Source organism: Arvicanthis niloticus, chromosome 17, assembly GCF_011762505.2.
Source record: "Arvicanthis niloticus isolate mArvNil1 chromosome 17, mArvNil1.pat.X, whole genome shotgun sequence".
Taxonomy (NCBI): domain Eukaryota; kingdom Metazoa; phylum Chordata; class Mammalia; order Rodentia; family Muridae; genus Arvicanthis; species Arvicanthis niloticus.
Window position 1 is genome coordinate 47,201,524 of NC_047674.1, and position 72,089 is coordinate 47,273,612.

Genomic DNA, 72,089 nt, shown 5'->3' on the forward strand with positions numbered 1-72,089 from the left:
CCACAAGTGTACTTGATGCAAAGATCAAGACATTATGAGGAGATGAGTCCCATGGGACACATCTCCACCACAGTTCCTGCATCTATTGCTCAGAAAACATCACAGAAGAGAAGGCAGAATGATTGCAAGAATAAGATTCCAGGAAGTCTATTGTGGAACAATCTTTTCTGAAAATGACTTTACAAAGTTTGAACAATGGCAACATCAAAAACCTCTTGAGGCCAAATGGGGAAAAATCTCATGGGGATCGTATTTGTCAATTCTTGCTATTATGTCATGAGCTATTAAAAAACCTTTTAAAAAAGCCATTAACTATTGTTTGTTGTGAAATTTTTTTCTGTTTTTCCCTAGTAGTTTTAAATCTTACATTAAGGTCATTGAATCATTTAAATTGTCTTTATACAATATAAGAAGTAGTATGTCTGAAAGGTCCTTGTGTTTGATTTTCTTTCTTTCTTCCTTCTTTCCTTCATTCCTTTCTTTTTCTTTGTTTATTTGGTTAGTTTTTATTCGTTTATCTCATTTGTTTGTCTGTTTCTAAAGAGAGGGAATCAAAGAAAGGACCTACCATTGGGTGGGGAAGTAAGCAAGATCAAGAAGGACTTAGAGGAGAGTGAAAGCATGAACACGATATGTTGTATTATTTTTTTTTAAAAAAAAATGAGATCTAGCTTTATTTTATTTGTGAATATCCAGGTTTCGTAGAATCATTAGTTGAAATATGTGTTCCCCACTCAACAGAATGGCTTTGATATCTGTGTCAAAAGTCATGTGACCATTGTGTGGATTTTTCTGAAATCAGATATTGTGATAACTTAAGTATTCCTGTTTTATATGGACTAGCTTTTTTTTTTTTTTTTTTTTTTTTTTTTTTTTTTTTTGGTTTTTGTTTGTTTGTTTTTTGGCTGTCTAGTGTTATTTGAATTACTGTATAAACTAAAATGAGATGTTTTCAAATACTAAAAAACCAAGCTCATTTCTAATTATCTGAATAATGCTATATTCTAAAAAAAATAAATTTTAGAATTACATTTCTTAAAATAATCAGTCTTCCCAAAAATAGGTCTAAAAGCTGAAATAAATTATAACAACTTGTAGTTTAACTAGCTAGAATAATTGCCTTGATCTTCATGGAAAGTAGTTAACAAAAATCACACATTTAGTACCTTACTGCTTGGAGTGAGATTCTTTTTGACTACAAAGCTATCAAAATTCAAGTTATGCCTGAAGATTTGTACTAGCCAACACTCCTGAATATTTACCATTAAAATCGGCTAATTAGCATAAGTGGAGAATTGAAGACTTGCTTGCTTATGTGTTAATGAGGACTAAAGATTTTAGAGGGGTTTTCTAGCCCAAGTCAAGGTTAACATGCCTTGTTGCCAATTCTAGTTGGGAATATGACCTGCTGCAATGTCATCACCTCACATCTGCTCAGTGCTGACAATAACCCATTTTGGGGCTAAGCATCCTGACAAACAGCACTTTCTTGTGATTTATTTTTGGCATATTTTCAAGTATTAGTGAATACTGCCAGAAAAAAAATATCATTTGTTCCTACAGGAATTCATAGAATAGAAATCAATTATTTCCTTAGTTATGGTTATTATGTATGGATGTAAAGTAATGGAAAAAATTTAGGAAAATATACCCATATTAACTAAATAGTGTTAAAACATACTATTCATAAATTCATAGTATTCTGTTCAAATCAGCTGACAATAAAAGCTCAGATTAAAAAAGACAAGGGAACAAATTATTGTGCATGAATGTGTATTATATAAAAAATTATAATTATTATTATAATGATTACTTCATTATACTTCATTTAACCTTGTTTATAAAGAAGATTCAGGTTCTATGTTGTTAGTTATGACGATTGTGAACTTTAGATCTGGCTCTTTTTCCTTTGATTATTTTTGTTGTTGTTAATTAAAAGTTTTCATGAAAATTTCTTACATATAGACAATGCATGCTAACCCTCTCCCCCTTTCTTATACAGCTTTCCATTTCCCACCAACCCTGTCTACTCCCACACTTCCCTATTGCTCTCTATATCTCTACATTTTTACCCATGTATAAAAGCTACTCTCACACCTAATCAGAATACTGGTGTTTAAAAAGAACAGGCAGAAAGATTAACTCTAAACTAGCCAATTCAGTTGTTCATTTGTTTTTAAGTCAGGAGTGTCAAATCTCAATACTTATACATTTGCATTTGTCTATAAGAAGGAAAAACACACTTTACCGTATAGAATATGAGTGTATAAATGTCTGCTTTCTTTCTTTAAAAGTCTGGAAATGAGTGCTATTTAGAAAGTTGTAAATACTTTAAAAACTGAAGCTGACTGAAATATTCAATCAGATAGCATAAAGTTTCTTGAGTTGGATTGAATTATTCACCCCAACAAAAATCCTCCATAATTATAAATACCTGTGACTAGACTTTGGAATTATTCTATGGACATTGTTTCTCTTTTGTTCATTATTTTGTGTTCTTATGTGTATATGTCCACATATATACATCTGCCCATGCATTTGGGCATCCATGGGTGCCAAAAGGGGGAATCAAATCACCTACAACAGGAGTTACAAGTGGTTATGAGACACCTGAAATCAATGCTGGAATGATACTCTTGCAAAGAACCATGGCTCCTGGGAGCCAAAGCCAGGTCCTCTATATGAGAAGTAAGTGCCTTTAATTTCTAAATAATATCTCCAGCTTCTAAATATGTGTCTATATATTTTTCTATTTATGTGTATGTGTCTGTCTGTGTTAGATATACATATGAATGTGGGTACCTATGGAAGCCTCAGAGGGTGGATCTCGTAGAACTGGAGTTAGAAGTGGCAGTGAGTGCTAGGTATGAGTGCTGCGAACAGAAGATGGGTCCTCTGCAAGTGAGGCAAATGTCCTAAATGGTGGAGCCATTTCTTCAGTTCCTGCATAAATATTTAAATTAAAAACATTATTCTAAAGTCTGACACAATCTAAATGTTATGCAAACCATTGTTAAACTGGATTGCTTGCAGATAATGGTAGGAAACGAAAGTCTGGACTTGTTCAGTCCGCTGAGCTGTGTTTGTTGGGAATATCTTCTGTCTTTAGTTGAATCAACAGATGTGGAAAGTTTAGTTTGAAATTCCAACTGCACACACAAATCCACACCCTAAATAGACACACACACACACACACACACACACACCAAGAATACAAGCAGACACCTCTTTACAGACAGAGGAGCTCCTTTGAATGTCTAAGTAGAGCCCCTCCAGGAAACAGTATGATGTAGTTTTAGTTGATGGTTTAAGTAGCTGCACCATGACCTATTTCAAATGAGCAGCATTGTACTTCTGAAGGTAGAACCAAAACGAGCTGTGCAACATAATTTAATTAATCATAGGCTCTTCCACTTACAGCAAAGTCATAGTTCTTAAGATGGAAAAGTTATAGTGTGCAGTAAAGTAGGGTGGAGAGAGAAACTCAGATTGATTTATGAAAGAAACCAGTTGACAGAAAGACTGAGGGACTTTCCCCACTAGTACTACATGTAAGGAACAAATCATTTTGTATTAAAAAGAACTGGATCTTCAATAAGGAAGAAGATATAAATGACTCCTTGAAGAATTTGGGAACTCAAGTCCTTTGAACTTCTAACTTTCCTCAGCTCTTTGGCCAACATCAACCTTTGGCAGCATTTTCTTAATGAACTGTCTCTATTTTTACCACTGTTCATGAATCCCTGGCCCAATCCTTTCTTTCAAAGTGAAGGTACATGGAGGTTCGTGAAGGTCCCCACTGGACTCTAATGATACACATTTAAGAATAAGTCAGAAATAAATACAGATGATCTACTGAGGCACCTCCCTCAGCAGCACAGTACACACCACACATCATGTGCTTATCCTCAACTAGAACCCCTGTTCACTGCAAGTACCAGAATCTGCAGAGAGTATCATGGGATTGTATACTGATAGCCTAGGTAAATATTAAAATTCAAAACTGGAAGTAAAACTTTATTCACCTAAAGCTGAAGAACATAAAACATATAGTTAAACCATGGCAAATCAAGAACCATCTCTACTGTGATTCTACCACACAGCTATGCTATACATGGGAATAAATTCAAGTGTTAATAATAAAATATCATGCAAATAATTGGAAGCCATGGCATTTCAGTTCATATAACTTTTATTTTAAGACAAAATTGAAGCTGGACATCGTGTTATAAGCTCATAGTTTAACACCAGTAGGGATAGACAGACTAGTGAGTTCAAGGCAAGACTGGGCTAGTGATGAAAATCTTGTCTCAAAACAAATAGCCTCAGTAGTAGTGCCCTTGCCTGGTATTTGTAACCCTATTTCTCTTGTCAGTCCCTAAACTAAACTAAAATAAAAATTACAATAGTTTTTATACAAACTTAATATGTTTTATGGGGGTGAATTTTTTTCTTGTTTTAGAATTTTATAGTTGCACATAATGCAATTTGATCAAATTCACTGAATTGCCCCCCCTCTAAATCCTCCACTATCATCCCTCCACTTGTCCCCAGCTTCAAATGTGCTCTTAACAAACACACCAGGTCCACATTTCACTGTCTGAACACACAGAGTTGTGTAGATGTCTTCTGGAGCATGGATAATTCAAACAGGGTCTGGTTCCCTGAAGAAAACAGACTCTCCCACATTCTGCACACAACATCCACAATCTATGCTAGGATCTTGCCTAATCTGACCTTTTGCATGTCATGCATGTATGGTCAGAGCTGTACTTATGTGTGCAATAACCTTGTTATATTCAGAACAAAGAGTTTCACCACTGTCATCTATATCCTCTATGTCGTCTATGTCTATGTTCTTGTAATCTTTTTCTCCTAAGAAATACCTTGAGACATCCTAAAACATAAACACTCAGTATACTCTGCAGATTCAACATAATCTAGCATACTAAAATTGCAAAGGCCCATGATGTGCTAAAAAATGATACCATGGTCTCAAATAGCATGTAAACACAAAGAGTGTTTTATTCTACAGAAGTCCATCATGCTGGGGTCTTCCATTACTGGAACAGAGAGACATCCAAGTGAGCTTGCAGGCCTGATTTAAAGCACATTAAGGAATTGCAGGGTAGGTGATCTTTATGTTAACCTGTTGAGTACATCTCTATGGACTTTCCATTATCTGAGGTTGGGAGCTGGAAATTTGCTGGGGAAGTCTAGAAAATGTTACTAAGGAAGTCTGAAAACTGTTGCTGACATTGTACTTACTTCAGGCCAGGTGACGGGGAGGGGGGGTGCTAAGGCTTGTACTTGCCTGGAATTGCCTAGTTCTTAGAAACAGAGATTTTGGCTAGTCTCGTTAACTGCCAATTTGAAGCCTGTCATGGAATCAGCCTAGTCTTCTCACAATCAGTCAATCAATCAATCAATCAATCAGTCAATCAATAAAATGAAGGTAATGACAAATACTTACAGTCCCAAAGTTTTTAACTCCAAAGTAAGAGGTTCACCACAAAGTCAAGGCTAATCTGGTCTGCATAGTGAGTTCTAGGTCAACCAGGACTACATAGTAAAACTCTATTTCAAACAAACAGATATTTTAATTCCACATGTCAATCATTATGATGGAAATATCCAACATGATGTGGTCTGTGGAGACCACAAAAAGGAAGGGGCCTATGAATATACAAATTTAATAAAGGAAATATTTTTAAACATTTAAAACATAAAATTGTACATTCCAAAGTTGTATATACTTGTCATTCCCATAGCAAATACTGGGTAGATGTGATGGCTAGTATTAACTGTCAAGCTGACTGGATTGGTAGAATCTAACAACATGGAAGATGAGCCTCTAGACATGCCTATGGAGGAATATCTTAATCAGTTATAGAGACCTGTCTACTGTAAAAGGAACCATTCCCTGGCTACGAGATACTGGGCTTTATAACATAGGGAAGAGAGATGAGTACTAGTTAGTGTTCATCCCCCTCTGTCTCCTGATTGTGGATGGGATGTGACTAACTGCTTCAAGTTCCCACTACCTAAACTTTACCTCCATAAAGGACTACTCTTTGAACTGTGAGCTAAAATAAACCTTTTCGTCTATAATTTTTTCCTGCAACAATAAGTTTAATATTCATTGCATATAAAATGTCTTATTGTTCAAGCCCATGCCATCATGTTCTTATTTAGTTATATAAAGGCATGATCTGTTTCCTAGATTGCCATGCTTATTTACCTCTTGGTACATTGCATTTGCTTCTTTATAAGGATCCTCTCCATTGTAGACCTGTGGATTGTTATTTCCCAAGAACAGCCAGGTAAGAATAGGGTTGCTTTCAGAGATCACTTAATATTTGCTTATAGAATAAACCCTTTAGGGTCTCTAGAAAGAGGTGAAGAAGATAGAAGTCATTGAGAGTTTGTAAAGTAAACCTGTCAGAACCTGACCCCTGCTATAGATAAAGCCATCTGACTTCTCATACACAAAAGCAAAAAATACCAAAACAAAACAAGAACCAAACAAAAAAAAAAAACCACCATTTTTTCCGATAATTAAAATTATTCATATGAACATTTTCTAAAATTTTTATTAATTATAAATTGATGAGAACTCTAGTCTAGTGTTGTGGATCCATAAAAACAATTGTTAGTAACATATTTGTGAATAAAGGATTTAGAAAATAACTTGAGAGTTTATAATTCTTAGAAAACTTTCAATAGTACTGTGATATACCTGACTTTTAACATATCATAATAAAAACTGGGCAAAAATGGTTAAGATATTATATATTTTGGTAAAGCATGACAATATCAATGCTACTGCATGGTGTAGAAATTAGGTTTCTTTATATTCTCTTCTACCCATTAGTATATACACATTGAATAATACCTTACTATCCCAAATTGCAGAAATTATAAAAATAATTGTCTATTTTTACAAGATATTTTCCTGCTTTCTCAATAGTTATTGGTTGGCTTTGACTAACACTGAACACCAGTGCACACTAACAAATGATCATTGCAATTAATGACCTCCTATTGTACTAGCTTCAGGACAGCTGTTCCAGAATCTTCTACCGTGAACTTATTATACTTCTTGCTGTGGAGGCTGACGTGGCCTGTGCCATTGCACCATCTGCTCAGCTCTCACTCACCAGCATCTGCTATTCTTGCCTTGGCACCATCTGCTGGCCGTCTTCATCACCATCTGCACTGCTCAGTTGTACTGCTGAAATTACAACACATTTCACCTATTCCTAAATAAAGGTATTCCTGTGTCCTGAGTCATTTCTCCTTTTAGATCTAGGAAAGCTCTTTGTGGAATATCTGTAAGTCTTACTTTAAGAATCCCTTTATTCTTATGAACACACATTTCATGTGAAGTGTGATTTTTAGAAACTAGAAGGGTCTCTGTGTGGTTGGCTATAGTAATATACATGGAATTTCATGGTTATCATTCTAAATTACTTGATATTCAGACAACTTCTTGCCTTTAAAAATATATTGTATACAGAAAAATTAGAATAAATGTATGTATATTTCAGAAATATTAGATGTATAAAATATGTGGTGTTTGTTAGTTTGTCATATAAGAAACATAATGTGGGAAATATTAAGTTCAAAACCCATTATTTTATTTTTTTACATAGTGAAAAATATTCTATTTTTACATATAGTAACAAATTTAAATTTGTTACTATACAGGCATATAAATGATTGGAATAAAAGATTTATAATCATTTGTTTAAAGTCTACCATCTTTATTTATTATCTATGTCAATGAATGTTTCTCCTGCTGAATAAGTCATCTGAAACATTGCAGAAGGTAAACAAGGATGGAGTTAACATTGCAGAAGGTTAACAAGGAGTTAAACAAAATGAAGCATAGGATAAAAAAAAAGTTGGCAAGGAAACAGCAACAACAACAACAAAAAATTGAGACTGAATTGTGTACAATTACTACACACCAGACCAGTATACTTTCCATCCTTCTAGAAGACCATGCCAAGACTCATTTCCTCTCTAACATTTTTTCAGCAGTCAGAAAGAGGGAATACTTTCAAAAACTTCCACTTGAAGTATTTAGAATGTTTAAGGCAAAATCCATGAATTTTGTACAGATTTAATATAAACTCATACCACATAATCCATGTAAATAAGTGAGTAGATTTAGTAGATACACACCTTTATTGGAAGGATTATAGAAAGAACTATTATAATAGGAAATAAAGACAAGAAAGATGTCTGAGCTCAGTTACACTGAAGTAGGGTCACCAAGGACTGCAATAAAATTGTGTAGAACTTAAAAGCATTAGGAACATAGTCAGTAAATGTCTGTCTCTGTTAAGTAGCTTTATCCAAAATAAAATAATATTCTCATATGTGTATGGCAAAAGGTAATTTTATAACTCAAATCAAGAAACATAGAAATTGGAAGCAATGTTATTATTTCCCTTAAAATAGTCAGAAATCCTCTGTTGTGAAGGAAATTCTTATTACGTAAAAATATTACAGAGAGGCTAAAGAATAATGTTTCATGTTATGGGAAAGATATTGATTAATTAATTAATCAAGTGTACTGAGAAATATACATATATATGTATATGTGTATATATATGTGTATATATATATATATATATATACATACATACATATACACACACACACACAGAGAGAGAGAGAGAGAGAGAGAGAGAGAGAGAGAGAGAGCGAGCTAACAAGTCAGGGTTAACTTGATTAAATTATTCTAATATTGATTTTTTCTATATATTAAATGATGTTCATACTTCTAGAACAAATACTTACTGTAAGATATTGCAGTTAATTTATCTCTCAGTGAAAACAAAAGCCACAAAATTATGTTCCTAATACTAGTATTATATCCAGAAATCTGAATAGTAGTAGCAATGCCTAATTTTAACCCAAATCTAGCATGGTTTCTCCTTCATAAAGAGCAGTGGGCTTGTCATTCATTAGCTACACAGAGGGCCTGGTACTGATACTGATGTTATAAAAAAAATGTGCATGCTTTCACTAAAGTTCCTTAATTAAAACATTTAAAAGAAAAGTAAAGTAAGTTTGAAAAACATGTAGAATAAGAACATACAAACAGAAATTTTTCATATAGTTCTGAAATATATTTGTGTTCTGACTGATTTATTATTTTAAAAAGGGTTAAAATCTTGAAATTATTGAGCAAAAAATATAATCATAAGCTAGGGTCGATTCATTTTTAAAGAAATAATTACATTATAAATTCAGTGTGTTTCAAATCCCACTTGGTATAAGTCTACATTAGATACAGTCAGTCAGTCCTTGACCTTCCATTTATTTATGAGCTACAGAGTCACCCTGGGAAGGTTCTTGTCTTATGAGCTTCATTCAGAGTATTCCTCTCTTGCAGGTATAATCGCTTCCTGTTTCTACCCACCATATTTACTAACATATTCTATGTTGAGCTAGGTAAGCACAGTGTATTACAGTTGTCTATTATATTCATTACAATAGTTTGCTATTCTGAAGTACAGAAGAATAGGCTCTCTGTAGAGTCTCAGGTTACAACAATGGAAGCGGAACCATCCTTATCTAAGTGTACTTTATCATGAACATACAAGGAAACTACTTAGTGATACATTTCTGAGATGGACTCTCACTAAATAATACATGATTGCATTTTGTAAGTGTGGTTATTTTTTTTATTTATTTGTTTATTCGTGTGTGTGTGTGTGTGTGTGTGTGTGTTGGCATGGCATGTGTGCAAAAAATAGAGGGTATCTTGCAGGAGTCAGTTTTTCCTTTTCTACCACATGTGTTCCTGGTATCAGTCTCTGATCTTCAGGTTTGATGGCACCCAATGGGCCATGTAGCCAGCATAGAGTAACTGCAGCTAACACACAAGCAACATGGAACTGAGTTGCTGTTGTTAATACTGGTAATATGGTCTGGTTTTTTGTTTGTTTGTTTGTTTTTGTTTGTTTTTTAATTGCAGATACACTAAAAAGTCTTTTCAAACTTGGAAAAAATTACTCATAGGTACACTACTTATTTTTAGTGACCCACTTACAAATTAGTTAGACATATTACCACCATTGAAAATATTTGAGGGAATCATTACTTTTATTTAATTGTATTTGTCTTTTTAAAACCATCATGTGAAACACTAGAAAATCAGATACAAAAAGTATCCTAAAATTAAAGTTCCTGCATTCTAGTTTATCTGCCTAAAGTTGCTGAGACTTGAAGTTATCTGTCAGAACCATAGTCTAGTTGTTTGTAAAAATGTAGGCAATCATAGCTATTATTCAAAAGTACTAAAACTTCCAAATGAATTCAGAAACTTTACAGATAGGCTAGGAGGCTGAGGTAGCATGATAGCATCCTAGAGTTTTTTAAATATACAATTGCTATGTATTTATTATTAATTCATTTTGGATAGTTCTTAGAACTGAACACAGGCCTTTTTACATGCTAAGAAAGGACTTTAGCAACAAACTACAGCTCCCAGCCATAGAAAATTTTAAGGCTTAATTCCAATGTTCTGACTGATCTCTAACTCTAAGGCTCAAACATTCTTCTGCTTCAGTTTTCTATTTTGTAAGATATACAGGCATGTGCTACATTGTAGGTTTCTATCAATGTTTGCTGATATGTAGCATATCCTAGAAGATGCTTCATGTGTCATGAGTTGTAAGTCAAATACTATGTGTATATATGTAATATCTTTAAACTTTTGACTATTATTTTGGTTAACTTGTGTTCTAGATTGGGCTGAAGGAAATTAATCTAAGTTGATACTATGGAGAATTTCTTCATTTTGCTTCTTATATGAATTAAAATTTGCTTGTAATTATGTTACATCTACATTTTCAATGAATACATCATTCTAGGCACTTCTGAAACTACCATAAACTGAATGTCAGATAATCCTTTCTTCCAATTGGACAATTTTGTGTCTGAATTCCTAGGAATTTTTTTAACAAGACAACACCATTGGACCTGTAGTAAGTAACAGAGTAACATGTCCACACAGGAGAGTAGAGTTATTCTAACTATGTTTCAAAAATATCTGTAAAGACCAAAACCTAAGGAGTGAGTTGAAAAAGATTTATTCAGTCAACATCAGTTTTAGGTATATACTTACAGGACTCTAAATGGGCATACCACAAAGATCCATACACATCATACTTAGTATAGTACTGCTGACAGTATCCAGGAATAAAATGAGCCTACATGTCCATTAACAAAAAAGAATAAAGATTATACATATGACTCTGTCTCAGAGTGATCTACTCTTTCTTCTGATATCTGTGGGTATTCACAAATATGTGACAGATACACTTTAAGACACATTTACCTCATATAAATAACAAATAAAAATAAAGCTTAAAAGAATACATTTTATGGTTAGGAGAATACAAGTGTAGGGTAAAAGAGGAACACAGGGGTAGATAACTTACACTAAAGATGTTTCAAAAAGTCATCTAGGAAACTACTACTATAGAAACTGCCTAATATATCACATACTTAAAAATAGTTTAAAATTAAGTTACTAAAATGGTAATGATACATTTTCTAGATAATGAAGGATAAAAAATTAAAGACCTAGGGACAGAAATGGGTTACCTTAATTCCTACTGGCTAGCTTTCTTTGGTGCTAGAAGGTTCTATGCATATTTTTGGAAAAGTAGTATTGAACAAACTCCTAGTAACATCATTATACCAATAGATTAGGGCATCTTTCAACCCTCATTAGAGAAAATATCTTTTGCTATATCACCATTTATGGTGATTAACATAAAAACTCACAATCCATCAAGGTGTAGAATATAAGAGATTTCAGAATATTCAGCCTTAAATAGGACATCTATAGCATACTCCTTACCCTCAAGATTCAGGAATCATTGTAGAGAGGTATAAACAGAGAAACACAGCCAGAATTGGTCAACAACTATAAGTAAATAGTGTTTTCTGAACACAGGAAGCTCCAAATATAACACTAGTTGAGGCAGCATTCAGAAGACTTGTGCAAGCTCAAGCTAAACAATTCTGAGTATAGAGAAGGGAGGTTAGCTAAGGAGATATGGTGACTTATTGTTGGAAGAGAAAAACTGTTTTCCTTTTTTTTTTTTTTTTTGAAGATTTCAGGCCCATATGGATTGACAATTCAACAGTAAAAACCATAGCATTCTAAGAACATATGAACAGTAGTGTTTTTCTGAGAGAGAGAGATGGGGGATGGGTAGAAGGAGGGGAGGAGGAGGGAGGGGGAAAGAGAGGGAGGGGGAAAGAGAGGGAGGGGGAAAGAGAGGGAGAGGGAGAGAAAGGAAGAGAAGGGGAGAGGGAGAGAGAGAGAGAGAGAGAGAGAGAGAGAGAGAGAGAGAGAGAGAGAGAGACAGAGAGAGAGACAGAGAGAGAGACAGAGAGAGAGAGACAGAGAGAGAGACAGAGAGAGAACACAAATTGGGTGGGTGGGGAGGACAAGGGCAATGGCTCTGGGAAGCAATGGGAATTTAAATATGATCAAAATACATTATACAAAATTCTCAAAAATCTTATAAAATAAATAAAGAAATCTATAATATATCTACATGCTTTTGATGTTGATTTAGTTATACATTATGTTGATATCGTTGGCTATTTGAGTTCAGTCACTGTTCAATGAATTTTCAGATTCTTGTGTCACAGAACAAAAATTTTGACAGAAATACATGGATAGTAATAGAAGCAAATCCAGTTGAATAGCAATACATTCATTAGGGAAAAAGGTGAGCCAGAATTGGAAAGATAGTTACATACTCAAAGGAAAATACAAAAGATGTGGCTGTTATAGGTTATTTGTCTTTTCCAAGTTATCTCAAGCATTTCTACACCAGGTAGGAAGGCTGGGTGTGTCCAGTTTTTCTTTCTGCCAAATAGTTTCTTTCATATGCTAATTTTGTAGTCCTTCAGACATTAATTTTTACTTCATATTCTTTAATAAAACCTAAAAATGTGAGAAAACATCATGATTTTAGAATATTATTTTACTGATTCATTTTGTTTCCATTAACCAAACAGATAAAAGCATCTTCTACTTTTATCATTTGAACTAATCTCTTTACTTAGGAGAATTCTGTTAACTGAGTTCATGCCACTCTTTGAAAACATTATTGACTCTGAGGAAAATTAAAATTGTGAGGTGAATAATATTATATAAAAAGCTGTGATTCAGATCTGACCACTAAAATACAATAGCTGTGCCATATTAGTAACACTGCTAATTATTTCCTGGACAATGGGGTTTGTGATTATAAGATTTAAGGGTTTAACATCCCATGTTCTCATTAATTTCCTGCCTGTATGGCATTGATTTTAATCTATGTGTTTAATCTCTTCTTTACCACTTAATGAAAAAAAGGTATTAATGTTCTTCTATAGTTTCTGTGGAGACATGACAAATATATGTGAAGTTCATACATGACATCATATTTAAAAAATAGTAGTTATATATTAATGTTGGCATTTTACTTTCTATATATCATGTGAGATGAATATTATATTACATAATTAATGAATACATATTATTAAGGATAATTTAATACAGTAGTCTTCTATACTAAAAATAATAAATAAATGATATTCTAGTGTTCTTGTAACATCTTAGCATTATGGCACTTATGCCTTTATTTGGCCTCTGGAGCATTAGGTCAAGTCACTGACAGTTTCTATGGTCAGAAGATAGTGGCATATAGCTATATTCTTTATCACCTGAATCTCATTAAAAGCACTACAATTTATTCTGTTCTTGGATCACTTGTTCAGGAGTATATAAATACTTATATAATATTTATTAATAATATTTATAATTATATCATATATAATTTTATAAAATAAATATAAAATAAATATTAATAAATACTTTAGGCCTCTCTACCTAGCTCTGCAGACAAAAATTTTTTCTTTTCCATTGAAGTTGCTAATATCTTTATTTCAGTTTTCTTAATGCTATAGGCATAAAAAACATTTCACATGTTATATAATATTTATTTATGCTTTTGTGCATGCATGCTGGGGCTGGTGGAAACCAGGAGAGGTCATGGGGTCTCCAGGATCTGGAATTTCGGTGAGCCACTACAGGTGTGTTCTTAGAACAAAACCACAGGTTTTCTGGAAGAGTAACAAGCACTCTTATCTGTTGAGCCAACTCTCTAACCTCTTATAATTTGATTGAAATTTTACCATGAAACATGGATATTTGCCAGTTGCAATAATCTTCAGTTTTCAGTAAGACATTCAGGAATATGCCCAACGCTCCCCATGAAAAAACAAAGGCAGCATTCAAATTATTAATGAATCAACATGGACAAACCCAGGGATGATAAATGTCTGTGATCTCTACTGACACCCGACTTCCCTTGATGAGACACCAGACTCAAATGTTAGTCACTAATACCCAGAAACTGTTGAGTATGCTTATTGTTTCAAAGTCTTGAGATCTTTGGATTATTGTTACAAGAGTTGGCAGGAAATACAGTTTCAATAGTAAAATGGGTGTATGTTAGCAAGAATATAATGTTTACAAATTATAATTCTATTAGAATTAAATTATAAAAATTATATGCTTCATTCTTTATGTGGAAGATGTTTAGATATAATAAAGTCTAAATTTTATGTGGATGGAACCAACTTCATCAGCTTGGAAGACTTTGGAAACATAAGCAGAAATTTTCTGAGTGGTAATCAACTCCCAGCAAACTCTCTTAAGAAAAAGTTCAGCCAGAGAAAAAGAAGTTAATACACAAGGGTGTCTCGTCTTCAGACAGGGAAGCACAAGCATGAGGCCACAGGAAGAACAACTTGAAAAAACAAAACTCATTTAACACAAACAAACAAACAAACAAACAAACAAAAATTTTATGATATTTTTTGAGATTATAATTTAGTTATATTTCTCTTTTCTTTCCTTCCTCCAAAAACTCTCAAATACACTTTCTTCCTCTCTTTCTAATTCACAGCCTCCTGTTTCACTAAATTCCTAATTATAATCTATTCACTCTGTAAAACATTACCTGTTTGTATGCTTTCAGAACTGACCATCAAACAGTGTATAAACCAATTGGTGTACTTTGCCTAGGAAGGTAATCTCTCCCATTTCCAGTTTTCCTTAGTGCATACTTCTTTTTGTAGGACTGAAGTCTTGTGGACTCTTTTGTTCAGTTTGGCATGTTCACTAGAATCTTCCTTGTTCAGTTCATGTTTGAGAAAATATGTTGTTAAGAATTTAGAAATGTGGCTTCTGACATTGCTAGGAAACACAAACTCAAAGCAAGTACTTTGATCCTCTGGCTCTTATAATCTTCCAGTTCTTTGTAGTGTTCCCGAGTGTTAGGTATGAGAGTGTTTTGAAGATATATCCATCAGAACTGGGCTCCACAAGTATGTATTTGATTATTTGTTTTTTGTTGGTTTTGTTTTTTTAGTGGTCACCTTCTATTTCAGAATGAAGTTTCTTTGATAGGGGTTGAAGACTCTTTGATAAGGTTTGAAGCCCTATTTGTGGGTATAAAAAGAACAACAATATCAGCCAACCAGACCCCACCCCCCACCCCAGAGCTCCTAAAGACTAAGCCACAGACCAAAGAGTACACATGAAGGGACTCATGGCTCTAGCCGCGTATGTAGCAGAGGATGACATTAATAGGAGGAGAAGCCTTTGGTCTGTGAAGGCTCAATTCCTCAGTGTAGGGGGAATGCCAGGGAGGTGAGTTGGAGTGCGTGGGTGGAGAGGGAGCATTCTTATAGAAGCAGGGGAGGATTGGGGAGGGGGCTTCTGGAGGAGAAACTGGGAAAGGTGATAACATTAGAAATGTAAGTACATAAAATACTCAATGAAAAGGGAAAAAACCAAGTGATTATAAGTAAATAAACATAAATTTAAAATTATTTAACATTTAAAAGTGTTTTATGTCTGTAGCATTAGGAAGGCTAAAACAAAGAAACATCTTTGATGAAAAAGAAAAAGATTTACAGGGCTAGTTAGAGAGGCCTAATGTATGGTATTTATATATTACTGAGCACATGATCCAAGAATAGAAGAAACTGTAATACTTTCAATGAGGATGAAACAATAAGGAGTATAGATAATCATATGCCCCTATCTACTGACAACAGAAATTGGCCATGACTTCAACAAGTAAGGATTGTGCTGGTCAAGTAGATACGTATTGTAGATACTCTTTTAATAATCATGACTTTACTAGCACTAAGTATTTAGCTAAGTTTACAGTATTAAGCATCTTAGTGGACTCAAGAGAAACATTTTGAATGCATATATAATCATGAGAGTCTCACACAAGAGATGCTGGCAATTTTAAATCCTGCACTATGAGCTTTTTAGCTAGAATACATGTAATTAGTTTTGAGATAAAAAGCACTTTTGATCCTATTTAGCACATAGATATTGGGTCTTTATTTCATTATACATTTATGCTTACTGAACGTTTGGTAGCTGATTTCTGAGTGAATGATTGATTTTAAAGTTTCTTTTAAATGCATTTATTTTAATGAACAGGATGTGTTCACAAACACATTAGTCTTTATTTATCTCCCAAGGGTTTTTTGGGATAGCTCCAATTTAAAATACTCCATCATGTTGTTACATCATATGTTAAACCAATGTGTCTTGATTCTTTGTTTTAGCAGAAAAGTCAGTGTAGATCATTTTCTACTATGCTAAAAAGCTGAAGCAGAAAGAGAACAATTTATGAAAATGGGAGGGAGATGAGTAGAAAGCAGCCAACTGGCACCATGTTTGGGGTTTGCATGCAAATCAAGTTACTCTGTGCTTTCCAACACTTTCCAAATTCTTCTGAAACCATATTTAAAGCTGGATAGCAACTTTATATGAAGTCATCAGTGATATAAATACAGACAGCACTGTGTTGGGTAAAGCAATGCCAGAGATTGACAGGACCAACAGAAAAAAACACCAAAACAATTAAGTTTCCATAAACAGTTGACTTGGTGTTGAGTCAACACTCTTCTTTGTAAATAGCAGTGTAGCAGGAAATAAGTGACAATCATACATTTTCAATCCATAAAACAGGCTGGTCTACTGAAGAAACCACATTCTTTTCCAGTTTTCTACTTACAACACCAGCAAATAAATTCCTCAGTAAACTGTGTACTTTACTTTGGCAATCAAGCAAAGTTCCTTGTCTATACATTTCAAATAATTTTTAGATAACTGTTGGAATTTTATCAACATAATGTCATTCTGCCAAATTCTGGTTACAGGTTAACAAGTTTTAAGTGATACTTAGTTTTCACTTCTTGCAGACTATTTCCAGGCATTCATTACAATTTCGTTATCAAGAACAGAGAATTCTGTATTAAAAGGCCATTTTTCCTTTAACTTTCATTTAGCTCCCGTGTGAGTACTAACACAAAGTAACTCTTTACTACCTATTTTGTATTTTCTTCCTTTATAGATACTCAAATCACCTTTGGTTTTTAAAAAAATATGTAAATAAATATTTTCATTAAATGTTTTATTAATATACAATGGAAAATAGAGAAGGCATAGAGAGAATGTTTTCAAAATAATTTTATACAGAAAGATGTACATATATAAGTGAATATATATGTATTGAAAAGTAATTGGTATATAAGTGGAAGCTGGATGGCTAGATGACAGAGAGAGATAAATAAGGTCTAGTAAACATTCTTATTGTTTATGTCCTTTTCTGAAGTGTCTCTGGTTTTAATCATATGCATGTTAAATTATGCATAGGCAAAAGAGGATAAATAGAATAAGCTCCCTAAAATTCACTTGAGAACAGTTTGTATTTATTTTGTTTGCAATCACAACTACGTCAAACAATTCCTGGCCCCCTTCTTTACTGGTTCTTGGATGATAAGTGAAATTAAAAGCAAGAATATGACAAATTCAGAGCATTCATTCTAGAGTAGGTTTTCTATTTTTATATGTGAGTTTAGTCTATTGGCCTGAAATATCATTCTTTTCTTTTAAAAGCTCATTTTACTTCTTATCTTCAAACTCAAGGGACATTCAGATACTTAGTTTTCCTTTATTTGACATTTAGAACAAACCTACTTAATAGTTCCACAATTCTCAAGGCAGTTTGTTATCTCCATAGAATCCTGTTGTTTTATTTTTTTAATCAGAATATTATCTTCTTATAGATATTTGCTTTATGTAACCACTGGAATCCTTATGAGAGTAGACTAGCTTTCTTTGCATCTTTGGTTCATCTCAACTTAACTTGAATAACTTAGGATCATCTCATTAATGCACCACAAGCACTACACACTAGGCACTAAAGAAAATCCTTGATAGATTTCACATTCAGTGTGTTTGTTTATCATAACCAGACAAACATGCAGAAAAGAACATACTGAATACTAAAATTTTAATAAAAGACTGGAGAAATGATGTAACAGATAAAGTCTTTGCCAGACATACATTAGGACCAGAATTCAATCTGATACAGAATACTCCAAAAATGGCTTGGACTGCTTATACTGCTCTCATTCTTGCTCTGGAGATATGAGGTCAGGAGGACTGCTGGGATTTGCTGGCCCAGTCATATAGACTAATCTCAGTGAGAAAATTCATTTCAAAAAAATTAGGTGTGGAGCAAATAAAGAAGATACCTTACCCTTGACCTCTGGCCTCCATTCGTATGTAAACATAAATGCACACACATATGAAAAGAAGTATGTATACACATAAACATACATATTTATATCACAGAAATGTCAATAAGCATTTATTTTTGAGTTAGAAAATGAAATAAAACTGACAAAATATTTTCATTTTCTTTGTCACTACTGAGACTTTCAGGAACCTTTCTATTGTTTTGTGATTCTATGATCCTGCAGCTACGTTTTACAGTTTGTTCTATGTGCAAAAATTTAACACTGATAAAGTTGTCTAGGTCACTGTATGTTCTAGAAATAGGCTCATAATCCTAACTTAAAATTTATGGGCAATAGTTTTGTTGTGAACATGTGATAAAGCATATCTGCTGCTGTTCTTTGATCTGCTGAAGCAGTTCCCCTTGTCCTGACTGCCTCATTGAGCAGATCTTCTTTTTGAAATGTCATTTAACTCATTAGTACACAGGACAGACAAAGACCAGGTTCATATCAGCACACAATTTTAAGAGCTACATGGATGTGGGTAAGTTATACATCATATTTCAGTCCATTTAATTGTAAAAGAAATGCGTATATAGCAGTTCAGCAGCATTGCTATAAAATAGATTACATGCAAAGTCTATTAATGGTAACATGATCTAAAGCAAAGGTCCACCATTTTTGCAATTTTAGTAGGATTTATGAGCAATATATTCTGTCCAAGATAATGTTACTTTTTGATTTCATTCTCATAAACTACTGGAGTAAGATCAGATAGCTCCAATTTAGACATCTTTACTTAAGTTTTACATTTTATACATGTATATATTTTGAGTAAATTTCCCTGCCTCATACCTCTTTTTCCTTCCCTGTCACTCCTTTCTGCATCAATTAATCTCTTTTCACAATAAACAGTTTTACTGCTACTTGTATGTCACATATCTGTACAGGATTTTAGGTACCTATATGGTATCAAGGAATCACAAAAGGGAGAAAAGATGTACAACTTGTCTTATGAAATTGTCTTAATGTGAAAAACATGACTTTGTTCTTCTTTCTGGCTGAAAGGATTTGATTATGTAGTTTTCTATCTATGTGTGTCAATAGAAGAAGCATCACATGGGGTTACAAATGTCTCTGAAATAAATTGACTGGAGGCTCTTTGGGTAAATACTCAGGAGTGGTATCATTGTGTCATGTGATAAACCTATTGTTAGGTTTTTAAGAACCCTCTAGACTTCCAGAGGGGCTGAAGTAGTTCACATCCCTACTAGAAGAGTAAAGCATCAAACTGTGGATTAGTGGAGTCTGGACACATTTTATTTTATCTGAATCTATTTAAAACTGTGGTCAAAATAAGCAGTTAGCAGAGGAGCATCCTAATTCTGCATCTGCAGTTTATCTTGAGGAATCATGAATCATTCTGTGGATAATAGAACAAACAGTTTTACTTTACATAAGAAAAGCAATCTATGGAAAAAATTATGGTCTTAGAGGAGGAGGGCTACTTTTAGCTGTTCACATTTCTTTCTGCTGTTCTTTGATCTTTCTTCAAGGCTTCAGTATCTTCATGAAAGATCTCGTAGCCTGAAAAATTACACTTGTCCCCGCCTTCCTCAGCAGTGTCTCTTCTCTGTGCCTTTTCCTTTCTCATTAGTCTTGTGATGCTCTCTTTGTTTTACTTATGTTTCCTGTTGTGTGTGCCGTTTTTTTGTTCTCTGATATACAAAAATATTGCCTTCAGTATATGTTCTATACTGTTATGAGTACATGTTTATGCAGTAGACATTATCATGGAAGATAATGAAGTAAATGTAATACAAAATTAAAAGGGTGAAAGCACAAAGATGATCATTTATTTCAAAAGTTATGACTAGATACTCATATAGTAGGCTATTATCAAAATAAGTGTGGGTTTATGTTAAACAAGTATAATCTACAATAAAGAATGCATTATTTACTATTAAATATATGGCATGTAAAACATATTTTTGTTTAAAATATGAGATAGAGTTCAAATTCATTATTTTTGTATTATATATTCCACTGAATTTTCCTTATTCTGTTTCATGTTAGTTAAGTCAGATGATAGTATGTGTAAATTTATTTTTGTATCCTATAATAGTCCCTTATCCATTTTTCTAAACTTATGACACCAATGCTGTCCAGCATTATAATAAGTTTTAATATTTAGTAGTGCAAATTTTCAAGCTTTGCTATTTTTCAATATTTTATAAAGGTTGAATCAATGTCCAGAAAAAATTCTTTCATAATTTGTCTATTCAGATAACAAAAAATTATCAAACATTCCTGTACACAGAGACATACAAGCATAGCATTGGCTGTAGTAAGTATAACTAAAACTTAATATCTACTTTTAAAACGTTTACTTAATAAGATATGGGACAGCCATTCCATACACCCTCCGTATAAGGCAAGAAATTATTGAGAAAGAGGGTGAAATAGTTATGTGATTCAATGACATTGTCTATAATAAAGTTGTCTTCTGGATATACCAGCAATATTGTAGATATTAATGTACAGGAATTGTCATAGAATGGACAAGACATGGTACTAGTAGCAAGTTCAAGCCAGACAAAATCCCAACACAGAGAAGGGAAATGGGCATGAAGTTTCACGCATAGTGGGCAAATGATGCCTTCTGAAAAACAGATAGTCTGATTTCTTTAAAGATATGAGCCCTACCTAGTAGGCCGAACAGACTGTAATACTAGATCTCATATTTAAGAGTATATAGCCAGCATAAATTGTGCTTTATGGAGGTAAAATATAAGCTAACACCCCCCCCCCCAAATAGGACACAAAGTTGGGTAGTTGAGGAAAGAAAGGGATGGGTGTGGAAGGAGTTGGTGAAGGACGTAAATATGATGAAAGCACATTTTATGGAAGTCTAAAGAATGAACAAAAATGAGAAAAAGTAGTTAAAAATAAGCCACAAGCTGATAAAAAAAAAACCGATACATTTTGAAAGCTTATCGAGAACATATGGGTAATTTACACAAACCAATAAGAAAAATATAATGAAGTAAGTGTAACTGTTGAGAACCGAACTAGCCCCAAGTTGGGGCAGCCAAAATAAATGTTGCAGCCCAGGCAAAATGTTGAGGCCCAGGCCGACCCACGTTTGGGTGGCCACTGTATCCCGGCCCAAGCTGCTGCTCCGGTCTGCAAGTCGGGTTTCAGCAAGAGCGAGGGTGAGGGCAGATTCTACCTAATGTCTGATGTGTGTGAATCTCTCTCTCTCTCGTCTGATGTCTGGTTCTGTCTTCTATATTCTGATTCTAAGCCACGCCTCTAAGTTACACCTTTAATCATGCCCTTAGGTCTTGTCTCTAACTCTGATCTCTATACTTCTAAGTCACACACCTTTAATCTCACGCACCTTTAATCTCAAGGTATCTAAACCAAGATTATTGGAGTGTTCTCAGCTGTTGTAGGCTACTGTAATCCAAGTCTCATGTCAGGGTATATGGCTCAAGATGGCTGCAAAGCTGATAGCCGCTTTCTGCTAAAAGTCGGCCCCCAACATGTAACAATAGATAAAATATTGAATAAAAACAAAAGAGGATACCTAGTGTCTGATAAAACATTAGAATATACTCAGTATTTTTTTTATCATGGGAGAAATACAAGTTAACATTGTAATGAAATAACATTATGTACAAACAAAAACAAATAGCAGGTGATGATATGCAGCAGGAATTGTTTTTTAAAAGGCATGAATTCACTAAAAATTGAACTGCTCTGAGAAATCATTCATTAAAATCTACGAAAAAAACCAAATGCGCTTATATAACCCAATAGTTTCACTCTAGTTTAGGGAGTTCACCCCCAAAACAGGAACATGAAGGTTGTACCAAAAGATATATCCACAAAATGTTCCTATAAACTTTTACTAAACTTCCAACTGAAAAAATATCAAAATGTCTCTGAATAATAACATGGATGCATTGTATCATACATACATATTATATGATGGACTGCTACATAGCTATTGACAAATGCAAATGTCTCAAAAGCACCATTCATGTAGGCTTATTATCAGAGAAGCCAGCATTGAGATGTACCTATTTCATCCCTCGAAAGGTTACGTATTGATCAAAACAATGCATATCCATGAAGATCAGGATGCTGCTTTATTTGGGGGATGCAGATACAATGGGGCATAAGGGACCTACTTGGGTATTCAAAAGATACAGTGTGCATATTCATTGTTGTAGAAGTGACACAGGTGTACCCATATGTACAAAGTGATCAAGCTGGACCACTGTGGTTTGACTGCCTTCCTGTAGTCTGCTGAATGTAGGAGTTAGCATATTTGCCAAAGCAAAGAAGCTTACATGTGGGAAACAGGCTTTTGGCAAGGTTTGTTTTTATCAGTTACTCAGTCAAGGCAAGGAAGAGCCTGTTCCTCATTTAAGTTGGTTATGAGAGGTCATGTTCTAACAATTCCCAGAACAATTCCCAAGTGTTCTTGAAGACTTGCCACAGGGCACTGCTTGATCCTTCTCAGCTTTTTCCCATATCCTCTCTCTTTCCTCCCACTAAATATTAACTTTTAATTGTTCATGGCCCATTTGTTCAAGCTTAAAGTCAGTACTGTAAGTTTATATAGTCAGTTTTTCAAATTCAGGTACTGTCTATTTTTTAAAAAGAATATTGACTAAAAATTGCACGTTTTGGACAAAATATGTGTTCATAAAGAACCTAGAACTGACATTAATACTTATATGTAATAAAAATGGTATAAAAGCAAAAAGGAGGAGGGAGGATGGGATAAGGGGTTTCTAAGGAGGGGAAATGGAGAAAGGTGATGGCATTTGAAATCTAAATAAATAAAATACCCAATTTAAAAAAAAAAAGGAAAAAAAGAAATGCTGAGTTTATACTCCTTTGTCTTCATTTTAACTGAGTTCACACAACTAGTTAGCTTCTCAGATAAAAGAATAGCTTTGTTTACAGATTTGCAGCCTGTTGTCAATGGAGATTTATTCAGGATCCTCAACTCTCATCAGTCCATGGATTACTTCATGTCCTAGCAAACGAATGAACAAGACATGCAAAGCCTCTACCCTAAGACCATTTCTCCTCCAAGTCTTACTCAGCCTCTGATTCATGCTCTCTAATCCTTATTTCTAGGCCAGCATCTTTGTCAGGCTCTATTTCTGGCTAAAATCACAGCCTCTTTCTGATCCTTCACTCTACCCTTTGACGCCTGAATTTAAGTTGTGTCTACCAGCACAGCTCAGGAGATCCACAGTTTGTAACTTCATATACTCATATATAGACCAATAGCAATCTTCTCACCATTACAAGAATTCCATTTTCATTCTAAAAATCCTTGATGCATTCCCAATGGTTAAGTATTAAATAGTATCTCCCTGTTTCAGTTTCATTGCTCTAAGTGCCATTTGAACTTTAAGCAACTGAAGGTCATCCCCTATGTTCTTTGTACATTAAATTCTTTAAGGAACATTAACACGAGTGAACACACCCTACCTTACCACAAGTCCTGAAACCAAAGCAGGATTGAGATTTCTTTCTTAGCAGATCTCCTCCCTTCTCTTCAGTCAAACTAATCCTTGTTAAACCAAAGTTCTTGGTATGAGAACAGTGTGCTAAAGTAACCCTAATCCTACCTGAAACCAGTGATCCCAACATCATTTATCAGAAGTCAGAAGTTTTTGTGGTTTACATCTACTATTCACAGATAATACGTCACAGGTATATATTATAGTGTTCAGTCCTTTATGTATGCTACAACAAAACAGATTTTTTCATCCATTCGTGACAGATATATTTGTATTTATTTTTTTTGCATGAACATGTACACATACATATGTTTCAGTTAATCTTTATGTGGTAATATATGTTTTCCAACATTACCCCTTATCATTAATTAAAGACAATTCATAGTATGTTATATGACTTCACATTTGTGATATGAGGCAAGTAAGCAGATTGTAGCATTCTGGGCTAGGCTCTGCCCACCTGGATTAGATGTCTGCTAAATATTTTGGCTGTTTCTTTTGATGCAGGCTGCTCCTCTTATTGGAGCAAATGTGTTTGCGGTTTTCAGTAGACTGTTGGTTGTATTAAAGTTGTAGTGATGTCATCTGTTCAACTAATATTCTAAACTCCTGGTTCTACCTCTACTCTCTCTCTATGGGCTGGGTAATGTGTGCAGCAAGTTCCTATTCAGACATTAGTAATTATGAAAGCAGACACTTAAGTACTGATTGATTTAAGGAATAAAAGGCCCTCATCAGGTTAGCTATCGTGAAAAGTAGAAAAGAATAGATGAGTAGCTAAGCAGTCGAGGTGAGAATAGTGGTCAGTATCAGATTGTTAGATGGAAGTAGAAGGGAGTAAACATGGGGATAGGAATAAGAGAAGGAAGGGAAAAAACAGGGTGGATGCATGTGGGGGTTTGAGTTAATGACAAACTAAAAAGAAGAGAGAAAGATATTTTAAATATCACAAACCATATCTGTCTCTAGGCTTTGGGGATACAACAGTAAGAAAAATGGGCATGGGAAACAGAAACAAAAGGAAGGAAGAAAAAAGAAAGAGAGAGAAAGAGAGAGAGAGAGAGAGAGAGAGAGAGAGAGAGAGAGAGAGAGAATCTGAGCTAGAACAAGAATGTGAGTATGAGTGAAGTAGTTAAATATTATAAGACAGTATTGGCCAAATTCACTGACCTACTGAACTGTATACATAAGAAAGTGCTGTTTGAAGCAGATCTGGGCCTAACTAGAAGACAATCAAATGGCTAGCTTGAATGTTGTTTCTTTTTGGCAGTTCTGTTGCATTGCCTCACTGTCCTGTTCAGGGCAATGCTCTGAGCTGGTTGTTATTGCCCCTATTCTTCCTATTCATGTGGATCCTCAGCTCCCCTTATGTGTAAAAAGGACTTCATGTGGTTGATTGTGAGAATGTGGGTAACACTGGAGAAAAATGGGGCTGAGGAGAGTGAAGTCAATCAAAAAGGCAGAGCAATGTTACATGGTTTATTTAGTAAAGCACCCCTCATGGTATACAATTTTCCAGAGGATATGGGAAATCTGAGAGCAACAACAGTGCAATCATGTGACTATGGAAACAAATATTGTTTACTATTTAATTCTTCACAAAATGATAAGGTTGCTTTTCAAGATTAGAAATTTCAATAAAAGATAACTGGCAGGTTTATAGAAATATACATAATAGGTTGTTAGCAAAAAAGTGCCAACCCATTTAAAAGCTTACACTCATTAGTATCTTTGGGATTGATGGTCTCGATTAAATAACAATAAAAATCCATTAGTACTAATTTTGTTACAACTCAAAGACAATTATTTTTAGCCAAGTAACAGAAATGTACAGAATATCTTTAAGTCAAATGTACAGAATATCTTTAAATCACTCACATACATTAGTAATAACATGATCACCTGCCTTCTATGTATTCTCTCAAATAATAAATGGCCGATGGACTCTGTCTCATGTTATATGTTATAGCTATTGTGTCTTGACTTTTTCTTTTACAATTACGTACCTTTAGGGTTAATTTAGATCAATGAAGAAAATGTAGAATAATCTCTCTTAGCTTTAATCACTTGGTGAGCAACCTAAATGCCATTTGCTATTTTAATTCCCTATTAACACATAGTTATGTATATTCAGTCTCTGGAAATTTGGGAGTTTACATTTTGAGTTTGTATCATTTAAATCAAGTATATATTATTTTCTGAGTCCCCTTAGCTAAGGCATAATATTGAACTTATTCTCACGTCCCATTAACAAAAAACTAACAATGTAAACAGCAGTTCAAGTTTTTTTAGAAAATAGTTTTTTACACATTAAGAATAATCTAAAATATTGTTAATTATATTTTCCAGATATGACAATGAAACTCATCTTGTTATTGTTTGTTACTGTCTTTGTTCCTGTTGAGACTATCAGAGTATGTAAAAATTAGATGTTACATAACTATATTTTACTTAAGGATACCGAACAACCCTTTGATGAAACCTAGAGGTATGAGAGGGGTGTATCAGTTATTCATATGCTTCATATAATGATGCAGCTCGACAAGTCTTATTTTGTTTTATAAAAAGAATTATTTATCTATTTTATGTCTATGACTACACTGTAGCTATCTCCAGACACACCAGAAGAGGGCATCAGATTCCATTACATATGGTTGTGAGCTGCCATGTGGTTGCTGAGGATTGAAATCAGGACCCCTGGCAGAACAATCATTGCTCTTAACCACTGAGCCATCTCTCCATCCCCAACAACTCCTATTCTTAATACAGAAGAAGAAAGGATGCAACCAAAGAATAGAAGGCCCAAATAAACTATCAAATTTTGATGACTAGATTTGATGAGGCTTAAAGATCAACTTCCACTTTAACTCACTGGGCTCAAGTCTATGTCTTTTTTTATAAACAATAAGAAAAAATAAAAGAAGACAGGCTAGCATGGAATGTGATAAAAGAGAGGAAGGATGGAGGGAGAGAAATAATAAAAGCATAGACAAGAACTTCTTTACAATTTACCTATGTGTTTTCATAAACAGAAAGGAGAAAATAGACAAATATTGTTATTGTTATGTTTCCTCCCACATAACCATGTCTTCCTTTGAGCTATATTCTTTTTGATTTTAAGAATGTTATAATTTAAAATTAAATATGAAATTGAAAGGTTCAAATACAAATATGTGTAAGAGACTCAGCAATGGAATCAATGTATGATGCCTGGATCTGACTGCTCATAAAAATAAAACCTTTGGGCTAGTGATTTAACTCAGTATTATAACACTTGCCTTGTATATGTGATGCCCAGAATTCAATCCCTAGAATTACAAAATAAAATAATGATGGTGATGATGATGGTGTTACTGATAATGATGACTTTAATATTAATGGAAAAATACCAACATCCTCAGTGGTAAAATAGGTGGAGTGTCTTACCAGTTTGTGATCAGTGAATGATAATTCATCATTAGCAACCCAAATAAGACATGGACAATTACATGGACCTTAATTTACTTTATCTAATAATTTATCTAATTATTAACTTAATATTAATAGTTTTTTGTAGAACTAGAATGTGTATGTGTGTGTGTGTGTGTGTGGTGTTTCTCATTAGCCACAAGGAGATGTTTTAAGATAAAAAAAAAAAAACAATCACATAATATTATTCTTATCAGCTACTAGAGTGATGGATTGGTGTCACTATAGTGTCCCATTCTATATGATATCCATGACCCAATGATCATCTAAGAAGCTGAATATTGAATATTAAGATTTATGGAAGGTTTCTTCAACCTTCCCTCTGATTCTGATTGTTTCCCTCCTTTTCTGTGGAAAGACAACAAAAACTAGAGGTAACATAAAGTATAGGCTGCATGATAAAGAACAAAAGAAAGGTGGGTAGCCAAAAACTCACATGTGCTTTTGTGACCTGGTAGTCTAGGATACTTCAGTGCAATTTTGGAACACAAATTTAAAAAAGTGTGAGCACTAACAGAGTTCAGAAAAAAATTCACAAGGACCTAAGACTTCAGAGGTTTTCAGGCAAATATGTGGATATTAGACTATTATCCAATGGTTAAAGAATTCTGGGTGGACAAGATGAATTTACATAGGAGATTTGATTTTAATTAAAGTAAATGAAACAGAATATCAGAAAAAAATAGACATTCATTTATTGTTTTATTTTAGAGGTTGTAAATATTTGGAGATTAACAGAGAGGCAAATGTTATGTTTTTCATAGAAATAAAATGCCCAGAGGAGTAAGTCTGTGAATTCTTGTGACTCTCTAAGTTTTTCTTTAATATAGACTAGAGCTGATTGCATCAACCTGTCAGCATGATCCTTTGAAAGGGGCTGGTGTCTCTAGAGGTTCCATGGGGATGCCTTCTCTTGACCTGAATGACTTCTGTTTGATCAAGGCACTACTCTGGATTCTGACCATTCTTAAATTTATCTCAATAAACCAGAGGTAGCTAAGGAAGAAACATACACCACTCAAATTACACATTATTTTTGATAACCGATAAAAGAATCCTTGAGAACTATATGTGTTTACAAACCACACATATAAAACAATCCTTTATGACAACTGATGTGAACACAGACTATTTTAGGAAACAGTTTTTTCTTCTTAATGAGTTAAGAAGTAAAATGTATATAGTTTTTTAAAAGAGTCATACATTCAAAGCTGCATTCTGAGTTGGAATTTTACTTAATGCTCTTTAGCACACCCACTTGTTTTTAAAAATCTACTGGGGTTTTTAGATATAAACAAAAATGATATAATACCTCTGGGGTGTGAAAAGAACACTTAGTCACATGCTCAAAATACACTTGTGATTTTGGTTCTTACACACACACACACACACACACACGCACTTTAACAAGGACTCAAGTGTACATTGTTCATTTAGAGAGTATAGGCATTGCTTTCAGCAGCTGTATAGAAAATGAGCTAAGGGAGAGAGTCATTCAGTGAACAAGAGATGTCAAGCATGGCCTCTGTGATTTATATTGCCTAATAACAAGAACTTCTATTTGACTCTAAGTATGAATCTTAAACTTGAAAATTTCTAAAAACAGCATAATCTGTGTACTGTTTTCAACACAAGAATTTAGAAATCCTTAAAACTTGAATACTAATAATTTCTGAATACTGAATATTATTGTTTGTTCCCTGTAAGTTCTAATTTCACGTTGCCTATAGATCTGTATGTAATAGACTTCAGGTGACAAGGGTCATTTCAAAGAAGTGATATTAATTAATAATTTTCTGGTAGCCTCTCAATCTGCATAGAGCTCTTTATAATAAACTCATCACAGAATCACAAACTGAACCACAAGAGGAAATTGTCAATACACATAATGCCTTCAGGAGAAAAGTGTCCCCGCCAGCCAAGAACATGTTGAAAATGGTAAGTCTAAAACACAGCATCAGTTGAGATGCAAGGGACACTGGTGGCATTTCCTACATTGTGACTTAGTCCTATGAACTGTGACTATGACAATTGTTTGGTCATCACAACAAATCTATGACATAACAGCAGAAGAACCTGAATCTAAGAGGATGTGAATAACTCTCTCATGTACATGACAGAGCAACAATTCTGACACAACCCCAAGTCAATCTTAGGTGCCTTCAGACATGTGACATGTATTTGAGAATCATGATGTCCAAATTCATAGCTAAAAAATTAGACAAATACTGAAAAAAAATTAGTAGTGAGTTTCATTAATCTCCATAGAAATTAAGGGATCTGGCTTTGATAGTGCAAAAACTGATGGCTTCTACACAAAACAAACTTAGGGACCTTGGCCAGTATCCTTGGATAGTCAAGAGTGATGAAGTCCAGATAACAATGCAGGCCCTAGAGCAGTAATTTTCAAACTATGGGTCTCAGTCCTTTTGTGGGTCACATAGCAGATATGCATTGTGGTTTATAACAGTAACAAAATTATAGTTATAAAGTTGAAATAAAGTAATTTTATGATTATCAGTCACCACAATAGGAGGAACTGTACTAATGCGTCAGAGAAGTAGATAGGTTGAGAAATACTATACTAGATGGTGATCTGAATGCATAGTACACTGTTGTAAATTATGGAGATGAAGCAATAAGAGAAAAAGAAATGTTGTTTCTGAAAAATTATCTCTGGACCACCTTAAAAATTAACAGTACTTTAAAATCTATGTTAAAAGCATCAGTTGTCATAGGTGTCCATGTTGGTGCTACTGTGAATAAATGTCCTTAAGCTAATATTAGTGATTCATATTTAGGTACTAGTATTCAGAGAGAATCCCAGGCTGAAGCAAACTGGGTGTTCAAATCCAACCTAGGCTACATAGTGAGCTTCAAAAACGTATTCTTGTAATTTCTGAAAGTAATCTAGTTTATTTAATTTGGCACTACGATTGTCTTCATTTCAAGGTGTCTCAAGAGTATGATCTTCTTTATTTTAAATCCTTGATTCAAAAGGGACATCCACAGGGACTCTGATCTTAATTATATTAAGGATAAATTTCCAAATTCCTTTCTGCCACATGAACAAATCACTATTTCTAGGAAGGCCTCCCTACTGAGAAGTCTTATTGTATACAGAAAGTAATTTTGGTCTTTTAAATTTCCGCAGTTAGACACACACATCAAAAAGTAATCTTTCTTACTCAAAAAACCAAACCAAACAAACCAAAACATGTTTTGGATGCTAATTAAACTAGAGGAGTAATTCTATAAGATAGCCACTAGATGGCAGCATACACACATACAGAATTATCATCTCACAGCAATGAGAAAAATTTCCTTTACTCTGAAGAGCGATGACAATAATGCTAATGTTGCTTTCTACATTGTTATGAAGTCCAGTGAACTTAGTGTGTCCTAAAAAAATTGTTAAAACACCAAGTTTAAAATACAGAAACAAAGGAAATCTAGTCCAAAAAGAGTTGCAATCGTCCATACATCCTTAGAGAATTTATACAAAAGTCTTGGAGTAAACCATGTAAATTCTATAATTGTGCTTGACAATGTAATTCATAGGCTATGAGCAGACTATGCTGATGCTGGTTGCAAGATTGCAAGGATGTCACCATTACTCCCATGTACGCATTTCTGAGTGGTTTATAAAATGATGCTTCAACTGATCACATATTACATTTATCCCACTCACATGAAGAGTTCAGGATACTGTAGATTAACTGACTCAAGTTCTCTGTTCTGTGACCCTTAAAAGCTTCACAACTCCAGTTTGGGGCTGGAGAGATGCCTCCGCAGATTAGAGCACTGGCTGGTCTTCCAAAAATCAGGCTTCAATTTCCAACACTTGCATGGCAACTCACAACGGTCTATAACTCCTGTTCCAGGTTATCTGAAACAAGCAAACAGATACACATGCAAAAAAAATCAATGAACATTAAAAAATAAGATATTTTTAAAAATGGTCACATGTAGAATAATATTGTTGGCCCCTTTGAGTTACTGCAAGAGTGGAAGAATATGGTTAGTAACAGCTTCTAGGGACATTAAATTCTTTGCTTTAATCATTGTTTGAGGTAGGGCTATATGACTCTGCTTGTATTCACAGAAGTTATTTGTGTGCTGAGCACACATTTTAAGACTTAGAATATCACAGGTTTATTGTAAGGACTGCCCACTGAACAAAACTTTTGGCATAACTCTCATATCAACTTTACAGATGCTAGGACTCGAAGAGGTGAAATGACAAGTCCACAGCTTTCTTGTTTGCATCTTTGTTGTCATGATAAAACACTAACCTAAGGGAACATAAAGAAGGGGGTTTATTTGGTCTACAATTCCAGATCACAATATGTTGTTGAGGAAGGTCAAGGCAAGGTCTAGTAGAGACCATAGAAGAATGCCTTTTACTGGCTTATTCTTCATGACTTACCCTGCCTGCTTTCTTATATCATCCAGAACCACATGTAGTCACTGATCAAGAGTATGTCCCCAAAGACATGCTCCCAAGCCAATATGATGAAGGCAGTTTCTTCAGGAGCAGTTCTCTTTCCAGGTGACTCTAGTTTGTGTCAAGTTGCCAGCACAGAGGTAAAACAACTGACAAGTTATTGGGTTAGCTTTCCGATTGTGATCTGTTTTCCTGGAACTTTAAACTTAAATTCTAAGAAACGAGCTATGGTCTGAAGATTATAATTTTGAATTTGTAATATCACAGGAAACTGAAATGAATTTCACACTTGTCTTCTTTTTGTTTCTACGGGAATATTTAATAAAAATTTATCCATGTAAAAGTCCAGTTTCCACAAGATAAGATATAATGAATCCCACATTTTTTTTTTTTACAAAAAGCAAGAGTATTAGGTTGTGAAAGCTAATTTCATTGTGTTTCTGGATATTCTCTTCCCTTATAGAGTTGGAGTTCAGCTGCTGCAGAGAACGCTAGAATCTTGGCGAGGTACTGTGACAAATCGCAGAGTGATGCGATTGAGAGGAGACTACCAAGTATGTATGGATCTGCAAGAATTAACTTTTGTTAAATAGTTTTTCCAACATTGGAATAAAATGCCTCGGGGGGGTGGGGGATGGATCACGTTAAAGGCAGGAGCTTGATTTTTATTTTCTGGTTTCAGAAAACAAAATTTAAAAGATACAAATACAAATTTATTCCTACAGATTATTGGTATTCTTATGTGAAGTTGTTAAATAGTGGGAGTATCTTTGTATTCTAGAGAAAGACAGATCATTCCTCAATACCACATCGTATGGAAGGCATGTATGACAAATGGATCTAATATTGTTTGAGAACGTGTACTCTAGTAACTGCTTTCAACTCCAAAGCCTGCTCACTATAAGCTCCCACATGTCCATATAGACTCTGACCATTATCCTTGAGCTGATAGGTTACAGAGGTCGAGTTATCTGCAGTCATGATCTTAAAGCTTTCTTATCATCTGTCAGTGACATCTCTCACCAGACTTGAGCACATGGACATTCAGCAAAATAGATAAACAACTGAGTTTACTTCCTGTTTTAAAATGATGCCTTAGGTAATCATGAAAACATTTGGGAAATAAAAGAAAGAGAACTAATGTGTTCTAATTTATAAAAATCTTACGCAGTCATTTTTCTTTCCTCATTTCAGATGCATTTTGTTTTTTTCCTCATTTCAGATACATTTTGTGGAGAAAATATGTTTATGGAACATTATCCTTCTTCCTGGTCAAAAGTAATTGAAATCTGGTACAATGAGTCTAAGTACTTCAAGTATGGAGAATGGCCGTCCACAGATGATGACATCCAGACTGATCACTATACTCAGGTAATCTGTATAATCTGTATCCTTCCAGATATACACATGACTGGATATGTGTGGCTAAAAGATAAGTCCTGGTTCTCTTCTCAGGCCTAAGGAAAGTAACCCATGAAATCCCAACACTCTAGTCCTCAGATTGTGACCAGGACAATAATACCACCCCTTGAGTTGACAGTGGCAACAGCAGAAATTCCACCCGAACCCACCTTGTAGTTGAAGATGTGCAGTGGGCCACTAATTGCTGAGCTGAAGTCAGCCTTGAACATACTTACATAGAAGCAATAGTAAAGGGACTCAGGAGGTTGAAGATACAATATATATATATATATAGATCTATATGTAACAAGAATGATTAGAATAGGAAGCTCATGGAAGGAGTTTGAAGTGGGAGAGGCAAAGTGATATAGATATGAGAACCATGTATGAGGTTCTCCGTAAACAGAGACTTTTTAACACATGGATTTTGTATGTGAGAGAAAACCAGATCCTTGACTTAAGGAGACTATCTATACTCACTCACTCACTCACTCACTCACTCACTCACTCACTCACTCACTCAAAAAAATCTATTGCTTTATATATTTTCATAAAATGGCATATTTTATTGTTTGTATTTTTATGATTAAATGAAAGCAAAAGGCAAGCTGTAAAATTACAAATGTCTAACACACATGCTGAAGTCTTTGTATAGGTTCTGGAGATTTATACTCTGGTTGTCATGTGGAAAATGCAAATATTTTGTAAAGTCAGCCATTTCCCCAGCCCTCTTAGCTTCATTTGCATATTTTAGTTGTATAAACTAAGTTTTATTATGAGATTTTATACATGCAATATATGCTCTGACTATATTCACTCCCTTTATTTATTATTTATTTTCCCTGCTTCATTTCCACATTCATCATCCTAATGGTACCTCTATTGTCATGTCTCTTTTTAACACATGGACTTCATACATGAGAGAAAACCCAATCCTTTACTTAAGGAGACTATGCTTTCTCAACACAAAGATTCATAACTTTATATATTTTCCTAAAAATGGCATATTTTGTTCATAGTGTTTGACAAACTCTCTTTTGTATCTTTCTAACATATTAATCTGGTAACATATACTTAGGCTGGCTTGTCTATTGTGAATGGTACCATTGTAAAGACAAGTGTGCATGTCTATATTGTATGTTGACCATGACTTCCTCATAAAAACATCCAGAAAACATAAAACTTATAGGAGTTCTCCTTCTAATAATTTAAGTATTTTTATACTGATATCCAGAGGGGATGCCCAGTTTATGTCTCCACCAGCACCCTGCAAGAGTCATTTTCTTGTGGGAACATCATCACCAACATTTGTCCTTTTATTTTTCCGGAGTGCAATCATTTTCAGAGCAGTGACATGGAATCTTACCAAAATGTTGATTAAATTTTTCTAACAGCTAAATATGTTGATCTTTTTTCATATATCTATTGGAAATTAATATTTTTTCAAAGTACAACCAACCAATGGTGAAAATGTTCAAAACCTGACACTTTCAGGGAATGGTGTTAGTTTCAAAGCATATCAGCTATACTTTAATTTCTTTCAGTTGATGTTCTGCAAATCTTACCTTGAAAGATATTTAAGGCTCCTTGCTAAAGAAGTAGTTCATTGTTATTGTGCTTTTTTTAACAGAACGATTTTGTTAATTTAATTTTCTTACTATTTATTCAGTTTTAGTGTTATAGAAAGCTAGAGAGTGATTAATAGGAATAGAGAAGGTGTTCACAACAGAGACAAAATGATGATAATCCTCATTATAAAATTTTCATGGTAAGACATGCATTGTTTTTGATAATGTATATTTAATGACAGGTAAGGAAGGCATTCTTTTCAGAATGTCCTAAGACAGGCTCAGTCTTGTTAATGAAATAAAGAAAGGGGGAGAGACAGAGAGCCTTTGGGGCTGCTTGGCAAGAAGCTGACATGGGCCAAGGATAAGGAAATGGGCTGCTTGGCAGAAATATGACATTGACCAAGGACAAGGAAGTAGGCTTCAGGCAAGAATCTGACAACAACAACAACAACAACAACAACAACAAAGCCAATCTGGCTACAACAAAGAAGTAATTTCAGGTAGGAATCTAAATCTTAGGCTAGAACAAAGAAGTAACTCAGGCAGGAACCTAAATATTAGGCTACAACAAAGAAGTAATTTCAGACAGAAATCTAAGTTTTAGACTTCAGTTTTAGACTTTAGACATGAAAATGACCTTGGGCTAGGACAGGGAAGTAGGCCCAGATACTTTGGTCATCCTGATAAGTCCTTAAAAACAGTGATCATGGGAATGTTTATGTAATTGGGTTTAATGCGTTGCTCTTTCTTTGACTATTTGTGTTTATTATATTGCTTGTTCCTTGACTATCTGCATCTAGTGTATTACTAGACCCTCAACCTAGAAGTGATCTTAATACACGCATGTAACCAAAATGGTATAAAAGCATAAATGAGGAGGGGGAATGGGATAGGAGTTTCTAGGGAGGGGTTTTGGGAAAAGGGGATATACGTATTGTAAATAAATAAAATATTCAATAAAAATTACCACAAAAATAAATTTCTATTCATATTAAATGCAGGAAGCAATCAGTGAAGGACAATAGACAAAGAATTGATTTAATTTGATTAAATATTGAATGATCATTTGCCAGCCATACAGAATCTAAGTTAATTTTAAAGAAAATACTTGAATCTCTAAATATAAAGTAACAAAATATATACTAGAAGAAAGAAAATTTAAACATTAAGAATGGAAAACATTAAAAATAGTTATTAACCACATAGCAGAAGACTCAGCAGTATTCACTGGTGTGTCTCATAACTTACGTGAACTAAATCTTAGTTAGGATTGAAGCAAAAAGTTACCAAAGATATAACTCAAAACAATCAGTCATGAATGTATGAACAGAATTATTAAATAAACATCAGCAAATCATATTTTCTTTCTAGCTCAGTATGACTGAACATAAACAGTATGTGCAAAGAATCTAAGATGCCTTAAAACTTGACAGTTTAATTCAGTGATTTATGATGCCACTGGATTAGAAGAGAACCTAAGAAAGAAAAATAGTCAAAACCATATTAATATTATCCGAGTCTTATAACCCATTCATACAAAAGTCAATTTGATCATTTTCTTTTATCCTAATGGCCTTGGTTCTTTCAGTCTTTTGTAGCAATTTATCACATAGACTTTTCATTTAACAAAACAACTCAGTGTCATATCAAATAAATATATAAAAATGATTGCTCCCATTTTCCAAAGGTGATAGAAAATGTATAGAAATTATACACATGTAAGAAACATAAAATAATAAAAAGAGGGGCCATGAATTTGAAACAAAAGTACAAAAATTATATAACAGAGTTTTGAGAAAGAAAATAAAAGAGAAAAATGAAAAAATTGTAAAATTACTATAATACTAAAAGCTGAAGAAATAGTTTCAAAAAACAAAGAAAATGGTCTTGATTTGCTTAAATTTTAAGAGAAAAATACTGTCATTATCTTTAGAATTATTGGAATGCATTAATATTAATTTTCACATTATTTATACTTTTTCTTGGATATGGACTTAATGAATAAATGGAAAAAATATACTCACTACTTTTAAGACTAATCAATATATAGTGTGAGTATGACAAAATAGACATTCTAATGTATTTTATTGCATTTTTTCCAAATATATATTCTATATCATTCAGAGGTTAACAAAGTTTCATAAAGTAAATACATATTTAAAGAAAGAATAAGAAGTAAAACTAGGAATCATTGAGTTTTTGCATCATCCAAAGTTTGCATAGTGGGTGCAGCCACAGATTTTGTGAAAGTATATTCTTACTCCCAATAAATAATTTAATTCTGCATGGTGTGGAAGGAGACCAACATCTAGGAAAGTTGTGAAGAGAAAGTAATAATTTACAAAATCCAGCCAGAGAAAGCCACTATGATAGAAAGAAGAAAGAAGAGGAGGTAGAGGAGGAGGAGGAGAAGGAAAAGAAAAAGAAGAGGAAAGAAGAAAAGTAAGAAGAGGAAAGAAGAGAAAAGAAGACAAGAAAGAAGAAGAGGAAGAAAAAGTAGAAGAGAGGAAGGAGAAGGAGAGGGAGAGGAAGAGGAAGAAGAAGAGGAAGAGGAGGGGAAAGGGGAAGGGAAAAAGGAAGGGGAAGAAAAGAGAGGGGAGGGGAACAGGAAGGGGAGGGGAAGGGGAAGGGGACGAGATGAAGGGAAAGGGGAAGGGGAAGAAGGGGAAGGAAAAAGAAATAAAGATTTCAGTGTTGGCTGAGGGAATTCTGGCCAGGCTTCTAAGGCACAATAGATAATGGGCTTCATTGCAATACCCTTACTACCTTCTCTAGGTTTTAAACATTGTCATATTTAACTCTCACCATATGAATGCATGTGCTGGGCAGCATTATTATATTCATCTTACAGATGAGAAAATGAAACCCTAACAAAGAAACTGCTAAAAACAACAAAAGAACCCAAAAACCAAAACCAAAACCAAAAAAACAACAAAAACAAACAAACAAACAAACAAACAAACAAAAAACAACTAAAACAAAACCCTGACCAACCAATAGAATTTAAGCTTGGTTCAGTTGCATTATAAAAATACTTGATTATTATACCCTATGCTTGACCTGTAATAAAACCACAGTTCTTGGGTTTGAGTCTTACAGAAATAACTTTTATCATATTAGCTTATTCACTTCATAGGTTTGACATGGGGAGAATGAGATGCGTAGATGTTGCCAATCTTGGTTTTGAGTGGAAATTAATATAACAATGTTCTTCCACTAAGATGACCTAAAAACGTGAAATTTTCATATATCTGCCTTCAGAATAAGCAAAGCAGAAGGCAAACTTAAGACATGGTTTCTTTTTTATGATTAACTTGTGTGTGTGTGTGTGTGTGTGTGTGTGTGTGTGTGTGTGTGTGTGTGTGTGTTTGTGCACGCGTGTGTGTGTGTGTGTGTGTGTGTGTGTAAGTGTGCCCATAGAGGTAATAAGAAGGCCTTGGATACCCTGGTTCTGGATTTAGAGATGGTTATTGGCAGTCCAGGTGTGTGGTGGAGTCAGTCATGCCCCCTAAAAAAGAAACAAGTTCTTGTAACCACTGTGTCATCACTCCATGCCTTGCATGCTTACATATAATATCAATAATGATGATGACGTTGTAGTCATTAGGGAACATGAAAATCTGTCAGTAAGTCTTATCTACCTCTTATCTTTGCAGATGGTCTGGGCCTCTTCCTACCTCGTTGGCTGTGATGTTGCATCATGTCGCAGGAAAAAGGCAGCTACATATCTCTACGTGTGTCACTATTGTCATGAGTATGTAATGACAGTGTATTATTTTTCCTAAAAATATTATCTTCCCAGAATAGCCTTGTCTAATGTTCAAATATTATAAATGAATGTTCTGGGATTTTTCCCAGTTAGTTTGTTAGCAAAATGTCCTAAATAGACACCAAATGTTTCATTTTTCATCATGTTGTCACTAAGGAATTTGTTAGAGATAGACACATTTGGACAATTTATTGGTGATTCTAGTCTTTCACCAGAAAATGGTATCATACAAGGAAGTGAATTTGAACTTAGGCTAAAAGGATATTCAGGCAAATGCTGCTCCCTATGCTAGGCTTTGGGATCACAATGTTGATTTATGCATTTCCTTTAGAAATGAAATTTATGTCACTTTGGGGAGATGGATGTGCAATCTAAAGAGCCTATTGTTCTTGCAAAGGACAAGAATTAATCCCAGTATGCAAAAACTAGAGTCCCCGGTCTTTCCATAATCCCAGCTTCAGGGAATTCTATCCCCTCTACTGATACCTATATACACACACACACACGCACACGCACACGCACACACATACACACATATACATACACACATATGCACACATACACATACATTATATACATATACACACACATATATATCATATACATATATACATATACACATACACATATACATACATACACATATACATATTATTGTATTTTAATGGGGAAATAATTTTAAAGGGAATATATACATATATATATGTGTATATATACATATATATATATACATATATTACATGCAAACATATGCACACACACACAATCCAAACACAAACTAAAATAAAAACCTTTTAAAATAAATGTACATATTCTAAATGCTACCATCACAGGTACTAGTCACAAAATTTAGAACATATAATTCAATTGCTTCAGGGAGAGCAGATGTACTACTTCCTTGTACTAGCAAATGCATTTATGTACATTTAAAAGTGGCACTAATAAGAACTGTATATTATTTAAGTAACATTTAGATATTGATAGTCATGAATTTCTGCATTTCCTAAAATTTCAAATATTTCATATCTATGGCTTTCTTCTATACTCCTTTCCACACCCAGTACTTTCTTTAATTTTTTTCCATGCTTATGTGCTTTTGTGATTGATATAAATAGTTTATCTGTAGGACACAATAAGAGATGTTGTGTTTGCATCACTGGTGTAGTGAAATAAAAAGATGCTAATAAATTGTGTATGTTTTCCCCTTAACTTTGATTTTTGAAAACACTTTTCCAAGTTCTCGATCAAAGCCCCACTTACAGGATTTGACAGTACAAATATCCAGAGCCCTGTGGCACATTACTGTTTAAAGATACAGGAGAAGTAAGTCCAAGTGTACATAAACAGAACTTCCAGGGGATGAGTGCAAAGTCAGCACTCACAGCCATAAATCTAGTTCACCTGACAATTGTCAATATTAACTTTGTTTGCAAAAATGCTTAAACAACCCATCTTTTGGCTGTTGACAGTGGGTGTAAGTTAGTAAATAATTTCCAGTGATAGTTTTCATTATACCTCGACTTCTTTTCTTTTTTTTAAAGGGGAAATAATCAAGACACACTAAATATGCCTTATAAGGTGGGCTCACCATGTGACGACTGTCCAAATAACTGTGAAGACGGACTGTGCAGTGAGTTGTCTTTGTTGTTTAGATTGGGTTGCCTGAAGTTAGCATATTAATATGGGAAACACACATCCTTTAAGTGAAGCATTAACCTACAGTCTATATTTCTATGATTTTCATCTTAATATCACACCAAGGTATTTCTATATTATTTCTGCTTTCATTCCCCTTACACCCAGAGTAATCAAACCTCTTTGACTTTATCACTGGAGGACAGAATTAGAATTGACTAGATACTAAAAGTCAACTTCCCATCCAAAAGTATAAAATTATGAATTAGAGGCAGTATAGGTAAAATATTAATATAAAGGTGACTATTTTTCTCAGACAGTTCCTGACATAACTTATTGCTTTCAGGTTATCAGTCACTTTGAAATGTTGTCCCATAACCCTCAATTTGCCTGAACATGTATCAGTGTGAATTTTGTTATTCTTACTTTTATTTTTTTACAGTCTAGTCATTGCCCTGTCTCAGTCCTCCTCCCACAGTTCCTCACCCAATTCCTCCTTGCCCCTGTCTCCAAGAGGATGTCCCTTCCCCTGCTAGGCTTCCCTACCCCCTGGGGCCTCAAGTCTCTAGAGAATTAGGCAGATCTTCTCACACTGAGGCCAGAAAAGTCAGTTCTGTGCTGTATTTTGAGGCCTCTGAGCAGCTGGTGTATGCTGCCTGGTTTGGTTCAGTGTGTGCAAGATCCCAAGGAACTGGGTTAGTTGAGACTGCTGGTCTTCCTATGAGGTCACTCTTCTTCTCTACTTCTCCTAGCCTTTCCCTAACTCAACCACAGTGGTCCTAACTTCAGTCCAATGCCTGGGTGTAAGCATCACCCTCTGTCTCAGTCAACTGCTTGTTGGGCCTCCCAGAGAAATGTCATGCTGGGCTCCTGTCTGTATGCACACCTTATTATCAGTAATAATGTCAGGCCTCAGAGCCTCCTCTTAAGATGAATGCCAAATTGGGGGGGTGGGGAGGGTGTGTCACTGGCTTTCCTGTCTCTTAGTCACTTCTCCGGTTTTGTCCCTGCAGTTTTTTTAGACAGGAGCACTTCTGAGTCAATGTTGACTGTGGGTTAGGAACCCTATCCCTCCACTTGATGCCCTGTCTTTCTACTAGAGGTGGACTCCTCAAGTTCCTTCTCTCCACTATTGGGTGTTTCAACTAAAGTCCCTCCCTTTGAGTCCTGAAAGACTCTTACCTCCCAGGTGGTAGTTTCTAGCAGGTCATTCCACCTCCCATATCTCCAACAAGATTCAATATTTCCACTCATTATGTTGGTCTTCTCTCCTGCTTCCTCCATCCAATATCCCCCCGTCCCCAACCTTGTATGTGATCATGTTCCTCTTTTCCCCTCATCCTCTAGTCTCCTGCCCTTGTCTCTCCCTTTTCTCTGCCTCCTGTGAGTTTTTCTTCTCCCCCACCCCATACCACAAAATAAGTGGGACTGAAGCCTCCTCACTTCAGGCCTTAAACTTCTGGAGTTCTGTGGATTGTGTCCCGTTGTGTACATACCATCCATGTCCTGTCTGAATTACCACACTCAGAATGATCTTTTCAAGTTCCATCAATTTGCCTCCAAAACTTATTATGTCCTTGTTCTTTTTTTTTTTTGAATTATTTTTAAATTTACATTTCAAATATTATCCCCTTTCCTGGTTTTCCTCCAAGAAACCCTCTATTCAATCCCCTCTCCCCCTGCTTCTATGAGGATGTTCCCCAACAACCCACCAACTCTTGCCACCCCACCCTGGCATACCCCTACACTGCCGCATCAAGTCTTCACGGGACCAAAAGGCCTCTACTCCCATTGATACCCAACAAGGCCATCCACTATTACATATGTGGCTGTACCTATGGGTCCCTCCATGTGTACTCCCAGGTTGGTTGTTAGACCCTGGGAGCTCTGGGGGGAGGGGGGGGCGTCTGGTTGGTTCATATTGTTGTCCTTTCTATGGGGTTGCAAATCCCTTCAGCTTCTTCGGTCCTTTCTCTAACCCCTCCATTGTGGACCCCAAGCTCAGTCCAATCAATGGTTGGCAATGAGCATCCACCTCTGTATTTGTCAGGCTCTGACAGAGCCTCTCAGGCGACAACCATATCAGACTCCTGACAGCAAGTACTTCTTGGCATTCACAATAATGTCTGGGTTTGGAGACTATATACAGGATGGATCCCCAGGTGGGGGAATCTCTTGATGGTCTTCCCTTCAGTATCTTCTCCATACTTTCTCTCCATATTTTATCCCACGTTCCTCATTCTATGAAGGACCTAATTAATCATCCACACTTTGTTCTTCCTTCTTCTTGAGCTTCATATGGTTTGTGAATTGTATCTTGGGTATTCTGAGCTTTTGGGCTAATATATACTTATCAGCAAGTACATGCCATGTGTGTTCTTTTGGGACTGGGTTAACTCACTCAGGATGATATTTTCTAGTTCCTTCCATTTGCCTAAGAATTTCATGAAGTTAATTGCTTTTAATAGTTGAGAAGTACTCCACTGTATAAATGTACCACATCTTATGTATCCATTCCTCTGTTGAGGGACATCTGAATTTTTTCTAGATTCTGGCTATTATAAATAAAACTTCTATAAACATAGTAGAACATGTGTCCTTGTTACATGTTGGAGATTCTTTTGGGTATATGCCCAGGAATGGTATAGATGGGTCTTCAGGTAATACTGGGTCCAATTCTCTCAAGAACCACCAAACTGATTTTTTTTGGTGGTTGTATCAGTTTACAACCCCACCAATATTGGAGGCATGTTCTTCTTTCACCACATGCTTGCCAACATCTGCTGTCATCTGAGTTTTGATGTTAACCATTCTGACTGGTGTGAGGCGGAATCTCAGGGTTGTTTTGATTTGCCTTTCCCTGATGACTAAAGATGTTGAAAATTCTTAGGTGCTTCTTGGCCATTCAATATTTCTCAGCTGAAAACTCTTTGTTTAGCTCTGTATCCCATTTTTAATAGGGTTATTTGATTCTCTGGAGTCTAACTTCTTGAGTTCTTTGTATATTTGTATTTTAGCTCTCTATCTGATAGAGGATTGGTAAAGATCTTTCCCCAATCTGTTGGTTGCCATTTTGTCTTATTGACACTGTCCTTTGCATTACAGTAGCTTTACAATTTTATGAGGTCTCATTTATCTAGTCTTGATTTTAGAGCATAAGCCATTATTACTCTCTTCAGGAAAATTTGCCCTGTGCCCATGTGTTTGAAGCTCTTCCCCACTTTCTCTTCTATTAGATTCAGTTTACCTGGTTTTATATAGAGTTCCTTAATCCACTTGGTCTTGAGCTTTGTACAAGGAGATAGTAATGGATTGATTTGCATTCTTCTATATGCTGACCTCCAGTTGAAACAGTACCATATTTTGAAAATGCTGTCTTTTTTCCACTGTATAGTTTTAGCTCCTTTGTCAAAAATCAAGTGACCATAATTGTGTGGGTTCATTTCTGGGTCTTCAATTCTATTCCATTGATCTACCTGCCTGTCTCTGTAGCAATACCATGCAGTTTTTAATCACTATTACTCTGTAGTGCAGCTTGAAGTCAGGGATGGTGATTCCCCCAGAAGTTCTTTTTATTGTTGTGAATAGTTTTCTGTATCCTGGGTCTTTTGCTCTTTCAAATGAATTTGCAAATTGCTCTTTCTATCTCCATGAAGAATTGAGTTGGAATTTTGATGGGAATTGCATTGAATCTGTAGATTGCTTTTGGTAAGATGGCCATTTTTACAGTATTAATTGTGATAATCCATGAGCATGTGAGAACTTTTCATCTTCTGAGATCTTCAATTTCATTCTACAAAGACTAGAAGTTTTTGTCATACAGATCTTTCACTTGCTTGGTTAGAGTCACACTAGGGTATTTTTGTGGGATCCGGTGGTGGCTGGATCTCAGAGAAGGGCCCCAAAAGACACGTGGAGTCCATGGGTTTAAGAGATTTATTTTCATGGTGGATGTAAATGGATCTTTCAGTAACCCCAGCACCCCGCCCCCAAAGGTGAAACTCAGGGCAGACCTGAGTTAAATAAGGGGGAAGAAAGAAGGGGAGGGTCTGGAAAAGAATGGTTAATTGGCTAAGCCCTCTGGCCTTCAGGTATCCCATTAGTATGTAAATCTCTCTAGGGCTGAAGCGTGTAGTCATGCCCTCTAGCCCTCTACTTGTGCTCTTTGGGAGGGGTTGCATTGTTTTATGTGACTGAATAGCACAGGTTGATGGAGTTCTACATCACTTGTTAGAAGCCTGGACTCCGGGAGAGTGGCAGAATAAATGCCCATCTCTTGCAGGGTCTTTGGGCTACTTCCAGCCAGTGCTTCTACCAAAAACCAAGACCCCTACATATTTTATATTTTTTGTGACTATTGTGAAGGGTGTCATTTCTCTAATTTCTTTCTCAGACTATTTATTTTTTGAGTACAGGAAGGCTACTGATTTGTTTGAGTTAATTTTATATCCAGCCATTTTGCTCAAGTTGTATATCAGGTTTAAGTGTTCTCTGGTGGAATTTTTGGTGTCACTTAAGTATGCTATCATATCATGTACAAATAGTAATTTTTTGGACTTCTTTCTTTCCTATTTGTATCCTTTGATCACCCTTTGTTATCTGATTGCTCTAGCTATAACAACTTCAAGTACTATGTTAAAGAGATAAAGAGTGTGTAACCTTGTCTACTCCCTGATTTTAGTGAGATTGCTTCAAGTTTCTCTCCATTTAGTTTGATGTTGGCTACTGATTTGCTGTATATTGCTTTTATTATGTTTAGGTATGGACCTTGAATTCCTGATTTTTCTAAGATTTTTCCATGAAGGGATGTTGAATTTTGTCAAATGCTTTCTCAGCATCTAGTGAGATGATCATGTGTTTTTTTTATCCAGCCATTTTGCTCAAGTTGTATATCAGGTTTAAGTGTTCTCTGGTGGAAAATTTCTTAGCATCTAGTGAGATGATCATGTGTTTTTTTCTTTGAGTTTGTTTATATAGTGGAATACAATGATTGATTTTCAAATATTGAACCATCCCCGCATTCCTGTGATAAAGCCTTCTTGATCATAATGCATGAATGTTTTGACATGTTGTTGGATTCAGTTTGCAAGAATTTTATTGAGTATTTTTGCATCAATATTTATAAGGAAGATTGGTCTAACATTCTCTTTATGTTTATGTTTATTTTGTTGGGTCTTTGTGAGGTTTAGTTATGAGGATGATTGTGGCTTCATAGAATGAATTGTGTAATGTTCCTTCTGTTTCTCTTTTGTAGAATAGTTTGAAGAAAATTGGTATTAGGTCTTCCTTGAAGGTCTGAGAAATTTCTGCACTAAAACTATCTGGTCCTGGGCTTTTTTTGGTGGGGATACTTTTAATGACTGCTGCTATTTCTTTAGGGGTTATGGGACTATTTAGATAATTTATCTGCTCCTGATTTAACTTTGGTACCTGGTACCTATCTAGAAAATTGTCCATTTCATTCAGATGTTCGTTTGTTGAGTGTAAGCTTTTGTAGTAGAATCTGATGATTTTTTTAATTTCCTCAGTTTCTGTTGTCTCCATTTTTAGTTCTAATTTTATTAATTTGGATACTGTCTCTGTGCCCTCTGGTTAGTTTGGCTAAGGGTTTATCCATCTTGTTGATTTTCCCAAAGAACTAACTCCTGGGTTTGTTGATACTTTACATAGTTCTTTTTGTTTCTACTTGGTTGATTTCAGCCCTGAGTTTGATCATTTTCTGCCATCTACTCCTCTTGGGTGTATTTGCTTCTTTTTGTTCTAGGGTTTCGGGTGTGCTGTCTAGTTGCTAGTGTATGCTCTCTTCAGTTTTGCTTTGTAAACACTTAGAGCTCTGAGTTTTCCTCTTAGCACTGCTTTCATTGTGTCCTATAAGTTTTGGTATGATGTGCCTTCATATTCATTAAATTCTAAAAAGTCTTTAATTTTTTTCTTTCTTCCATCATTCAGCAGGCTGTTATGCAGTTTCCATGTGTATGTGGGCTTCCCATTGTTTTTGTTTTTATTGAAGACCATTGATACTTATACCTAGTCATTGGACTGAAGACCACAGTGATCTGATAGAATGCAAGGGATTATTTCAATATTTTTGTATTTGTTGAGGCCTGTTTTGTGACCAATTGGATGGTCTATTTTGGAGAAAGTATCATGAGATGCTGAAAAACAGGTATATTCTTTTGTTTTAGGATGAAATGTTTTATAGATATCCGTTAAATCCATTTGGTTCATAACTTCCATTAATTTCACTGTGTCTCTGTTTAGTTTCTGTTTCCATGATTTGTCCATTGCTGCTAGTAGAGTGTTAGAATCCACCACTATTAATTGTGTGAGTTGCAATATGTGCTTTGAGCTTTAGTAAAGTTAATTGTGTAAGTTACAATATGTGCTTTGAGCTTTAGTAAAGTTTCTTTTATGAATGTGGGTGCCCTTGCATTTGGAGCATAAGATGTTCTGAATTTTGATTTCATCTAGGTAGATTTCTTTTCTAATCTATTCTATTTGAAGTTCTGTATGCTTCTTGTATGTTCATCAGTATCCCTTTCTTCAGGTTAGGAAAGTTTTCCTCTATAATTTTGTGGACGATATTTACTGGCCCTTTAAGTTGGGAATCTTCTCTCTCCTCTATACCTATTATCTTTAGGTTTTGTCTTCTCATTGTGTTCTTGATTTCCTGGATGTTTGGGGTTAGGAGCTTTTTGCGTTTTGCACATTCTTTTGCAGTTGTGTCAGTGTTTTCCATATTATCTTCTGCACATGAGATTCTTTCTTTTATCTCTTGTATTCTATTGGTGATGCATGCGTCTATGACTCCTGATTTCTTTCTTAGGTTTTCTATCTCCAGGGTAGTCTCTCTTTGAGATTTCTTTGTTTCTACTTCCATTTTTAGATCCTGGATGGTTTTGTTGAATTTCTTCACCTGTTTGGTTGTGTTTTCTTGTAATTCTTTAAGGGATTTTTGTGTTTCCTCTTTAAGGGCTTCTACCTGTTTACCTGTGTTCTCCTGTATTTCTTTAAGGGAGTTGTTTATGTCCTTCTTAAAGTCCTCAATCATCCTCATGAGAAGTGATTTTTAAATCTGAATCCTGCTTTTTTGTTATGATGAGGTGCTCTGGACTTGATCTGGTAGAAGAACTGGGTTCTGATGATGCCAGGTTACTTTTGTTTCTGTTGCATATATTCTTTTGCTTGCCTTTCACCATCTGGTTAACTCTAGTGCTACTTGCATTCACTGTCTCTGACTGGAGCCTATCTTTCCAGTTATCTTGCTTGTGTCAGAACTCCTCAGAGTCCATATATCTCTGTGATTTTGTGATCCTGAGCTCCTGAGTAAAGAACTTCTGGGACTTAGGCTTTTTCTGGGATTTTGAAATCCTGCTGCTCTGAGTGCAGTGGTTCCTGCAGTGGTTCTACCACTGCTCTAAGATGTTTCAGGATATGTTTTTTTCACAGGAGCAGACCAGCTAGGTGTCTGCCACAGCCAAAAAAAACCAAGAAAGGGGTAGAAGGGGAGTGGTATTCTGGAGGGGCAGGGTTTGGGTGGGTGATGGGCCCAGATTGCCCCAGGCTCTCAGTTGCAGTTCTGGGGAGTAGGGTTGTGGGGGAGTGTTCTTACCAGGTACTCTAGGAAGGTTCATGATAAAGTGACATCACAGATCCCCCTTACTGATTTTAACATTCTTTCTTTGTTTTGTTCATCTGGTATTTTGATTATTATGTGATGGGAGGAATTTCTTTTCTGATCTGGTCTAGTTGGAGTTCTGTAGGCTTGTTGCATGTTCATAGGCATCTTTTTCTTTAGGCTAGGCAAGTTTTCTTCTATAATTTTATTGAAGATATTTACTGGTCCTTTAAGTTGAGAATCTTTGCTCTCTTTTATACCTAGCATCCTTAAGTTTGGTCTTTTTATTGTGTCCTGGATTTCCTGGATGTTTTGTGTTAGGTGTGTTTTTCATTTTGTATTTTCTTTGACAATTGTGTCAATGTTTTCCATGGTATCTTCTGCACATGAAATTCTCTCTTCTATCTTTTGTATTCTGTTGGTGGTGCTTGCATCTATGACTCCTGATCTTTTTCCTGTATTTTCTATCTCCACTGTTGTCTCCTTTTGTGATTTCTTTATTGTTTCTATTTTCATTTTTATGTCCTGGATGGTTTTATTCAATTCCTTCACCTGTTTGGTTGTATTTTCTTGTAATTCTTTAAGGGATTTTTGTGTTTCCTCTTTAAGGGCTTCCATCTGTTTCCCTGTGTTCTCCTCTATTTTTTTTTAAAAGTGAGTTATTTATATCCTTCTTAAAGTCATCCATCAATATCATGAAAAGTGATTTTAAATCTGAATCTTGCTTTTCCAGTATGATGGTGTATCCAGGACTTGTTTTGGTGGGAGAACTCGGTTCTGATGATGCCAAATAACTTTGGTTTCTGTTCCTTATGTTCTTACACTTGACTCTCCCCATTTGCTAATCTCTCGTCCTAACTGCCCTCTCTGTCTCTGACTGGAGACTGTCTCTCCTGTGATCCTGGTTTTGTCAGAACTCTTCAGAGTCCAGCTGCCTTGTGATTCTGTGATCCTATGATCCTGAGATTCTGAGTATGTCAGAGCTACAGGGAGTCAAGCTGACTCTGGGACCCTGAGATCCTTGAATGACCAAGCTCTTGAGATCTTGTGATCATATGATCCTAGTCATGTTAGAGAACCTGCCAGTAGAGCTTTCTCTGTGTGTTGTTCAACTGGGTGTGGAACTAGTGCCCAAGCTCTGCTCAGGGTACTGCCTCAGATGGAGGAACCTGTGCTTCTGGCCAGGCAGGGTTCCTGTGTTCCTGGTTCCCACTGGCCCCAATTACTCCAGGTTTTGGGGCAGATGTTGTGACCTACTCACCTACTCACCTATGATCCTGAGCACATTAGAGCGCCTGGGATTAGAGCTTCCTTTGGGTGTTATGGAACAGGGTATAGAGCTAGTGTTCAAGATATGCTCAGGGCACCAGATCAGATAGTAGCAAACCCATGCCAATGGATGTGCTCCTTCTTAATAGTTGAATGGTGTTCTATTGTGTAAATGAACCACATTTTTGGTATCCATTTTTGTGGACATTCCACTTTCTGACTATTATAACTAAGGCTGCTATAAACATAGTGGAGAATGTATCCAGGTGGTATGGTGGGGCATCTTTTGGGTATATGCCCAAGAGTGGTATAGCAGGGTCTTCAGGTATGTCTATTTCCAATTTTCTGAGCAACCTAAAGATTGATTTACAGAGTAATTTTACCAGTTTCCAATCAGTGAAGAATTTTTGTAAGTTGTCCTTTATCCTTCTTCATCAGCTCAGGATCTCTTATCTGATTTTTCTGCTATTGCTGCCCAGATATGTCACTCCTTAGCATATGCCTAAAATACTTGGCATCCTTCAAGGACTTGACATCCTTCTCCATATATACTTACTTAGCAATTGTCATTGGCACGCCACTCACAATAACTAGGAAATGAAAACAATATGAAACTAGCACTAGTAAAGGGGATCCCTGATTTTTTCTCATACTATTGGTTATTTATAAATAATGTGTAATTGGTCTATATCTTATATTTTCTCTTCAGTTTGTTGAGTTTCTTCATGGACAATATGTTCACTGATGACTGTGGAGTGTTAAAGTTTTTATGCATCACTTTTTAGGAGATGTCTAATGCTTATTTTGTATGTCTAGATGCTTTTAGGAATATGTACTTTAAATTTTTATTATTTTATCAACTTATTGTTTATCATTATATAATGACCTTCTCTGATTTTTACTGAAATCCATTTTATCTGTTATTAACTTAGTGACTCTTGCTTTCTTTTCAATTTTTTTTAACATGGCATAGCTTAATTCATCCATAATCTATCCATCAATGTGTGTCCCCAGAGATTTTCTTGCAACCAACACATATTATAGTATTATTTTTGGTTTATTCACTTGCTATATCTTTTAAGTAGAAAATGAAAATTGATTTACTTACATTTAAAGTTATCAATAATAGATACTGTTTCACAGCAGCCATGCTACAAGTGGTTTTTAGTTTCCAGTAACCCCTTTCCTTTCTCTTTCACAGCCTTCTTGCAGTCAGATAACCTAATATAATAGTACATTTTGATTTCTTGCTTATTATTTTTGTTTTGTCTAATATAGATGTTTTCTTAGTGATCTTAGTAATAAGTTGTCAAGTAAGGAACTCAGCGCCAGATATGAGATACCCTCTGCTATATTTTGTATTATAGAATTTGAAATGATAGAAACTTAGATAAAATAATAAAATTAATGGAGGATACTTTGATTTTTAAAAGAGTATATTTGCAGACTGTTTTCTGTTAGATACTTTTTAAAAGTCATACTTTACATCTTTCTAAATATCTTACTTCAGTGTATTAAAGAACCTGTTATTAATTTTCATTATTTTGATTTTAGTATTTATACTAAAGAGAAGGGTAGTTTATGCATCACATTTGTAATATTGCAGCATCCTGAATTTGTCTGTAGAATTACTGTTTTCACTGCATTTTATACTTCACAGGTTTGCCACTGTTCATTTTATAGTTAAATTTGTACAGCTTAAAGAATCATCTGTAGCGTTTTTTTTTCCCATAGGATAGGCATGGTAAAAAAAATTTCCTTTGACCTCATTTTTCTGATTTTGTATTTATTTTTCCTTCATTTCTAAACATAACATTGTCAGGTACAGAATTCCTGGTTCACAGTTTCTTTCCTTCCACACTGAAAAAAATGTTCAACTCCCTGTTTTCCTGAGCAACGGAGCATAAAATATGTCAGGACACTGCTCTTGAGAATCTCCTTTCTGACTTTACATTTTGAGTTGCTGATTATACAACCTATTAGAATATATATTGAGTTAAATGTGGAAGGCAAACATGACTTTCCTGCACTTGGATATTATTACTTTGTATAGATTAAGATTGACTGGTCTCTTTTTCCACATCAGGGGGATGATGGATATGTTCATAATGACCTGACTGACATAGGACTATGCTCAGTTTATGAGCAGTGATTTAGAGGTAGGAGCTGGACAACTCCTGATACTGAATTTGTCCATGTTGAGTTTCATAAAGGGCTCCAAGTCTATGGCTTGTAAGTAATTCTTTGTCTCACAAGCAGGAGGATCTCTCTCTATGCTGTATTTCTTTACATTGAGGGAGGAGATATGATGGCAATTCTTCAATTAGTCTGAACATTTCCCCTATTTTCATACAATAAAACCAAGTACTGAGATCTCTCAGCTGATGAATTTCTTGTGATGATAGTTTCATGACTGATTAGCCACTGGAATGAATGTGTCTTTGGTGAGACTTGGCTAGAGGGCAGTTTTTCTTTTTTCTTTTACTTGGATCTGGGGGAGTCTTGTGGAAGAGTAGGGAGAAGTATTGCAGGCCACAAATGGGATGGGGCTCCACAGGAAGACCAACAGAGTCAATTAACCTGGACCCTTGGGGCTCTCAGAGTCTGAACCACCAACCAAAGAGTAAGGATGGCTGGACCTAGGCTCCTAAAAATACATAGCAAATGTGTAGTTTTGTCTTCATGCACATCTTCCAACAACTGGAGAAGGGACTGTCCCTGAGCCTGTTGCTTGTCTGTAGGTATAGTTTCCCATGCTGGGTTGCCTTGTCTGGCCTCAGTGGGAGAGGATGCACCTAATCGTGCAAAGACTTGGTATCCAAGGGGAGGAATCCACCCTTTCAGAGGAGAAAGGAATGGGGAAAAGAGGAGGAGAGAGAATGTATGGGAAAGGGATATTGGTAGGAGAGGGGGCCAGATATAGTGATGTAAAATAAATAAAGAAATTAATAGAAAAAGATTATCTATATCTTTCAATGATAAATTTCCAATACTTCAGCTTGTTATATTAAAAAATGACTGTTTCACCATTATCGTCATGGCAGCACTGTTCTCAAAATGACAGAGTAATTGAAAAAATTACTCATCTCCAGTTGGTTGAGGTACAGTATCGTCAGTTACAAAGCTGGGACTGAATAAATGTGCTTCATAGCATGACAAGCATTTTGTCCTTTACTTCATGAGGACCTGATTCAACACGTCAATTGTTTCGCATTCAGACCTAATAAGCTTAATCAAATTAATCCTTTATTATATAGAACATTTCTCTTGACCTTATAAGAAGATGATGTCTTTTCTCAATGGTCACAACTGCTTTAAGCACAAAGTTGCATATCATTTTTTTGTTTGTTTTCCAGCTAACCCCTGCCTTTATTATGATGAATATAACGACTGTGATAAGCAGGTAAAACTTTACGGATGCTCACATCGAGCCGTCCAGCCATTCTGCAAGGCCTCTTGTCTGTGTACAACTGAAATAAAATAACCTAGTGTTTGCTACTGTGCTGTGGAGATAAAGGCTGTTTTCAGGATCATTTATTTCACCTGGATGTTATGTACTGTAAGACCCACTACTGAATTTCATTTGTTTTTTTAAACTATGCCTCAAAACTTAATTTTTAACCATCATTTATAGACATCATTGTACTTTCATCAAGACTGTACCCCTGTCATGTAGTAACATTGCTTTAAACTTCTTTGTTTGAAGAAAGGGCAAATCAAATGCTTGCCCCAAATTTAATACATGTGATTTGTGGTGTGTAGGTTGACGCAATCCAAAGAATGTATGAGTCTTTTATCTGTAACTTTCAGTAAAACAGTTTGTACTAAACCCCCTTTAATAACATCCCATTTCCCAACAACCCTAGTATTTTTTTCTTTAACTTTTCAACTTCCATTCTATTTTAAATCAAACATTAAAAATATTCACCAAGTGAATAAGAGGCAGGACTCAACTTGAACTATAGATATGATTCAAGAGTGATCTAAATGTCTTCCCATTTGTGTCTCGATACGCATGTTTGTGATGTGGAGGAATGAGAAGCAGGCTGTCTTAGGGTTCCTTGTCCCTTCACATCTACTCCTTCAGTGGCCTCCTATACTCTCCCCTCGCCCTGAGCACCTCATTCCCAGATTGTTGTGTTTCTAACACATACTAAATGAACAGAACACCAGCTGCCAAATTGTTTGAAATAACTAATCCTTTATATTGGCCTCATTACATTATTTCACTAGAAAGACTGTGTTCTATAAATTGTTCTGTATACAGTTCCAATCAAAGAAAATTGAAAGTGGAACAAAATAAATGATGACATTGTGATGTGTTCTTCATATACTGGTTTATTGAGGAGCCATGAACCTTGCCAGTTCAAATGGAATATGAAGATCTGCGAGTCTGAGTAGCAAAGGAACATTGCAAGGAAAACAGAAATGTACGAAGTTTTACATTTGGTATTTTTACTTGTGCTGTTTTTTTTTTTTTTCTTGAAAAACTCACCTTTTCTTTCTGAAAATGGTTCTCATGCTAAGTTCTTCAAACTTCTGTTTTTATTTTCTCTCATATATATAGTAAGTGGAAGTGCATACAAGCCATGGTTAGCTTCGAAGATGGGAGTTTTATGTAATCTAAATGTGATTTACTGGGATGTATTTTCATAAAATGTGAAGCAAACAGTAGGGCACTTTTCTACATTCTTCCAGAACCATAGCTCATGAAGGGCTTTTGTATACTCAGAAGTGCACTTTTATTATAACATGGTAAAGGCTGAGTGCCTTAGGAGAAGATTGCTATCCTCAGATTCCAGCATCCAAAACATGTGTGGATTTATGTGTACATGTAAGCACATTAATGAAAACCAAGAAAAATACAAAGCAATATGGAAAAGAGTGGTATTCAGAATAAATACACAAGTAGAAGATTTGTTACATCACAGCAAAGAGAAAGAAAGATATAGAGGATATAAAAACGATATAGAAGATATATATGTCTATATATATCTATATATGTCATATATGTGTATATATGAAATAGCAAAGGAATATATATATATACACACACATATATATTCATATATATACACATATATATGACATATATAGAGATAGAGAACACATATAAAAAGATATAGAAGACAGATGTCTTGGGGAAAAATCTAAATATGTCCTTTGTCTCATCCTTGATTTACCTCACTGTCTTCACACTATGTGTGGAGATAAAACACAAAGGGGCTTGTTCAAATGCAAATGTCTGAACTGGATACTGATTTGCAGTGATGTTAATTAATTCTTTCATTTTACCGTTTTTCTCTACATAGAAGGACACTACTATATCACTGCAATAGGACCATATCTAATATATAATTACTAGTTCATTTATCCAACACTGCTATTAGTAAAGGGGGTGTAGCTCAATTCCAACGTCTAAATGAGCCTTTAGTGTTTGAATAATTTTCTGGGAAAGTGAAGGAGAATTCAGTATGGGAATTTACTACCGTGAAGCCAGGAGCTTCGTGGAACAGTTTTTCAGCTTTTCGTGAACAAAAGTTCAGAAATCCCGACCATTTAAAACACAGCAATTTCTAGGAAGTTAATCCAGCGGACCACTAGATGGCAGACTATACACTCTGTTAGGTACTCCTTCTAAAAGGCTCCATTCTGGCGGAACACAATTATTTCTAGACTTTTACTTATTTTGTGCGCTATATGATAGAGATTTGGGTCGTTCATTTATCTAACTGCCACTGGGGTATGAAAAAACTCTCCTTATTAGCTTATAAGGTTTTGCAAATGCCAGAGTTACTTTAAACCGATAAAAATGAGTTTATGTAAAAAAAAAAAAAAGTAGAAAATACCTCAAGCAGTTTCTGTAGTCTAAAGAAAGCCGAGTAATGTATGAAAGAGGCATGGAAGGCATGGATTTAGATTCTAAAGTTAGTTTCATTTGCGTTCGCTTTTGAAATCCATCCATCCATTTAGATGCAATGATGTAATCCACCAGCAGAGGGCTCTGTTGCACTTCTTAAGCATCTTTGAACAAAGCAGGAGCCTGAACTATGTTCCCAGGATTAATTTACTTTTCATTTCTTCTTAACCCTTCATAGGCAGGACTATCTTAGACGTTTTTCCATCTGAGACACACGTTGAGCTACTGACTCGCTACTTGTGGTTTTGAAAGAGTAACAGAAACCTGTGCCTGCCTGCACTTGAAGTTTCTCATTCGGTATAAAATCCTGCTAGTAAAGACCCAGCAATCATGCTAAGCCCGGTTTTGTTTTTTTGTTTGTTTGTTTGTTTGTTTGTTTTTTTTTTTTTTTTTAATTTAAGCTTCTCTGGTACATGTTGCAATATAATGTACTGGGCAGTGTTGCCTTAGCAGAGCTCATACTGAACCTAAATTTTGAATGCAGTCCTTAGGTGAACTAGGTCACTATTTCCCAGAGATTCCCTGACCCCCTTTCTTCTCAAAACATCACTGGTACTTGCCTGTTATTGTACTAGTTGTGTGTGTGTGTGTGTGTGTGTGTGTGTGTGTGTGTGTGTGTTTATTTGCACTAGGGAATCCCTGAACCACCACAGCTACCAATTTGTTGAAAATGCTATTGGAAAAGCAATTTGCATGAAATTAAGACTGTACGGTACTGGGTTAAAACTTCTGGAGCCAGACCAGTTTATATTTCTCAAACATTTAAACAAAATAAAACTTTAGGGAAAAAATTGTACATGCCAATTATCACAACAAAGCATTAGACATGGCTATATAGATATTTCTTGCAAATTACATCTCCTTAATGAAGCACCTGTGACCTTTATCATAACAATGGGCTATTGTAGACAGAGAAAGTGTTCAGGATGAGGGCCTAAGGAGAAAGGATTTGAAATAAGCATATGGATGGGTTCTATTAATTCAGAATGCAAAGTACAAAGGGCCTTTTCAAGAGGGTGGCTTCTATTCACTGAAAGCTCAAGACAAAAAAAGGCCTGAACAATGCTCATTCAGGATTTGAAGAAATTTAGGTTAAAGGCTACCTCCATTGAATAGCAAAATGCCAGGTTTTTAGTTAAGTGAACAAGTCATTTCCTCTTTTTGAAGAAAAGGCCTGCCTGGTTAACAGTTGTGACTAGTTTAGTGCTTTCTGTAAACTGTACCCTCTACACGCATTTAGAAGGGTGTGTGACAAGTGGGATGAGTGTAGGCATGTCCATGCACATATACCTCACTACTATAGTGATTTCTTAATGTTTAAAGGAAGGATAGACAGTTCCCCTTTTGGAATTTCTTTATCCTTTTCATTTGAAACATGTAATTAGTTCTCTATTTACATAATGCATTCCTGTAAGCAGTTTTTAAGTTCTTCTTTCAACTCAAATATTAAAAATTCATTTCTCTTCCTGAGTTCTTCCAGATCCAATCCCTGCCTCTTATTACCAGTTCTGCAGCAGAAACAAACCAATTTTAAGGAATATTTATTTACAAATCCAGCCCAGCAGAGGGTGCTAGAAGAAAAAAAAATACACCTTGAAGTTAGCTACAAACATGAAAATACAGGGAATAAATAATATTAGACCATCAAAATCAAAGAAAGGGAAAGACACATACAAACACAAACCACCATCACCACCAACACCACCATCACTATGAACAATAACAAAATAGCAGGAGACCACAACCAATATAACCAGTCACTGGTAATTGATATCTTTCAACACCAATGGTTTCAAGTCGCCATGAAAAAGATACAGACAAACAGGACAGATGAGGAAACAAGAGCCATCTGTTTGCTACTTACAAGAAACATACCTCAACATTAGAGATTATCACAGCATGAAGGGTTGTAAAAAGGTATTTTAAGTAAATGAACCTAAGAAACAAGCTGTTGTAGCCATTCTAATATCTAACAAAATACACTTCAAACCAAAACAAATCAGGAGAGATAGGGAAGGACAGACACTACATTCTCATCAAAGAAAAAAAAAATCATCCAGATGACATTTTAATAAGACATTCATGTTTGTAAAAGAAACACTACTATATCTTAAATCACATATTGACTGTCTCATAGTGATATTGGGAAACTTCAGTATTACACTATCACCAATAGACAGGCCATCTAGACAAAAACTAAACCGAGAAAAGATGTTGTACACCAAATAGAGCTAAGAGATATTTACAGACTATCCAAACTAACAAAATAAATTAAATACTGGACATAACAGATGTCAAGAAAATCCAATGAATCATAAAGATGTATATGGTGGTGTAAACCTTTAATTCCAGCACTCCAGAGGTAGAAGCAGGCAGAGATCCATGAGATCTGGGCCAGTCTGTTCTACAGAGCTAGTTCTAAGACACCCCAGGCTATACAAAGAAACTCTGTCTCCCCTACTCATCCCCTTCCCAAATAAATGTGTATTCTACCAAATTGAAAAAAATCTAAAATATTACCAAAAAACATAAATCAATATCAAATAAGTAATTTAAACATACCTAGAATTCCTAGTTATATAGAAGTGGCAATTAAGTTTCCCCAACCAAAAATATGAAGGGCCAGATGGTTTTCACACAGAATTCTACATGACTTTCAAAGACGACCTAATGTGAATACTACTCAAATTATTCAACAAAATAGAAAGAGAAGGAGCACAGACAAATTAATCTTATGAGGCAAAAGTTACTCTGATACCCAAAACATACAAAGACTCAATAGAGAAAAATTATAGACCATTTTCCACACAAACATAGATGCAAATATATTCAAAAATTTGCAGAATGAATCTAAGGACATATCAACATCAAAAAGATCATTTGCCATGATCAAGTAGACCTCATCCCAGAGATGCAGAAAAGATTCAATATAAAAATAATCAATAGATGCAATATACTTATAAACAAAAACAAACAACACATGATCATCTTTTTAGGTGGAGAAATAATATTTGACAAAATCCAACACCCCTGAAAAAAAAACAGGGATACAAAAGACACAAATAAAATAAAGGCATTTTACAGCAACCCTATAGACAACAACAACTGAAATGGAGAGAAACGCAAAACTCCACATAATTTCACTAAAATCAGGAACATGTTAGGATCCACACTTCCCATAAATAATCAATATAGTACTTAATATCTTAGCTTGAACAGTAAGACAATTAAAGGATATCAAAGGGATACAAATTGGAAAGGAAGAAGTCAAAGTACTTGTATTTGTAGATCATAAATATATACATATATATATATATGTATATATATGTATCATTTATATATTTACATATATATAAATGATACTCAAAATACCACCAGGGAACTACTATGGCTGATAAACACATTTGCAGATAAACACATTCAGCAAAGTAGCTGGATACAAAATCAGTAGCCCTCTTATATACAATTGGCAAACAGCCTACATAATAAATCAGGGAAATAATGCCTTTTTCAATAACCTCAAATAACAAAAAATATCTTGGGGATAACTTCAACCAAGCCAGTGAAAGACATTTGTGATATAAAAGTCAAGTTTTTGAAGAAGAAAATTGAAGAAGGTATCACAAGGAAAGATCTTGCATGTTCAAGGATCAGTAAGATTAATATTGTGAAAATGCCATCCTACAAAATGCAATCTAGAGATTTAGTGAAATCCCCATCAAAATTCCTATACATTTTTCACAGACCTTGACAAAACAGTAGTCAACTTCACACACACACACACACACACACACACACACACACACACACACACACACACTGCTAAAACAACCCTGAACAAGAGATGAACTAACGTTGATCACACAATTCCTAATCTTAAGCTATACTACAAAGGTACAGTAATAATAATAAAAAGCATTGGCATAATAAAATAATAAAAAGAATAAAAAGAATTGGCATAAAAACAAACATGTGTATGGGATGTGTTTTAAAGTTGATTTAAATTAAAAAAAATAAGAAAAAATATTTTATTTTTAAAAGAAAAGCTGTGATAAAACATTATGAAAGAAGTAACCTCTAAAGATACTGTTGAATCTGTTTTCTGTTTACCATCTAGCCATCTAGCATGGCATATAGCCTACTTCCTTAAAAAAAAATAAATATTCATTTGCAAATGGTTACTGCTTGGAAATAGCTTCTGGATTAGAGATGGGAGCATGCATCTGTTTCTTGAACCTTTATGAAGTCACTTGGTGCAGACCTTTGCAAGTTCTGGACATGGTGCCTCAGTCTTTGTGAGTTCATATGTGCATCGATCCAGTTGATTTGGAGGGTCTTATATTTTTGGTGTCCTCCATGCCCTCTGGCTATTACACTTTTTTTCCCACCTCCTCTTCCAGAGGGTTCCCTGAGCCCAAGGGGAGGGATATAGTAGAGAAACCTCATATACAGCTCAGTGTTGTAAGGCCTCTAATTTTCTGCATATTTGTGGCTGTGGTTCTCTGTATTTGTTCATAGCAGGAGGCCTCTCTGATAATTTCTGAGCAACTCACAGATCTATGAGTATAGTAGAATGCCATTAGCAATTTTATTGTTGTTGCTGTTTTTAAAACGGCACTATTAGTTTTATACTATATCCCTGGGGTATGGAGTCTCAGGTACTTGGTCACCTAAGTAGTGTTAGGTATGATTTCAATCTCCTGGAGTGGGCCATAAGTAAACTATGTATTGGTTGGTTACTCTCATAAGCTTTGTGCCACCATCGCACTAATATATCTTTCAAGTAAGAAGCCATTGTATGTTAGAGGTTTCTACCTACATAGTTATGTCTTCTAGTATCATCTTTGTTGTACAAAAGACACTCGCAATAGAAGTAAAAGCACTATATAGGCACCAGCTCAACTTCTCCATGTTCAATGAATTCTGTAGGTATTGTCTTCACCAGTGGTGTCTTGTGACCACTTTGCAGAGAGGAACCTATTAGATGTAACTCAGTCCTGGTACTGGAAATTTAGTTCGGTGACCAGAGATGTCTAGCTTGTGCTCTGTCTCCCCCATTATTTTAAGAATTCACTTAGATTACCATTTTATATGTTTATATTTTAGGAAGCCCTCAGATGGCCCTTATTAACTGTTTATCCCTGTAGTCATCCTTCATTTTCCATGCCCTCCCCACTTGATTCTTCAGTTCTAATTTATGCTGCCTCATCTTCCTATTCTGTCTATTCACTTTTTCTTTGCTAAGGATATTTATCTGTTCCATACCCCAGTCCCTTACTCTATACCTAATCTCTGTGGTTCTATTGATTATAACATTGACTAAATGGTTAATATTCACATAATAGAATGCATATGATCCTTCATGTTAAGAAAACAGTATTTGGCTCAGGACAGTCAAGACCAAGTTCTTAGATTTATTGCCCAGGGTTATGAGGATGGGGTGGGAATCAAAGACAAACACAGGAGATAAAGAATGAAGAAGAGGAGAAAGGAAACACATGTCAATGGAATTGAATTGAAGATCCAGGCATAAGTCCACATACCTATGGACGTCTGAGGTTTGATTTGAAAAGCCAGAAGTACACATGGGAAGAAAGAAAGCATCTTCTCAAATGATGCTCTTCAAACTGAATGGCTGCCAGTAGAAGAATGCAAATAGATCCTTACCTATTACCCTGCACAAAGCACATTCCAAATGATTCAAAGTCAGCAACATAAAATCAGACACACTGAACCTGATACAAGAAAAAGTTGGGAACAGCCTTGAATGTATTGCACAGGAGACAACTTCCTTAAAAGAATATCCGTACCACAGGCACTAAGATGAGCAACTAATAAGTGTACCTCATGATACTGAAAAGCTTTTGTAAAGCAAAGGACACAGTTAAGAGGACAAAATAGTAGCCTACACAATGCAAAAGACATTTTCCAACTCTACATTTGATAGAGGAGTAATATCTAAAATATACAAAGTCAAGAATCTTGTTTTCAAAAAATGAAATAACCCTATTAAAATGAGGTACATATCTAAACAGAGAATTCTTGGTAGAGGAATACCAAATGGCTGATAAACACTTAAAAATATTAAACATTATAAGTCATTAGAAATGGGCTTGTCAACATTCATTCATAGATGGGTAGGGGGGTCTCATGTGACCAGGTTGCTGTCTAGAAAGGCTCTGATAGTGGACATCTGTGGACCCAACAAAGACATTATGTTCAGTGGCTTAGCCATTGCTGATTTGTCTTTGTTCCAGGGATCACTTCATACATATGACCATGTTTGTTGCCCTGGCTAACTCAAGATATCAAAAATAACAACAGCAAAAAAGGCAAGAATCAGAAGAGTATTTAAAGGGAAAATGATTATAGTTCATGTGGGATGAATGGATATAAAAGAATCTGAAATGGGAGCATGACCAAAATCTATTACATGCCTATATGAAATCATCAAAAAGTCACATATAAAACAAAGCAAAACAAAACATGATAGTTACAACTGTATAACCACAAGGATTTATAGTCTGAATGAACCATAGCTCATTTTTATTTCAATCTAATCAGATCACAGTAAGGAAGAGTTACAAGCCCAGAATTATTTGCCTGGGAATCTTGCCAAGTAGTGGCATATGAATATGAGGCAGATGTTTTTATATTATTGGTTGTAATCCCTTTTTAGACTGAATAACCATTTCTTAAGTGTCAAATATCAGATACTCTGAATATCAGATGGTTTACATTACAACTAATAGAATTAACAGATTTATAGTTATGATGTAACAATAAAAATAATTTTATGTTTTAGTATCACCACAGCAAGATTTGCAGCATTACAAATGTTGAGAAGTACAAATTTAAGGAAGAAAAGATTAGGATATTAATTTTGATGTGATGTTAATACCTACCTTTTTCTACGTAAATAGTCTGCTTAGAACAATGTTTTTCTGCCTCTAGGTAAAGAAAATAATTTTATTAGCTTATTAAATTTGTTTACACTCTCCATTCTTCTTGTGTTTGTGTGGTTAAGTGAATAGGACATAGAATTGACAGAGATTATAATAAGGTGCATAATATCTGAGACATTAGGAGGCTCCTAGTTCATTGGAAAAAAACTGGGTACTCATTAATTTCAAGTATGCATCAAGTGTGATTTTGAATGAGAGGGTAAAACTTATAGTTGCCTAATACTAATACCTTGAATTGGTCATGTTAGTGAAGGCTATCATGCCCATTACTAGTATTATCAAACTGGTCTGAGAATATTCAAATTATAACTAAATTTCACCCAGGATTGAATATCAATGAGTATTCATTGAAGTGGTACCTGGTCTTGGTTGAACCCATAGAATATCTGGTCATCATCTTTTGCATTATTTCTTATATTTTGGCAGATAATCTTTTAAAAGATAGCATTGATAATTTGTCTTGCAATCAGCAGATATTGTGGTTTCATTCTGAATCTCTTGTGGAATATGAGGTAGAGATAATTTTTCCATCAAGGTTTACATAAGAAACACAAATGTGACCTAGCTGGTCTGCTCTCTTGAAGACACCATATCCTGAGCCATCCTAGAGGAACCACTGTACTAAGAGCAGTGGAAGAACTACTGCACTCAGAGCAGCACATAAGAATCTTCTCCCACAACCCTACACCCCAACTGGTGTAGCTGCAACTGGGAGCTAGGGCATTCAGGAACCATCATCTACCTAAACCTTGCATCTCTGGAATACCACTCACCTTACTCCCCTCATTTGGTCCTTTTAGCTGGGGCAGACACCTAGCTGGTCTGCTCCTGTGAAGACAAAATATCCTGGGACATCCTAGAGGAACCACTTCACTCAGAGTAGCAAAGGAACCCCTACACTCAGAGCAGCAGGATTTCAGGATCCCAGGGGCAGCCTGAGTCCCAGGAGCTCTTCCACTCAGGAGGTCAGGATCACAAAATCACAGAGACCTCTAGACTCTAAGGAGTTCTGACATAAGCAAGATAACTGGAAAGATAGGCTCCAGTCAGAGACAGTGAATGCAAGAAGCACTAGAGTTAACCAGATGGCAAAAGTCAAGTGCAAGAACATAAGCAACAGAAACCAAAGTTATCTGGCATCATCAGAACTCAGTTCTCCCACCATAGCAAGTTCTTGACACCCTCTCATACCGAAAAAACAGGATTCAGAATTAAAATCACTTCTCACGATGATGATAGAGGACTTTAAGAAGGACATAAATAACTGCCTTAAAGGTATGTGGGTTCACTTATGGTCACTTAATCTTTGACAAAGGAGCTAAAACCATCCAGTGGAAAAAGGACAGCATTTTCAACAAATGGTGCAGGTTCAATGGGAGGACAACATGTAGAAGAATGCAAATTGATCCATTCTTACCTCCTTGTACAAAGCACAAGTCCAAGTATATAAATGACTTTTGCATAAAACCAGATACATTGAAACTAATAGAAGAGTGGGGATGAGGCTCGAACACATGGGCACAGGGGAAAAGTTCCTGAACAGAACACCAATGGCTTATGCTCTAAGATCAAGAATTGACAAATGAGACCTCATAAAATTGCAAAGCTACTGTAAGGCAAAGGACAATGTAAATTGGACAAAATGGTAACCAAAGATTGGGAAAATATCTTTACCAGTCCTATATACAATAGAGGGTTAATATCCAATATATACAAAGAACTCAAGGAATTAGACTCCAGAAAACCAAATAACCCTATTAAAAATGGGGTACAAACCTAAAAAAAGAATTCTCAACTGAGGAATCTCAAATGGTCAAAAAACACCAAAAGAAATGTTCAGCATCAAACAAATTGGATATTGTTCCTTCTGTTTCTATTTTGTGGAATAGTTTGATAGTTTGAAGAGAATTGGTATTAGGTCTTCCTGTAAGGTCTGATAGAATTCTGCACTAAAACCATCTGGTCCTAGACTTTTCTTGGTGGGGAAACTTTTAATGGCTGCTTCTATTTCTTTAGGGCTTATGGGACACTTTAAAGGGTTTATCTGCTCCTGATTTAATTTTGATACTTGGTATCTGTATAGAAAATTGTCCATTTCATCCAGATATTCCAATTTTGTTAAGTATAGGCCTTTGTGGTAGGATCTGATAATTTTTTTAATTTCCTCTGTTTCTGTTGTTATGTCTCTTTCTTCAGTTCTGATTTTATTAATTTGAATATTGTCTCTGGGCCCTTTTGTTAGTCTGGCTAAGGGTTTATCTATCTTGTTGATTTTCTCAAAGAACCAGCTCTTGGTTTTGTTGATATTTTGTATAGTTCTTTCTGTTTCTACTTGGTTGATTTCAGCTCTGAGTTTGATTATTTCCTGCCGTCTACTCCTCTTGGGTATATTAGATTCTTTTTGTTCTAATGATTTCAGGTGTGCTGTAAAATCGTTAGTGTATGCTCTTTCCAGTTTCGTTTTGTAGGCACTTAGAGCTTTGAGTTTTCCTCTTAGTACTGCTTTCACAGAGTCCCACAAATTTTGGTATGATGTATCCTCATTTTCATTAAACTTTAAAAAGTCTTTAATTTCTTTCTTTATTTCTTCCTTGACCAAGTCATCACTGAGTATAGCATTGTTCAGTTTCCACATGTATGTGGGGTTTCCATTGTTTTTGTCATTATTAAAGACCAGTCTTAGTCCATGGTGGTCTGATAGGGCACTAGGGATTATTTCAATCTTTTTGTATCTGTTGAAGCCTGTTTTATGACCAATTATATGGTCTATTTTGGAGAAGGTACCATGAGGTGCTGAGAAAATTATGCTCATACCTAAGCATCAAAGACACAACAATAAAGAGAACCACCAACCAATCTCTCTTATAAATATTGATGCTAAAATACTCAATAAAATTCTTGAAAACAGAATCCAAGAACACATCAAAACAATCATCCATCATGATCAAGTAGGCTTTATCCCAGCAATACAGGGATGGTTCAATATTAAGAAATCCATCAATGTAATCCACTACATAAATAAACTCAAAGAAAGAAAACCACATGATCATCTCACTAGATGCTGAGAAAGCATTTGACAAAATTCAACATCCCTTCATGTTAAAAGTCTTGGAAAGATCAGGAATTCAAGGTCCATACCTAAACATAGTAAAAGCAATATACAGGAAGCCATTAGCCATCATCAAACTAAATGGAGAGAAACTGGAAACAATCCCACTAAGATCAGGGACTAGATAAGGCTGCCCACTCTCACCCTATCTATTTAATATAGTACTGGAAGTCCTAGCCAGAGCAATATTAGACAACAAAAGGAAGTGAAAGAGATACAAATAGGAAAGGAAGAAGTCAAAATTTCACTATTTGCAGATGATATGATAGTATACTCAAGTGACCCTAAAACTTCAACCAGAGAACTCCTAAACCTGAGAAGCAACTTCAGCAAAGTGACTGGATATAAAAAAATCAAATCAAACAAATCAATAGACTTCCTCTACTCAAAGGATAAACAGGCTGAGAAAGAAATTAGGGAAATGACACCCTTCACAAGGGTCACAAATAATATAAAATACCTTGGCGTGAACCTAATCAAGCAAGTGAAAAATCTTTATGACGAGAACTTCAAGTCTCTGAAGAAAGAAATTGAGGAAGATCTCAGAAGATGGAAAGATCTCCCATGCTCCTGGATTGGCAGGATTAACTTAGTAAAAATGGCTATCTTGCCAAAAGCCATCTATAGATTCAACGCAATCCCCATCAAAATTCCAAATCAATTCTTCATAGAGATAGAAAGAGAAATTGGCAGATTCATTTGGAATAAAAAATTCAGGATAGCAAGAACTATTCTCAACAATAAAAGAACTTCTGGGGGAATCACCATCCCATACCTCAAACTCCACAATAGAGCAATAGTGATAAAAACTGCAAGGTATTGGTACATATACGGGCAGAAAGATAAATGGAATAGAATTGAAGATCCAGAAATGAAACCTCACACCTATGATCACTTGATCTTTGACAAAGGAGCTAAAACCATCCAGTGAAAAAAGGACAGCATTTTCAGTATATGGTGTTGGTTCAACTGGAGGTCAGCATGTAGAAGGGGGCAAATCACTCCATTCTTATCTCCTTGAACAATGTTCAAGTCCAAGTGGATAAAGGACCTTCACATAAAACCAGATACACTAAAAATAATAGAAGAGAAGGTGGGGAAAAACCTCAAATACCTAGGCACAGGGGAAAAGTTCCCGAACAGAACATCAACGGCTTATGCTCTAAGACCAAGAACTGACAAATGGAATCTCATAAAATTGCAAAGCTTCTGCAAGGCAAAGGACATTGTCAATAAGACAAAATGGCAACCAACAGATTGGGAGAAGATCTTTACCAATCCTACATTTGATAGAGGGCTAATACCCAAGATATACAAAGAACTCAAGAAATTATACTCCAGACAACCAAATAACCCTATTAAAAATGGGGTGCAGTGCTAAACAAAGAATTCTCAACTGAGGAAACTCAAATGGCCAAGAAGCACCTTAAGAAATGCTCAACATCCTTAGTCATCAGGGAAATGCAAATCAAACAATCCTGAGATTACACCTCATACCAATCAAAATAACTAAGATCAAAAACTCAGGTGATAGCAGATGCTGGCGAGAATGTGGAGAAAAAGGAACACTCCTCCATTGTTGGTGGGATTGTAAGCTGGTACAACCACTCTGGAAATCAGTCTGTCGGTTCCTCAGAAAACTGGACCTAGCATTACCTGAGGATCCAGATATACCACTCCTGGGCATATGCCCAGAAGATGCTCCAACATATAACAAGGACATATGCTCCTCTATGTTCATAGCAGCCTTATCATTTTAGTCAGAAGCTGGAAAGAACCCAGATGTCCTTCAACAGAGGACTGGATACAGAAAATGTGGTACATTTACACCATGGAGTATTACCCAGCTATTAGAAACAATGAATTCATGAAATTTTAGGCAAATAGATAGAACTAGAAAATATCATCCTGAGTGAGGTAACCAAATCATAAAAGAACACACATGGTATGCACTCACTAATAATTGGATATTAGCCCAAAAGTTGGCAATACCCAAGATACAACTCACAGACCACATGGATCTCATGAAATTGGAAGACCAAATTGTGGGTGCTTCGGTCCTTCTGTGAAGGAGTAACAAAATACTCAAGGGAGCAAATATAGAGACAAAGTGTGGGACAGAAACTGAAGAAGGGGCCATCTGGAGACTGTTCCTCCTGGGTATCCATCCCATGTGCAGTCTCCAAATTAGATGCTGATGTGGATGCTGGGAAGTGCATGTTGACATGAGTCTGATATAGTTGTGTCCTTCGAGGTCTGCCAGAGCAGAGGTAGATGCTCACAGCTAACCATTGAACTGATCATGGGGTTTCCAATGGAGGAGTTAGAAAGAAGATTGAAGGAGCTGAAAGGGTTTGCGGCCCCATGAGGAGAGCAACAAAATCAATCAACCAGAGCCGCTAGGGTCTAAACCACCAGCCTGGGAGCATGTAGGGAGGGACCCATAGCTCCAGCTGTATATATAGGAGAGGATGACCTTGTTGGTCATAGGTGGGAGAGGATGTCCTTGTTCCTATGAAGCCTGGATGCCCCAGTGTGGGGGATTTCGAGGGCAGGGAGGCGGGAGTGGGTAGGGCGGGGCATACTCTCATCGAAGTAGGAGGAGGGGAGTGGAATAGGAGGTTCCTGGGGGTGATGGGGAAAGAGAATAACATCTGAAATGTAAATAAAATATCCAATGAAAAAGAAACACAAAAGCTATTCAATTTTTTTTTCAGGCTCCAATTAGATAAGAAGTAGCTGTGAGTTCATAACTAGTGCTAGAGTTTTTAATATGGACTTATCTCCTGTCTCTCAAAACTAGAGAGGGTTCAACATGGAGTAAGAGGAGGCTTCTTACTCAGTATTCTAATGGGAATATTTTACATATTTGGAGAAAAATTTAAAGGCTTCTCAAGACACAACTTTCAAACATTGACACACAGAAATATTACTCTTTTTGGGAAGGGTAAATTAATCTAAGGAAATGATTGTTTCTAATTTTGGTCAAGCTAGTGATATTAATGTAACTGATAACCAAGTAGCACTGGTTCAAATTTATACATCTTCTTGTAGATATTTGCATGTAGGGATCAAATTCAGTGGAATAGTCATGCTTGTAAATTGTCAGATCAGGGTTAAGGTTGAATTTCTGCAACAATTTGGTGGCCTATAAAAAAAAAAGCAATATTTAAGCACATGTAAAATGCACTGTGGACACCATTATATATTTCCTCTGACATTTTGTTTATATTATTCACTACATAATGAACAAAAATTGATTTTGTTACAGTTTTATAGGTCTGTTCTTATAGAGCTCACCATATATTATGGCTATGGTCTAATATCAGTCTACATTTCTTTTCTCTTTTCTCTTACCAAGAACAGAAACCATTAGAGATTACTTGAACACACTTTCTTGTGTGTGTGTGTGTGTTTCTTTTCTTCTTTTATTTATTTATTTATTTATTTATTTATTTATTTATTATTGGATATTTTATTTACATTTCAGATGGCATCCCCTTTTCCCATTTCCCCCCTCCCCTAGAAAACCCCTATCCCATGCCCCCTTTTCCTTTTTTCTTGTATACACTTTTGAAAAATGTTAATCAAAGGCTTTATAAGTTTGGTAATACTCAATCAGAATTGTAACCCAATACCCAGCCTATATATATCAGCTGTCTTTGGCAAGTAGAAACACGTGAACAACTGCCTCCATATCTGCCCCCCCTTCTCTCTCTCATCACCTAGCTTCTCCTCTTCTTCTTCTTCTCCTCTATTTACTCCTTCTCTTCCTCTCAGTACTACTTCCACCTTAGCTCCTCCTACATGTCACCCTTCCTGTTAAAATAAAACTTTTCTCTCAAAATACAATTAGAGCATAATTATGCCAATTTGTACCAGTGAGGTACAAGATAGTCCTAATACCCAGTCCATCATTTTATTGACTAACCTCTGTCATCTCTCCTAACTAAAAGATTTAGTTCTGAACCTGGCTTTTTTCTTGGCTTTAGAATGATTGTCAGCTGAAAACCATCCACTCAAATCTTTTCTCTCAAAGTAAATAGCCAGGATTGGCTATGAGACTATAAGTTTTCAACCCTGTCAGAAATCCAGAATGACTGAGTTAACTAAAATTATGAGAAGCAAAAAGCATAGCTTCTAAAACTTAGCCAATTTATAGAGACCGCTGAACTCCTGGACACTCCCTATACTACAAAACGTTGGAGCATCTGATCTTCACATTTTCATAGTGAGAACCTTCCTACAGAAGACATACTGCATATCTGAATTCAAGTCTTCATGCTTTGCAAGTGATCTTCATCTTAATTCCCTTAGTATGTCATTTGAGATCTGGTAAGTAGAGTGTACTTGTACTGCACCCACCTTGTTCTTTGTCCAGTTGTGACATGTCACTGGTGGCTATTATACCTGCCAGTGGTGGAGAGTGCAAACTTACTCTCTTATCATAATAGCTATGTTAAGTGCTCCAAGATTCTCTCAGAATGCTGTCACCTATCAGACACTTTGTATTTTACTACTCTCAAGAAATATAAATTTTCACAAAGTTCTTAGGTAGATATGAGATAATTATGAATTTTAAACTTAGCCTTCCTTCAGTGAGCATGGAAGGTAGAAACAGAGTTATGAGAAACAACATCATGAGGAAAGAAGCCATAACTGAATCTAATCAAAAAAGAAGTCTTAGTTGAAGCAAGAAGTACATGAAACACAAATAGCAACCAAACTATAAATAGAAGTTATGCCCAAGCAACAATATGTGACAAATTCTTTAGCAGTAAAACAAGGGAAGAAATACCATGTAGAGTCACCGTAGTTTCATTGTGCCAAAATTGCTTCTAATAGAGACAATACATAATCTAAAGGACTTTACTGAACTCTCAGCTGTGTATTTGCAGAGAGCGAGTATTCCTAGTTTCTTCTGCACATATCTATTACTCCGTCTTCAAAGTAGATAGTTGCAAAGGAAAAATTATAAATATTTGAAAGTTGCTTTATACAATGTATCATCATTCTTTGCTATTCTCTGTTTATGGCTTTCATTTTTATTAGACATGAATCAAGGTACTAGGGTTGTGATTATGTACATAGAAATAACAATCAACTTAGAAATCATGTTTTGAAGAACAATTGTTAAGTTATGCTATTTTTTGGTAATATTTGAATCAAATTTCACTTTGCTCCTTTAATTAAAATATAAACACAATTAATTGTGTATATATTCTATTTGTGTTCTCTCAATTCTTGCTTTGGGAGATGGGTGGTTTCAAATTCTTATTAAAATTTAATCATACTCTTCTCATGGCACATAGGGTCCACTCTCAGTTGATGCCAAATCTTACATCTCTTAGATGCTCTTAGAGGTCATTTACTGTGGATTAATTAACTGTCCTGTTAGAATTCAGAGAGATACTGTTGCTTGTAAATTGCATGGGTGGTACCCTATTTTGTGTAGTGTGTGTACATTTTGCATGGCAATTTGGGAATAACATGTTTTAGCTTATAATTAGACCCATACTCCCTCTGTTTCCCAGGGCCCTAGGATTACATAGGTCAAGTTAAGGACTTGAGTTTAGAAGGGCAACAGCAGGATAAAGGAGACAAGACGTGGGAAAGCAACCAACAAAGAAAAGAAAACACAGGGAGGTGGACTGTTACTGGGTCTGGGAGAAAGAAAATGCAAAAGGAGCCAAAGCAACAAGGTAGAAAGGCACAAAGGTTTAGTCATACTACACCAAGATATCATATTTATATTAAACAGTATTATACACATAATCATATAAGCATATTTGTATGCTAATCAGTATACACACACATAAAGATACAGTGTATGTGGTTATGTGTGTGTGTTAAATAAACTACATTATTTGGTTTAACAGTGCTTACAAAGAAGCATATACTAATAAGCATCCTAGTGCCAGGCATAAAAAATATTCTTCATAGATGGTTCATCAAGTTAAACCCTATGACTTTCCAACAAATACAGACTATCCCTGTGTTTCTACTTTATCTTTCTGACATAAATATCATATATTATTGTTGAAAGCACCTCACACATAGGATCTAGATTATGTGATTTGGATCAAATATGAAAGCCTCCTTGCTTGAGTGTACCTATCACAGTACCAAAAAGTACTGTACAAACTTCTAAGGAAAATTAAATACTCAATGGTCTTACCCAGCTACAACAGCATCTATATACAAAAAGTTAGCAAACCTAAGTATTGATAAATATCAAATAATTCACACTCAAATGTTGGTATTGTCCAACAGTTGTCTAGTTGGAATTTAAGCACCAGAAACTCAATCCTGGTACAAGAATCTTAAACAGCATTCCAGAACTAGTGTGTTCTTGGACTAAGATTTTACTGCCTCTACTTTGTAATACCAGCAGGATTCCTTACTGAGTTCTAAGTCATATTCTTACACCCACAGATAAATGTGAATATCAACTCTCAACAGGAAAGCTTCCCTTTGTAGGAAATGAGACTATTACAGGTCACCACTATTGGACTCCATTCATGGAGCAAATGTTTTGATGATCCTAGCTCCAGCAGATACAGCTACATCACAGATCCTATTTATATACTTCAAGGAACATCATGGTATTGAAGGACAGAAAAAATTTAAGAACAAGCATGGCAGGAAGGTTGTTGTGATCTAAATTATAGGGGAGGATAGATATTAGGTTAGTTTGGTTTTGTTGTGGAATATCTTGGT

At 35.4% G+C, this 72,089-nt stretch overlaps 1 protein-coding gene across 1 annotated transcript; it reads left to right on the forward strand.

Annotated features, from left to right (window-relative positions):
• Positions 1-26,548: 26,548 nt before the first annotated feature.
• On the forward strand, positions 26,549-52,859 carry Crisp1 (cysteine rich secretory protein 1). Its single transcript, XM_034521926.2, has 7 exons — positions 26,549-26,611; positions 29,469-29,603; positions 32,576-32,666; positions 33,335-33,483; positions 38,741-38,838; positions 40,395-40,483; positions 52,732-52,859. The coding sequence occupies exons 1-7, from the start codon at positions 26,549-26,551 to the stop codon at positions 52,857-52,859; spliced, it is 753 nt and encodes a 250-aa protein (XP_034377817.2).
• Positions 52,860-72,089: the final 19,230 nt, after the last annotated feature.

What these genes read in the sequence shown, in the direction of transcription:
- Crisp1 (XM_034521926.2), top strand. Translation starts at nt 26,549, where the DNA reads ATGACAATGAAACTCATCTTGTTATTGTTTGTTACTGTCTTTGTTCCT. An exon ending in GATTGAGAGGAGACTACCAA is followed by an intron (nt 32,667 to 33,334) that starts GTATGTATGGAT and finishes TCCTCATTTCAG; the next exon opens with ATACATTTTGTGGAGAAAAT. An exon ending in CTGTGAAGACGGACTGTGCA is followed by an intron (nt 40,484 to 52,731) that starts GTGAGTTGTCTT and finishes TTTGTTTTCCAG; the next exon opens with CTAACCCCTGCCTTTATTAT.